Below are 72,089 nucleotides of genomic sequence, written 5' to 3' on the forward strand. Positions count from 1 at the left end.
GTAATAAATAGTCTTTTTTCTTTTTGTTACTTCAATATAAATTTAACTAAAAAAGTATTTCAAAATCAATAATTTTTTCACATTAAGTATTGTCTTCATTGACATCAATGACAACCTGAAGACACTTAGAAGTTAGGAATGGATTTAATAAGAGTATGAATGGCTTCCATAGACACAGACATACCGTTATATACTGTACTTCAAACTAACTGTTCTTAACTCTGCTGTACTATAATTTGTTTTGCATTTTATTTTTAAATATATATTTTCTATTTATTATAAAAAGTTATATTATTATTATTATTATTATTATTATTATCTATTAAATTATCTTCAAATTGATACAAATAATGTTTTTTATAAATATGCTAAATATGTAAACTATCAAATTTGATGATATTAGCAATAATTATTAACATTAGAAATAAATGTTTTGAATCAACCGGTATATGTTTTTTGGTAAATTAATGTATTATAAATAATATAAATAATAATTGATCAATTTAAATTAGTGTATTATATTTGTTTGTATTTATATTGTATTGTTGTACATTACAATTTGTACTTGGTTAATTAATGAGCGTAATATATTGAAATGGGATGGGAAAGCACGGGAACGGGAAAAAGGGAGCGAATGTGTGTGTGTTGTCGGGAATGTAGAGCACATTGAAGTCATATTGTGTTTGATTTGTTGGCAATAATTGGCATTTATATGCAATTGTATGGAAAGCCAGTCAAACATAACATTTGATTTGATTAGTGATACAAACGACTGTTTTTTATGTAAACTAATTGTACGCCATTTGGCACTCATTTGGACAATACGTTCAATAAATTCAATAAATATATACCACAAGACATTCACTGAATTATCACCGAAGAAGACAAACACTTGACATCACAACTATTGTTTAATTATTATTTTTTATCACTTGATTAAACAATATTATTATTTGAGGCCATAAGTGGTCGACAATTATTTACTAATTTTTTATAGTGAAGGACAAGACCTTTGATATCACGATTGATATTGAATTGGTATTAATCGGTGACAGCGATGATGGCCGACAATAAGGCAAAAGACGATTTGGACAGCGAATTGGCCGCCAATCTTACGAGACTTAATGTTATGGCTCCAGTCTTTGTGCCTTCTTTTCAAATCCCACAGCAAAACAACGCCAACTCATCTAACGCCTCGCCGACGGACAACGGTATAGACTTAACGTCCACTAACGACAAGACCACCACTAAGACAAACTCTGTGTCCGTTAATAATAATAAAATTGACAACAAAGAGGAGGAAGTGGTCGACGACTGGGAGGCAAACGCAGACGATGACGAAGAAGATGTCGACAATGAAGACTATGGTATTTAACGTTTGTTTACTTATAAAAAGTCTATTATTTGTTGCTATTAGATAAAAAATATATAATTAGATGCTTTAATTAATTGCTATGAATTAGCAGTTTATATGGGAAGAGATGTATTAATTAAGTCTTTAAAAATGAATTGCAATATATAGTGACCTTTACTTTCATCAAAGCTTTTCATAATATTTTATTTTTATGTTTAAACTAATGATTTAATTTGTGTAATAATAAGCAACAAAATGTTACGTTTAAATAGCGATATAATGAATAGTTTTTGGAAGTGTTTGTATCTTTTAAACAATTGTTTTGATATTAACTAAATAATATTTTGATTAATAGATGAAGATGAAGAACCCATGGATGACGAATCGGGAGATACATCTGATAAGCCGAAAGTTCAAAAAGGAAGGAAACCTAAGAAAAAAGTCCACAAAGAGTTGGTTAGCGATGAAAGCAATAAGAAGAATCACATGAATATGGTATTCATTGGTCACGTAGACGCCGGCAAATCGACAATTGGAGGACAATTACTTTATTTGACTGGAATGGTTGATAAACGTACACTTGAAAAGTATGAACGGGAGGCCAAAGAGAAAAACAGAGAGTCGTGGTATTTGTCGTGGGCTTTGGATACCAATCAAGAGGAACGAGATAAAGGAAAGACTGTTGAAGTGGGCAGAGCTTACTTTGAAACAAAAAACAGACATTTCACTTTATTGGACGCACCCGGTATTGCCGTTTGATTTACATTTGATTTATATAATTATTTATATATAATTTTATTTATAGGTCATCGAGGATTTGTGCCGAACATGATCGGTGGTGCGTGTCAGGCCGACCTGGCTGTTCTGGTCATATCCGCCCGTAAAGGAGAATTCGAAACCGGCTTCGAGAGAGGCGGCCAAACAAGAGAACACGCTATGCTCGCCAAGACTGCCGGTTCGCTTGAAATAAATAAAATTAATTTAATTGTAATGTAATTATTAATATATATTTATATTTACGATAATTCTAGGCGTCAAACATCTTATAGTTTTGATCAATAAGATGGACGATATGACAGTAGAATGGAGTGAATCCCGTTATAATGAATGTTGTGAGAAATTGCTTCCATATCTCAAAAAGTGTGGCTTTAATCCCAAAACGGAAATTTATTTTATGCCGTGTTCTGGTCTTACGGGGGCTTTCCTTAAAGAACCTGTCAATGAATCGACGTGTTCGTGGTTTAGGTGACTATTTAAATATTATTATTGTTTTAATGTTATAGTATTCTTATTGGTATAATATTGTAATTATTAAAGAGGTCCATCGTTTTTGGATTACATTGATTCGTTACCGATGTTTACACGACAAGTGGACGGACCCTTTAGGATGCCTGTAGTTGATAAATATAAAGAAATGGGAACAGTTGTATTTGGAAAAGTAGAAAGTGGTTGTACTCGAAGAGGCGCTCAATTATTACTAATGCCTAATAGAAAACAAGTAGAAGTTTTGCAGCTTTGGAACGATGAAGTAGAAGTATCACAAGTTAGTTCCGGAGAGAACGTGAAAATCAAATTAAAAGGCGTTGAAGAGGAAGATGTGACCGCAGGCTTTGTCTTATGTGATGCTTCAGCGCCCTGTAATGTCGGCCGAATATTTGACGCACAGGTGGCTATACTGGAACACAAATCTATTATATGTCCCGGTTATTCGGCTGTCCTCCATATCCACTGTGCAATTGAAGAAATAACTGTTAAAAATATTGTTGATTTATTCGACAAAAAAACAGGAAAACGAATGAAGGTTTGTATGAAATAAATGAGAAAATGTTTTACTGGTATTATAATGTAAATGTTATTTAATGAATATTTAGATACACCCGAGGTTTGTCAAACAAGATCAGGTGGCACTCATGCGTTTGGAGTGCTTAGGAGGAAGTGTCTGTATGGAACCATTCTCACAATTTCCACAAATGGGAAGATTTACGCTCAGAGACGAAGGAAAGACTATTGCCATCGGAAAAGTGATACGAGTTGTTGAATGACTAGGAAAGAGGCCATTGTGTGACTTATCTGTTCAGAACTCCGCTCACCTGAGCATCAAAAAGGATAGAAAGTGTTAAACCAATTAAACAATAAAAAGAACTGAAAAAATGTTTTTTAAAAAAGTCGTCTTTTATTGAGAAAGAAATGGATTTCAATTGTATTTCCATTTGTCAGACAAATCTACAAAAAAAGCTTATATGCAAAGTCACAATCACAACGATTGTACACATAATGAGCGCTTTTTACATACAAATTGTAATAATTGTAATAAAAGCTTTCTTTTATTGATTTAATATAAACTCTATAAAAAACATTTTGTCATCAATTTGTCAATCGAGCTCTACGTCCTCTGCTCTCTGTTGACTCCGGGAGTCAATAGTACGGTTGGCGTTACCCGAGTCGGCATTTGATGAGTGCTCTTCATCGCTGTCCTCTAATAATGATTGTATAAAATTGCCGAAAAATCCTTGCGGACCACCTCTCGAAGCTTTTTCAATGCCAAAGTAAATATGACCGATTTGGCTCAGGTAGTCGTTAAATGATGGGTCGCGCTTTAATGTTGTTCCGTATGATTCAGTCAACAATTTAAAAGTTTCCGATTTTCCACTAATGGCCATAAAATATACAATCATATAATTTATAGTAAATTTTATGCAATATTTAGATATTATCATTAAAATACTGTAATACCTATCGATTGCCATTAAAAGAAATGATAAAAAGTTTAATAATGGCAATAAAAACGGTGGATTAGAGTTGTTAATGGATGGATGTTTTGAAGTATACTCGCGAAACGTTTGGTCGGCCATCGGTTTGTTTCGTAAACAAAGAACTTGTAGAACAAACTGTGCAATAAAGAGATCCACTTCTGAAGGATAGCCTAAAGTAGTTTGAAATTCAATGAGCATTTCAGAGCATTCAATGCCGGAATCGGATGAGTGGACAAAATGCTGACGCGATTCCACAAAGTTCTTCTCGCGCCACAAGACTGTTGCAAATTGTCGACGAATAGCAGTCATCGGTATAAAAGTCACTTTACTAGTCGTCCCAATAAAAGTCACTCTTTCGGGAGTTTTCGGTGGAATTAATTCAAAAAGTCGTCGAATATTGTCTAAGAGCTGGTCCTGTCCTACAATCTCTTCGTCATTGACTGTCTTGTTATTGCTTTCAATTAATAATTGTATGTAAAGTGTGGCCAAATCGGCGCCAGAATTGTGTTGACCCGATGTCATCAAAAGGATAGATCCATCAAACAAGAGTTGACACAATTGTAAGTGTTTTTTCTCCCGTAAGAGACGATAATATAATGTCCTATAGATCTGATGCGACTCATAATAGTCACCACTTTCTAGACATTTGTTCAGTTTGTTTAACAACCGCTGCGAAGACATCTGACAACAGAAACAAATCTTAACAATCAATGGACTAAATGTCGACTAATATATTGATTTCAATCACTTGTTTTGAGTTGTTTTGTCGATAATTTTCTCAATTAATGTAACAATCATTTAATAATTAATCAAAAAATAGTGACAAACAATGTATTCATGCGATAAATCAATCAATCAATTGATTCAATCATTCAATTAATAGTTTAATTAATTAACTAATTATTTATGAAACACATCAACACTTAAAACACATAAACATTTCATTCATGAAATACATATACAATGTCTCCAAATGTTGGCTTTTCCTCACAAAACATATATTACAGACTCTATGAATGATTCTAATATTGTTTACATTTTATTAATATTAATAATAATAATATTTTTTCTAAAATATATAATTTGTTAGACTATTAGTAATACATTAGTATTAATATTACTTTAAGTGTTGTCTTAAATTGTGATCACATTTGTAGCAAAAGTGACGACAAATATTGTAATTGTATTTTAAGTAACGCTTAAAGCAATCGATGACCAAAACAATGGCTTCTTTTCGTCACATTTTGACCAGATTTTCACGAATATCGCCGATTGCCGGTCATCGAAGTGACCGAGTTTTGTGTCGGTCATACGTCAAGAGTCTATATGAGGACGCGTTTACAATAGACAGCGCTTGGACTCCCGTGACGGCCGATGTTTCCAAATCAATAAATGGTCTGAAATGCCGATCAATTATCTGAAATGTTTTATTAACGATAGTATTGCTGACCAATGATAGGATCCATCTTCACGAACCAAAATGTCGAGTTCGGGTCCAAACGTTTCTATAGGGGACGAGTCAAAGGAGTGATCTTTGATTGGGGCGGAACTGTTGTCGACTGCGGTGTTTGTGCGCCAATACTGACGTTTGTCGAGCTCTTCAAGAATGAAGGCGTTGACATCAATGAAGACGAGGCCCGAACTATTAGTGGTTCCAATCGGAAAGCAAATATTGCACAGATTTTAGACAGAGAAGCCGTACGGCAACGATGGGTGACCGCCACTGGCAGAGAACCGACCAGTGATGACGTACAGCGGATGTACGATAATTTTATACCTCAAGTATTGTCGAGTCTCACGAAATACAGTAATGTTATCGAAGGAGTGGCTGAAGTAGTTAAACAATTAAAGAAACAACCATTTAATCTGAGAATTGGATCCACGACTGGTTATCCTAAAGAAGTACTTAAAGTGTTATTAAACGCCTCCAGTTCTCAGGGTATCAATACTTATATCATATAATTGTTATGAGATTTACAGTAAAACAGTAGTTATTATGTTTTTAGGTTTTACTCCCGACGCTTCAGTCTGTTTGGGTGAAGTACCTGAAGCTAATCCTTCGCCATTTATGCTCTGGTTATGTGCTATAAGACTCGGTCTTCAACCTATTGAATGTATAATTAAAATTATTTTACCGATAATATAAAAAATATATATAAACTGTATATACTGTATATTGCTTGTAGCCATTGTCAAAGTCGATGATTCGGTCAATGGTGTGGCAGAAGGTCTTCTAGCTGGCACATGGACAGTGGCCATTGCTAAAACATCGGTAAATAACATACTTATTTTGAAATGTAAAAAATATAACATTGCATTTTCGGTAGTCTTATGTTGGTTTAAATGAACACCAATTGGATGAGCTTAGAGCACCGGAATTGCGGGCACGACTACAACGAGCTTATGATGCTCTTAGCGGTAGTGGTGCTCATTATATCATAGACACTATTAGCGATTTACCGGCGGTTATTGATGATATTAACCGAAGACTAACCAATGGAGAAAAACCATAAATTTATTATTTTTTTCATTATTGAAATTGAATTATTATTATAGTATTGTTTGAATCTCTCGGAATAATAATGATCGCTATTATTGTATGCCTTAATATGTAAACAAAAGTACCGGTAATAGTATTGTTGAAATATATTTCCTTCGCTAATGTTTTAGTCATTTTCAAGATTTCTCATATTTTCGAGTATATTATGATAACAAAAAGCATTTCCTTAATATCGACATAAAAATCACAAACTATTGTACTCACAAATTGTACACCAAATTAAAAAAAAAAATGATTACCACTAATGACATAATTGTCAATATTAATAAACTGGACAATTTGATAAATGGTCATTTTGGTTCAATACCGCTAATCTATACAAACTGTTGACCACATTAATGGTTGTCATTTTTTTTGTGGATCGCTATCAAGGAAATCTCTTTACATAAAGTTTAAAACAATGGACAATCATTAGATATAGGAGTCATAAAATAGATGAAACTTTACATTTGGAGCTAATTTTAATATAGAGTATATTTATTGCAATTATTGCCAAAAAAGACAATCTAATCATTGCACAAATTTGCGAATCTTATATTGTATTATCTTTAGTATTAAAATAATTTATCTTTAATGTTAACTAATTAATATTGCTATTTATTACTGTAGCTGATTATTGTAGTATTACTAATATTTATGAATTGTTAAATATATTTATAATTAAAAAAATAAAATAAAAATTGAATATTTCGATAGTTATTTTTACGTTACTGTAAATGATTTATGAAATTAATACTCTATTAGTTTATAATATAATATAGTAAAATAACTTTATTTCTAAATTCATCATTATTATTATTATGAAATTCTTATATAATTATTAAAAAATCATATAAATTCATATATATACTGAAAAATTAAATTTTCAAAATAATTGAAAACTAATGGAACACATCGTTAGATTTTTTTAGTCAAAATTAAATAAATCTTTTTATATAATTTAAAAATAAAATCGAAAATACTTCAAAAATATACTTTTAAATAATTTGTTGTATTCATTGGGTCAGTGATTTTGTTTCTTTAAAAATATAGTCTAAATAATTACTTTAAATTATATCATATTTTTGTAATTATTAATATATTATTCTTAAAAAATACGGTAATTCGACAAATAATTTGACGATTTGTTTTTGGAGACAATTTAAGCGTTCGGATAACCAAACTCTTTGGCGTCGTCTTCAGTTATGTCTCCGTATTGCCAAATGTTTAGCTATAAAATCAAATAAAATATGAGAAAAAACCGATAAAATAAATTGCAATGAAATACCCGTTTCTTTTTAGCGCTTTCTTGCGCTCCTTTGTATTCGTTGAGCGTCTTCTGTAGTCTTCGTTCTCTTCTAGACTTAATGTCAACGAAAAAGAGTCCGTCAGATACTAACTGTAATACAATATCCTTTTTGGACTCTTCATCCAAAAGAGTGACAGCTTCGAGACCCGACGCGTCTTTGTATTCACTTTTCAATAATAAGACTCTATCGGCTGTCTCATCGCTGAATGCATTTCTCACTTCATTGACAAAATCTGGATCTGTGTCGAGGCGCACAAATGCCAGTGCGTACTCTTTAGCGGCCGGTCCCAGACTCGTGAACTTGGAAGACGGCATCGCAGCTATACTTCTGGAACTTATAGTTTCCCGATTACCGTAATCGGTGTAAATAACTTGGATCTCATTGTTGGAAACTATCTTCTCAATCTTAGCTCTGTACCATTGTTGGTCAACTGAGAACTTGGCCACAACGAGATCGCCTTTAGTTGGCTTATAAGCTCCGGGAAGTGGAGGATTAGAAGTTAGCTCTTCTCTAAGCTCTGTCAACAGTTCTTCAAGTTTGGGACCGTCTTCAACATATTGAGCGTGAAATGACGATAAACCACTCGATATGTTAGTGACAACAACTTTTTTCCTTTTATCCAAATCTGAAGTGTCTTTCTCAACAACTTCTTCATTAATGGCTTCTTCTAAAGCCTCTGTGTGTTCCTCTTCTTTATAATCCTTCCAAATACCAATTTTCTGTTTCTTGGCTTCAGCTTCGGCTGCACTCAACTCATTAGTCCAACTGCTTTCTCTAACTGAGGCGTAACCGTTGCGGATCAGGTCAACGGCAAGATTGTGCTGAGAGTTGTTGTGTTCGTAATAAACCCAACCAATAAAATTGCCGACTTTGTCAATGGCTTCAACACTAATTTGAACGTCTCTTTGATGGATTCGTTGTTTAACAAATCTAAGCGCTTCAATACCGATTGGATCAGTACTTTTGGGAGAACTGACGCCAACAAGAATTAAATTCAATAAACAATTATCTTTTGGAACATAAAGTTTAAGTTTGGAAGAAGAAGGAAACACAAACTCAACGACAGCTGACTTTTTGTCATTTTGATTGCGGAGTAAAAATGTCGAATAATTCTTGGCTTTTGACTGATCAGTACTCAGATCAACAATGCGAACAATACCGGCGTCTTTGTTGTTAGAATAGAGGCCTTTATTACTCTTTTGTGCCTTTGATTCTGCGGCCAAAAACGAATCGTAAGCACTGGCTCTCTGATCGTCATCCTGTCTGTACCGGACAACTGTTGCCAACCCTTTACTGATCAGTGCTTCACCGATATTAATATTATTGTCCACAACAACAGTACAGCAAATTTTTTCTTGAAAATTGTCTGTTTTCGGTTGAATATAGTCAACCTTTACGCTAATTTTTTTCCCAATCAATCGCTTCCTCAGAAATTCTCGGGCATCAAACATGTGTGGAATATCATAAAGTGGTCGGAATTGTTTCCTATCTTTGTTATCGTCATCAGTTTTGGTGCCTTCGGGTCTCGGCGGACGAATCGATGCAATAAATATTTTCTTGTCCTCATTTGTAGTCAAATTTTGGACAACAAGTGCGTCTCCGCTAACAATTTCAAGCACTCGTGCTTCGAAGCTATCATTGGAACCATTAGTTTTTGGAGCGTCTTTGTAATCCTTCCAAATTCGCGACTTCTTAGACTTGGCCTCTCTTTCAAAATTTCTCAATTTTTTCGGATCTTCAGTCAAACCAATAGTCCAGTCAATGCATTTCGCAAAGCCTTCTTTAATGAGATATTCTGCTATATTTTTATCGCCGATAGTAACGGAACCAACAAAAGCAGAGCTGTTTCCGCCACCAGATGTCTGTTCAATACGAACGTTGACATCCTTTTGAAGAAGTCTGGATTCGGTAAAATAACGGGCCTCTTCTCCAAACGGCTCAGACGCTTGTGGACATCGGATTCCACTTAACATCAAAGTTATATTTTGGTACTTCTTGTTTGATTCTAACTGAAGAGCAACCCTCAAAGTACTTCCATCGCGAACGTGTTCCACAATACCAATCAAAGACTTGTTAACCAATTTCTGTGGCTCTTCTACTTCATATAAAACCTCGCGTTTACCCGAAGCAAGTTTACCCCACTTTCCTTTTTCACCATTTTTGGCCGATTCTTCCAATTCAACTAATTTGATAACATCTTCGTTATCCTTATTCTTTTCCCTTCTGTTTACTTCAACAGTTCCTTCGTTAACAACTGTTTGGTTGATATTTTCATCGCCACACATAAGTATACCAAACTCTCTTTGAGCGTTACCTATAAATCATTAAACAATATGTTATCACTATTTTATCAATAAATCAAATAACAAAACTACAAGACATACCCATTTGTATCTTATACTCTGACTTAAACAGAACCTCTTTACCGACTAACTTCTTGCGCAAGTATTCACGCGATTCCCAGCCATACGGCTCTTCAATACTTGTAGTGCCGTCGGGTAGTTTGCGACCCACTTTTGGTGCCATTACGTAAGCTATTAAAAACAAATATATAGATATAGGTAAAGAGTAAATCAGTTGACCATCTCATCAATACCTAAGTTGATTTGCTTTTCGGGTGGCGGACCTCCTTTGGGCTGACCTCTAATTATGAGTGAATCACCCGAAACAACCTAAAACAAGAAATACAGTCATTAATGATCATTCATTGTATTGTTAATTGGTTTCAAATCAATACCATCTTAACGATAGCTCTTTGTGGTGACGATTGTGTCACTGGATTTGCCATTATTTGCCAATAATTTTACAACAATTTGGATAATATGTCTATAAATACTATAATTTTTTTTAAACAAATATTTTTGTAAATAAATTTCTTTTTAAAATTACAAATAAAATTCAAATAAAATTGTAGATAAACTTTGCGGATAAAAGTCAGTGCTTTTTAATTGAAAATATAAAACAAAATTAAATTGAAATATAAAATACAAATAAATTATTGTCTAATTTGTGTCCAATTAGTGTCCAATAAGTGGCAGAAAATGTGATTTCAATAAATGGTTTTTGCGGTCAATTGTTGTGTAGGAAACAAATCATTGCTTTAAATGACTCTAACGTTTGACACAAAATAACTATTGATATGAAAAATTAGAAACACATTTATTGACAAAATATATTCATTTACTATTGACTATTGTCAACAAATTTCAAGCAATAACTGTACGAAACATGCAGTGTTTTTACATTATAATACTAATAAAATATAGTGATGTGGCAAATGTGGTCCAAACATATTGTACGGTCTAATAGTTTGAATACCCATTTCATACTATACATCAGTATTTTTATTCAAATAATAGTCATTTTTATTAATATAATTATAAATATTTTTAATTATAATATATTAATTAAATATATACTAAAAATAATAATATAACTTAATGTCATATAACTTAAAAATAGATATTTCACTGTTTGACTACTTTATCCCCCAAACCGTTATTATGTAAAATCAAATGCTTTTAATATAATATATAATATCTAATGTTTGCGTTCATTGCTCTCATAGTGTGGTCTTTGAAAGTAAACGAGTTGTCAAACAAATCAAACTTTATATTCATTGCATTGATTTCGGTCTCATTTTTTACTTAATTTCCAATTAATATACTTATAAAACATATGTAAAACCAAATGGGTTTCGAATTTTCGGATATATTGTTTGAAAATTATTTTGTAATAGAATAAGAATTTTAATTTTTTGAGAATATTCTAACATTTTTACAGAATATTCTAACATTTTTACAGAATATTCTTGACTTTAAAAAAACTGTTTATACTTATCTGAAAAGTTTTGTTAATTTATGAAAATTAATGATATTATAAATAAAGATATTATACTAAATGATGTTTTAAAAATAACTAAAAAATTGAAAACTATAAAGAATTTATTTGTTTGTTATTTAATATTACCTGTATATTATAAATATTATAAAACATTTAATTAAAATTTACTGAGAATTATTTTACGCAAAAACTATTTTTTAAATAATATATAATTTTTTTTAATTTACTTATAATTTTTAGCCGTGAAACACATGCATATGAAGAAATGAAATGTTTAATATGATTAAAATATATTGAATTAATTTTATCAATAATTAATTTATGTATAATATTTCTAAATTAAAAATTCAATAAATGTTTTATTTTAATCCAAATAGAAAATTATAATATAAATAAAAATTGGAAATAAACTATTCTAATAATTTTTATATATTAAATATTGTAACTTAACTAATAAATTGTTGTTCATATTTACTAATTGCAAACTAATTGAACAAACAATGCATCACATTATTACTTATTATAAATGATATCAATTGGCAATTTCTTCCAACTGTTATATGAACTATATATGTGAAAAATATAATTTTTTTAAATCTAAAAAAATTATCGTCTCATTGAATACCATTGCTATAATACCAAAGTTTGAATTTGCATCTTTTGTGTGCAAAATGATAAATTAATTGTGCATTTTCTAAATATATCAAATTATAACTTAAAGTATAGAAAACTATAATAACAGTAAAATTATAAATTATACATTTAATAATTCAAATAATAAGATTAAATAAAATTAATTATATATAAAAAGTTTATTGATAAAATGTTAAAATTTCATATATTATATAGTATTACAATCTTCACAAATTAGGTTTTATTTTGACAGACATTTAATAATATAAAAATAGTAATATTATAAATAGTCAATTATGGAATTGTATAAATATAATTATCATTATAAATGTGAAGCCCATATAACTATAAATAATTTTTTGTTGTATTTTATTTATAGTTTATAAATATACATAGAAATTACAGTAAATGTATTAATATAAAAATGTTTATTACAGTAAATAAAACACACACTACTAATAGAATCCAATCTAACATTCCATACTATGTTTAACACTGTATAATAAATTAACAATTTATATATAAAATTTAACGCAACAAATAATTTAGTAAAATTACTTTTAATCTTTTGTAAAAATATAAATAGTATCCTAAAATATTAATTGCTACACCTGTTACTAATTATATTTCTATAAGTAATTTAGTATAAATTATAAACCAATTGTTTATTTTATTAACTTTATCATCATAAAGATGACCTATCAATGTGAATAAATATCAAAATATTTATATTTGATATGCAATAATAAAAATACTGAAACAAAATAGTATTATTCATAAGTGAAGACATAGAAAAAATTTCATATTTGGCTTTAAGCCAAATGTGATTTTTTCAATATATACCAAATTAAGTGAGAGAAAGAAACAATAATTGTATAGTTTAATAGTTGGCTAAAAAATATTGTTTATTACTTTATTGTTATTAAAAAAATATTTATTAAAAAACTAAATTAAATATAAAGTATTTACCGCACTTAATATACTATACTATATATTACTAAAAAATTGTTTTAGCCAATGAGTTAAATAATTTAAAATTGTATAATATACAAAATTTTGAAAAATTTGTTGAAAAAATGATCAAAAATATAATATATTATACATTTCACAGATTAAAACGCTGATTAAACAATATTACATAAAATATGTTAAGAAAAAATAACGAAATAAGAGAGCAATTGAATAAGATTTTGTAAGATTTGTAGATAAATGAAAAAAGGATTGACATTAGATGGCAATGATATGTGTGTATAAAAAGTATGGCATTATATGCAATGGTAAACAACTTTAGTTAAAAAAAAGTAAGACTCTGTCAGATGTTTAGCAATACAAGTGGTGGCAAAAGTGAGGGTCGCATATGTTGTGCGCGGATCCAAATCCTCTCAATGTTTGTAATAATTATGAAAATCTATTTTTAATACATTTTTAAACTAAATTCCGATTTACTAAAAAAATATATATATATTCTTTATTTTGCTTTTAAAAATTTTGAGAGTCATTTGTAGTACTGTTTTGTAATCAAAGTAAACCAAAACATATATAATATTGTATATAAAGAAAACAAAACTTATTTGAAATTAATTTTTGTTAACAACTAATAAATATTGAAAATAATTTAGAATTTGTTTAAATCTATTTCTTATAATAAGTTAAATACTTGTTATTTATTAGTGAAATATGAGAAGTGGTTTCAAAATACAATTTTATCAGTAATTTAAGTCTTGATTTTGTGATATTTATTTTAATTATATATTGATCTCACAATTCTGTTCACTAATCAACTGATACTTTGATACAATAAAACAGATTTTTTAAATCTCAAATAAAATGAGCAAAAAAGCAACGGTTTGTCGAAAATATCATAAAATATTTATATATAAATATATATACTGTATATATAATGAGCAATCAATTAATGATTTGTTTGGTTAACGAAAACACTTACCATTAGAGTTCAAAATCAAGCAATAAATCAACAAAATTGAAACCAATCGATGAAACGCAACTGAAAACTGCTTTTCAAATGTTTGATATGAATCGCGACGGAAAAGTCAATGAAGAAGAGATGAAGTCTATGCTAAACAAACTTGGGATTCAAATCAATGATAATTTGGTTAAACAAATGATTGCCAGCGCATCAAAAAATGGTAAAACTTTTTCATTCATATATTAAATACAATTATAATTTAAATAATCTTATACTGTATTAATCATTTAATTTGTTATATTGATCTGCTTATGTCAAGTTTTATATAACATTTCAAATAACAATTTAACAAAATAAATAAATAAAATGCAAATAATTGCTGTCAATATTATGTTTATATTACATAACAATTTTACATTAGAAAAGTTTGCTTTACTGTAAATTTCAAAAAATTATCTGCGATTTATAAAAATTTACATTTTATTAATATTTAAATACTTACTTTGATAACACTTTTTGTCAGCACATTTGAACAGTTAGTCGAGTGATGTTATCTAAGATTTTTAGTGCATTTCAAACATTAGGTGACGGATTGATCACAGAATCAGAATTTCTGATTTGGTTATCAAAGATAAAGACACATAAAGACAATGACGTCGAAGAGGACCTGAAAGCAGCCTTTTCTGTGTTTGATTCCGACAAAAATGGTCAATATTTTTGCAATAATATTCAATAATATGTGTGCAGTCAATGACTTTTATAATTTTAATAAAATATCCATTTGTTTATCAGGTTTTATAACAAGAGATGAACTCAAGTCTGCGATGCAATTAATAGGTGAAACCATTACTGACAGAGATTTGGACCAATTATTGAATGCAACTGATATCGACAAAGACGGTAAAATCAATTATGAAGAGTTTATCAAATGTTTGTTATAAATTGATATCAATTCATTCATATTCATTGTAAATTATTTTACATCATTTTCATATTATCTTATTATTGATTTAATTATTACTATTAAATGATTAGTTTATTATCTAATTACTAAATCAATGAAATGCTAAATAAAAATTAATTTAATAATTTAGTTTTATTAACTGATTTATAATTGTAAAATAATTTTAGTAAGTATAAGCATCATAATTTATTAATACCATAAATTAATTTATTGTTACTGTAATTGATTTATTAGAATTAATTATAATATATTTTATAATGCATGCATATATCTTAAGAATATTCTTATTTTATAATAATTATTATATCTTAATAATATAAATAATATGAAATAATATATTTCATAAGTAATTAAAACCTTTAATAAGACATTGTTAAAAAATATATTAATATTAAAAAATTAGTTAAAAATAAAAATTATGAAAATATAATACGTAACTATAAATTTTTATATTATAAGATATGTCAAATTTTTATTAATTGTTATTATTTTTCAATCATTGTTAAAAAATTTCAAACTATAGTTTGTTTAATATTTTAAATGACAAACAAATAAATTATTCAGAAATATATTACATATTAATACACTTTATTTAATAATTTCATAAATCTTGATAAATCTTGTTTTTATAGTCCAGCAATAAAATATATCGATAATTTATAACGACGATAAATGTCAAACAGTTAATTTTTTAAATAACATTTGTTTAATTTATAAATTTTAGATTTATGACAATTATAATTTGAAAATTAAAAAGTAGCATAATGATTATAATTTACAATTATAACAATTATCATTCTTTATAGATAATTTTTAATAGTAAACAATCAAAAAATATTTATTAAAAAAACAGTTTTAATAATCTATGAAACTCTGTATACGTTAACAATTTTAATAGAATAATAAAAGTTATTGATATTTATATTATATCATAATTTATTTTTAAGTGATTGAAGATTATAAATATTTTAGATATATATTAGAAGAATTTCCAATTGGATGCCATGGATTAAGTCAAAAAATGTTTTCTTAACTAAATTGTATTAATTGATAAAATATATAAAAAGTTTACAAAATCAATAAAATGATAATTGATTATAAATGTTGACAAATATATCATACAAGACATTGGTGTTGACCATAACAACACTCAATCCATTGCATCCAATCGGACGGATCAATGATACCAATGATTACTTTTGTCAATTTAAGGCGTGATTTTGTTGATGAGATATCATGTTTTACGACATTAATTATAAGGAAGACTTATAATAAGACATTGAATACAATTAATGGGTCTCTAAATGTTAAAACAGTTAATAACAGGGTTTATAGTTTGAACAAATCTGTCGATCAAATTGAGGCCCACAAGAGATGCCTCCATTAGTGGCGTTCATCAAAATACTTCTCTGACGAAACCTGAAGCCCTGTCCATCACATGTCTGAAACACATATAATACATGCATTAGTTATCAACACAAAGACAAGTGTCTGGACATTGGCTAACCTTTGAACAGGTAGACCACTCACCCCACGAACCCATAATACAATCGACAGGTGTGTTGTCTGGATATTACATAATTGTGTTTATAATTACATATATTACAAAATTAATAGATAAATATTTATTAATAATTTTAGGATTAGTAGTGCTGGTGATGATGTTTATGCTTTTTGCTAGTACTGTGTTTAGCCGATAATTTGTTAGTATTTGTGTAAATGTTGGGCTTATGATAATCGTCTATAAAAGTATTAAATCAAATATTAAAAGCATTAGTATTGCTATTGAAAGCACTGCTTTGAATATAATAATTATCCAAATGCTGACCACATTCAGGATTTTCTTTACATTTCCTTCGCTGAACCAATCGTTTAGGACACGGTTTGCCACCGTTTTGTGCATTCAATTTGATCTCTCGACGCCTCTCTTTACGAGCACTTCCACACGTCCGCGAACACGATGTCCACTCAGACCACGGCGTCAACTGTTTGTCCACAAAATTATCATAAATATATTATAACATTAAATATATTAAATGACTGATACATACGACACAATCAATAATAGGTCCCTGGTCATTTATTGGTGATAATGATTGACCAGTATTGACGCTACCAGAGGTTAATGAAGTCAAGGCACCGATTGGGGCTATCAATGAATCAATAGTTAAGCAACTAATACTAAACTTTAATTTCAAATCAATTATAATGAATCCAAAATTAAATAAAACAAAAAGCAGCAAATATTTTGAAATATAAAACTAATTTATATTTGAAAGTTTATTTTTGTACATTTTGTATATTTTAGTCATAAACTTAACAAAATGTAAGCCTTGATTATTATTTATAAAAAGAATTAACTTCTGAAAAATGTATAAATTTTATGAATAAAATATATTTAATTTTTTGGCAAATGCTTCGCAAAGTTTTGCCAATAATTGTCTACACAAGGCTTTTAGTTAAACAAATATATAACAAATATTAGTGCATTCATAAAGTTTACTGTAATTATAAAATGTATATTTATAAATATAAATTTATATAATATTATATAAATATACAATACTAATAAATTTTGTTATAACTAAAATATAGAGACACATGTCAGCAATTACTAAGTCAAACAAACAATTAAAAATTATTTTATTAATATTTTAAATATAAAATCATATGATAAATAAGCGAATTTATTTAAGCAATAAAAGTGTACAAAAAATGAGATTTTAATGGTTTATTGATATTATTAGAGAGAGAGAGAGAGTTAGAGAGTCAGTACCGCATACGAGGCCTTTCTCGAGATGAACGGTCGCGTCTTTCATAGCATTTGCATAAGCAATGGTTGACGGGGGTAGAGATGCCTGAACGAAGTCTGCACAGTGGGTCAACCCATTCAATAATCATATTGATTGTCATAATAACAGCAAAAATCAATTAATCAATAAATGCAAGCAGTTTTTGGTTAAGCACTAGCTTTTTATTAGACATAGTTTTGTTAAAATTGATAGTAAATGTCACACAAATAATAGCCAAATGTCTACTCTGTAATCGTTAGTTTACAAGCAATCAATCAAAATAAGACTTACTCTTAAGCATGTCTTCACACATACGCTTACAATCGGCATATCTTTCAAAGTTGTTTTTGTTGCCCCGACAGCCACCGTATATGAACTGATAGCACATGCCTTTACTCACATCGTAATAATATCGTGGAAAATAGCCCCTACAGGGACCCACCTCTTTGTTTTGCATACATGTCTCTGTATTGACCAAAAATAAATGTTTAAATGTTGACTAATTTGATAATTGGATTAATATAAAAGTTATACCTTTAGCTTCACTTAAGTCGACTTTACAATCAATCTTATCCGCAACACAGGGAGCCTTTTGGATCAGTTCAATGTTACACATGTTTGAAGATTGTCGAGGACTCATATAAAGTCTTGTCCTGATTTTGACTCCCTTACCGCACGTTACCGTACAGGGTGTCCACTCTGACCATTGAGTGACACTGCACTTTGGATCGATCTCTTCCGGCTCTTGACATTGTATTTGTGATCCCATACAGACATCCTTCTCATCCAACTCTACCTGATTGCACAGTTTACGTGCCATACGATTCATAAACTTTCGACTTCTGGTACGGAACCCCTTTCCACAAACAGCACTACATTCTCCCCATTCAGTCCATGAGGTTGTGTCACAACTGACATCATTGACACACTTGACTTCACAACTTTCCTTTTCCACCAGTTTTGTCAAACAACTCATCTGTCGGGCCAACTGTTCGTGTTTATAGTTACGGGTTCTCATTCGTATGCCGTGACCGCACGTTGCACTACACGGCGTAAATTCTGTCCACTCTGTTACCTGACAGTCGCCTTAAAACCATAAAAATAATTGAAATTGTTGTACAAATAGATAATTATAATTATATTTAATTTAAATTATAATTATTTAATAATTTGATACTCAATTCTATTGAATTAAAGTAATTAATATACTTTAAATGCTTTCCTACCTGTAGATGGTGTTCCTTAATTGATAGCATATAAGTTTGATAGTTAGTAAATTAATTTTATTTTTAACTATTACTAAACAGATATATAATTTTCACATTACTGTCAAATAAAACTACTTACGTCTGGAATCGTCCTCATCCTTGTCCTCGCAATCATAGCCAACACAAATTGGCGACAATTTATTATTGTTATTATCGTCACCACAAGCTTTCTCGTAAATTCTTTGTCTGGAAACAGTTAGTTTAGCTATTGGTTTCATTTTAGCACCGGTATGATCATAAAATGGTGACTCAGGGTTATTGGGATTCGTTGATGTTATCCGTCTGATTCTTTCCTGTGGTACCGTTGGATGATTGGGTGCTAAATAAGTAATACCAGAGTCAGTGCCGGCATCCCATAGATAGAGATTCATGACTTTCTCGGTAACCCACGAACAGTTCTTCAGACATAATTCCAGTGCACTCACACCTACTATCCAGTCAGGACTCGGCCCTAACATTGATAACAATGACATCAAATGGTGTTTAGAGTCCACACGAAATACTGCAAATGTTTTGCCGTTTAAGTTTGGGTGCCATAAACCCCGAGCTTTGATTATAGTTCTATCAAATCAATCAATTATTTAATTTATTTATTTAATAATTTATACAATATTTAATAAATATAATTATTTATATTAATGATTATGTCTTTTTAACTATTTATTTTAACAATAAATAATTATAGATAAGTTATAGATAAATTCAAAAAATATAAATTTACTTTCTAGTAATAAAGTTTCTAGAAATTTTCTTGGATTTTTAGATAAATTTCTATTTGTTTAACACTATACGGCAGTAATTTATAAAACAAATTTAAAACATTTTAAACATTTACTGAAGATTTTGTTTATAGGCATTTTAATGGCCCTCAAAATTATTGATTTAGTTTATAGTCATTCAGTTATTTTTGTATTTTTCTGTCATCACTTCAAAAATATTGATTAACCCTTAAAACTATAAACTTTTTGAGTCCTAATTTTTTTTGCTCAGTAAACTATATTTGGCAATGAATAAAAAATTATTAATAATTAAATTGTTTTTTTATTAAATTTATATTATTATGCTATTTGATAATAAAGATTATAAAAATGTGATAAACGCTATAAAATTTGTGTGACTTATTTATATAAAAATTATATTTATATAGAAAGTTATATAAATATATATTAATTTTGATTGTGCTTTCATTTTATTTTTACTAAACGGGAAATTTAGTTCACATCTCACTTAAATTTAATTTCCTAATTTAGATATACTGTRCATAACAAAATGTATTTAATTATATAAATTTAAAATACATTAATAATGTTTATAAACTTACCAATTATGTAAATAAAAATACTACAGTAAATAAATTATTACATATATTTTGCATATACTGTAAATTTTATATATACTTTATATAAACTAAGCTTACAATAACGTTTTAATAACCGAATAAATTTTAATTAATTAATTTTATCTACTGTATAGCATCTAATATAAAACATAAATGAAATGTTAAGCAAAAAATTATTTCCTAAAATGCAAACTATTTTATAAATGAAGAGTAGAGCCCATTGTTACGCAATGGATGAGACAATGAGATGATCTTTTAATTATGTGATAGTTATATATAAATATATTAAATTATTTAGTAATGAGTTACTAAAAGTAAAGTCTCAGAAATTAATAAATTCAACAAATGTTTGCTCAAAGAGTACTTAGAAAATGCTTTGAAACTACAAAAATTCAATTAACAATTTTAATTAGATTTTTCATAAGAATAATTTCACAATAGTTTAGTTCAGGTTAACCTTAAATACGTTTAAAAATTTATAACTAATATTTGGTTTCAAAATTAATTTATATGTCATTTGTAAATATATTTATCATATTAAAATTATAAACTAATAATTAATTTGATTTAAAAAATAAATATTGTTAAGTGTGTGAATAAACTTTTATGGTATAAACTTATACAGTAATATAGTGTATATTATTTGATGACTTAACACAAATCTGTAATACAAGTGCTGGTCTTCCAGTCATTAAAGCTTTTGATCAGATTTTCTCATCCATTAATCCATTAGTAATGTGAATGCACTCATAAAACTATAGCCAGGAATCGATACAATTAAGTCCAACAAATAGTATATAACATACAGAATATAACAACTTGTATAACATTGACCCCAATGTCTACTCCCAAAACACCCATTTAATACATCCCTACAAAATATCACATATAAAACCAGCAGTTTATAYGCTATTTACACTTATGTTGAACACATTTATATGTCACTTATATGATTTAATGCACTTATTAACTCAATTAATTTTATTGATAAAAACTATATTAAAAATGTTGTATATAATAATAATAATAATAAAATTATATATAAAAAAGTATATTTAAAAACCTGATTTTATTAGATTCCGCTTTCAATTCAGACTCCAGTTTCTTTGTAACTCCGAGTTCAGCCACTTGTCTGACCCCTTCGGAAGCATAGCCTCCATATTCCCACATTCGGAAATCGGCCGAATGACTCGCACCGATAATATCGGAAAAGTGAGTCAACCAGAAGTTGGCCGGAAAGTCCTTCGGGTGCGTGTATTTAGACCACAAACCCTCAAATGTCACTTCATATTTGGCTTCATCACAGGCACAACACTCCTCTATTATATCCGGCTGTTCGTCATTACTCTCACTTTCTTCTTCACAAATAACTTTAGTGAGTCCACTGTCATCCATATACCACATATCTTTCCTCTCAACTACTGTTGCTCTAATATTAACATTAATTAATAATTTTAATTAAAAATAAACAAAATAATTAAACAAATGATAGCTATAATCTTACTTGAAGACAACACACCCGGATCCAGGTGCAGGTGCATGCCACATCACACTGATCTCCATCTTAGACACCGATGATGTGTGAGTCACTGCATTTGGACAATCATCTGATAATTTGACCAAAGAATCGCTATATAACTAAATATATTAAAATACATTACTATTTATTTATTATATAAATCTTAATAAATTTATCTAATATAAACTACAATTATCATATACAGTATTTGCATGAATAACAATATTGAATAATAAAAAATATAATAATAATAATGTATATAAAAATCAATTATTATGACAACAATATTCATCAAATTTATGATCTTTAATAATGTTAATAACTTTTTTCACACTTCACATAAGTTCTATGCATCTGAACTAATGGTCCAAAACTAAATATAATATTTTAACTATTATTATTATTATTATTATTATTATTATTATTATTATTAATGTTATCATTGAATTTCAAGATTTAGTAAATAATTTAGATATGACTTGAGGTTTCAAGCAAACTGTCATAAATTGAAATCCCAATTCAATCAATAGTCTAACTGTTGGTTCCAAAATTCTGATTGCTTTTTATTATTGCCATTACTTTTGTTGATATAATTCACTTTATATACAGTATATGTTTAACATTTAAAGAATATTCTTATGGCAATTCAATTTTATTTATTCAATTTTATAGCAATGAATTGCTATTATTTATTATTTATAAAGAGATTTTTAATAAAAAAAATTAATTCAAATTAAATTACTTTATTATTTTTCGCAAATCTATTAACCAAATGTATAAATATCATTATTTCAACTGATATTCATTGTTCAGTTACTCTTTAAATGTTTTCCAATAAATTAATATAATTAGTAAAAGAAGCAAAAAGTCAATTGTATTGATTGGTGTGCAGGCATTGAGAGAGACATTTCAAACTAATGGATAAATTGAATATAAATATATATAAAGGATAGCTTAATAGTGTAAACGTGACACCAAAACAAATGTGTCGCACAGATTGATTGAAATTAGGGATTTGATATCAGATTAAATGATTACATTTGCAATATTTTCACACAAATTGCTTAATTCATTATTTAAGTGATCGATTAAATCGCTTATTAGTTAAAATGCTTTCAATTTAGAAAGTTTGATAAATTGAATTGAATGTGTTTTTTACATTATTATAGTTTATAAAACATAATGATGTCATACCTGGAACTGTCCGACATCTGGCAAAATGGGTGGTCCGGTGGCCGCAGAGGTCATCTCCTGTCGGGTCTCCTGAAGAGGTTCGACGACTAACAGAAACTCAATAAACTTGTGAACACTTGTCGTCGATTTGGATATCCGTTGGTCTCCTTGAAGAACAACTATTCAATAGAGAAAAAATCAATTAAGTGTTTTGTATTTGACTTTTGGTTGTTTTAGTTTTAATTGTAACAAAACATAGACTAAAAGCAATCAATAGTAAAGATGAAGTGTAGATCCCATTGGGTTTGCATTTGTCTATAAAAAGAGTAAATTTTGTATCTCTTTTGTAACAAAACTCATAGTAATTCTCAATAATTGATGAAAGAATTGCCGCATTATTTATACACGAATTACATGAGTATTACTATTAAATTATATTACTTTTGTTTGTGTTGTGTATTCTATAATAAAGTGTTACACATAACACACAAATAACAGACACACACACACACACACACACACACACACACACACACACACACACACACACACACACACACACACACACTCACTCACTCACTCACTCACTCACTCACTCACTCACTCACTCACTCACTCACTCACTCACACACACACACACACACACACACACACACACACACACACACACACATTGATACACATTTGTGCTCATCATAACAACAATATTCATAGATTAGTAAATTAAGTTTATTTTTCATTTAGTTAATCATTCAAATAACGTATCGTATATTTTATGTGACTCTAAATAAATATACAATACTTAAAGTTAATTAAATATTCATAAAAATTGTATAACAGATTTCATTTGTTATCGTATTAAATATACGATTAAAATTGATTAATGAAAATAGTATACTATCATATTTTTAGCTTTTTATTATAATTAAATTTTAGTGATTATATTAATATCATTGAGTATAGTAATACAATTAAAATATATTTGGTATTTATAGAAAAATTGTTGATTTAATTAAAATTGTTGATCAAATAAACAACTTTATAAATATATAATGAATGGTTATTTAAATTTAATATTATATAATAAAATGAATACAAACATTGTTTTAAATAATATGTTTGCAAACAATAGTAATGTCTTTATTTTGATTCAATGAAGTCTAATATTTTTATTTTACTAAAATATAGTGTCGTCTATAAAAACAAATTGAATTCTCTTTATTTTATACTATTTTCACTATATCTCAACAATATCTAAGTTAATAGCACCGGTAAGAGCACTGATATTTTTAGAGTAAGGACTAAAAGTAAGTTTTTCAAATACCGACTCTCTCTCTCTCTCTCTCTCTCTCACACACACACACACACAAACACACAGTACATACACAGACAAACACAAAGACAAGTCTCTATTGTTATATGTCTTTAGGATAAATATAATGAAACAATGTTTGAGTGCATAATAGAAATAGAGGCCAATTCCTAATTTGATCTCATCATCGAAATGTTTGCTTACGATATATAYTGTAAAGTGCTGGACATGTGCTTACACTTGTATAGACTAACGGCACTATTTGTAAGGTTAACTATAAAAGTAAAGTATTAGAAACTATAGTCATCAATAAACAAATTGATAAAAATTTTTAACAATACATTTATGTTTAGTCCATGAAAGGCCATAATCAACAAAAATATTTTTTTTTTGTAGAAAACTAAATTATAAACAACAACAATAACAATAGTGGACTTAAGTTAATTTAGCGGTACGTCCAACAAAATTGCTGATATTTTGCTTCAAACATTCAAATACCTTACGGCTAAACAAAATAAATACTTTTCAATATAAATTACATCATATAAACACAATACTATATACAATGTACAGAATATTCTTAGGTTTACCAAAGTTGTAAGTATGGTTAGACATTAACTTCTCATACAATAATATTATATACATACTGTATATACCGTATATATTATTATTATAACATACATAATATAAAAAGCTAAATATGTATATTGTATGCTTAATTGGGTTACTTTAAAAATATGAATAAAAATATTTTTTTTGTAGTTTTCTGCCTAAAGAATTTACAAAATTTTAATTTAAATCTCAAGCTTCAAGAATATATTAAAAATGTCAGAAATAAAAATTATATTTTTAAGATAAACATATATTTAAAATATTCTATAGTTAGTTGTATGAGACGTTAGAAATTTCAATGAGAAACTGATATGTTTTAAAAATGCACTCAAAACTTATATATAGCAATATATAATTGTTTAGATTCCGTAAATGACAGCTACCAAATTTCAAGTAAATTCCCCTCAATTTTTTAATGTTAGCCCCATATCACTGTCAATGTTATGAATCTTTTAGTTGCCATCACTTTGTAAATATAGTTTAAAAAGTAAATATTTAATATTTTCACATAAAATATTATTGAATGAAGTTTTATTTTGATAACAATGTTTGTAAATTAAAAATATTTTGCTAATTATATTGCGCAAGTTATCACAAGGTTGTCGTTCATTAGTAACAAAAATATATTTATATATCAAAAACAAAATGTGTTTCGTCTACTATTAACAAAAAAAAATAGTTTGTATGGCATTTGGCCAGAGACTCATAAACGTTAAACAAAGCGTACTGTTAATGAAATATATTTTCAAAAGAAAATTATTAATATAATAACTTTACAATATTATAATCACTTGAAAAAATGATTAGTGATTTTGTTGCTCTCGTTATTAATTCATAGAAAAAAGTAATAAATCTTAACATTACATGAAAAACGATATTCACTACAAAATCATTGGCTCGTAATAAATAGAAATATTTTGATATAATTTTCTTTATTAATCTAATTTATTAAAAATATTTTCGTTAGTTTATCATATTTAAAATATAAATATAGAATATAAGTTATATTTTTAATAAAATTAAAAAATGAAAGTGATTAAAAATTTTATGGAAATTTTTAATGTTTACATATCTAATAATACTGTATTTCATTTTCTAATAATTGTTTAAAATGAATGCCCTATTATGAAATGTTTCATTTAATAAATAAATTAAAGTGTATTAACAATTTAAGATTATATAACAAATAAACATATGTTTATATTAAAATTGTTTGTGTTATCTCTAATTCTTAATATAAATTTCAAAGTATTTTATGTAAACATCAAAATAACATATTTATGTAATTTATTTATATAATTAAGAAGTCGTATGGTTTTAATTATATTACATATAAAACAGTAAGAAAATAAAGAAATAAGTTTGAAATAAAATAATATCTTTTAAAATAGTGATCTCACTTTTAAAATATCTGTAAATATGATTTTGATGGCCTCATAGATTTTTGTATTGTTTTGTAGACAATTTAATATTGTTATAAAAAATAAATATATATTTTTTAACTTAAAATACACTTTATTTTATAGAGAGACAAGTTTAGCATTTAATAAGAGATGAAAGTTGAGATATATTGGATCTAATAGTTTAAAAACTTAAGCAATTTTTCAGTTTTAAATTAAATAGCAAATCTAATTTCAACATATAATTTATCATATCATATAAATTTAGTATATATATATATATATATATATATATATATATATAGTATACAAATTTATACATTATATATATTTTTATATTATATATTATAATATAAATTTCAAAATATTATTACTATGTTTTGTGTTTAAGTTTACAAATTAATTGAAACAAAAATACTATATTTATGCTTTTGTGTCAAATTGATTAATATTAATGCTTTTGCAAACAAATAAATAGCAGATCAAATAATATAAACAATAAGTATTGTCATTTAAACAGTTTTTAAAAAATAATAATAATGTTTTTTAAATAATATTAGGAAAATCCGTATTATTATTAAATAGAAAATCTAAATTCAAAAATGTTACCAATACTACAATATAATATTTAATAAACACAATTATTGTATATTTTAGTAGTTATATAAACAACTTTAAGATACTATTTTAAAAATTTAATACTTTCTGAGACCTATATAAACAGTTTTCCATAAAATATTCGAAAAAATAATATAAATAAATAAAATTTGAGATTTAAAAAATGTAATAATTGAAATAGTTACCTGTATACATTTCACCTGGTACATATTTTTCAGGATTACCACTCAATTTAATCTTAAAACCATTATTTCCTTTAGTCTGAGTTGTGGCCACATTTGTCGGCTCACGACTACAACTGGTGGTCTGATAGGAAGCGCCGTAACGACTGTACGGCGAACTCGTGATCACTTCGGCATCACTTTCGCTAAATTGTTGTATAAATGCTAATATCGTCACTAATAATAAACAGATGGATGTCTTATATGATACAAACATCAGAGTTAGTCTCTGTAATTGTTTCATCATTTACTTTGTTTGAATTCAATCACTTAATTGTTAATAAAAAAATTGAACTAAAAATTTGGAATCCATTCAAATAGTTTGACTTAAATTCACTTATTGTTTGAAATAGTTATTAAAACATTTATATATAAGAGAAATGTATGAATAAGTTTGTTTCAGACAATCTTTGCAATGAATTTGAGAGTCAGATCTTGGAGTTAGTCGTTCAATGAGTTAACACAAATGCCTGTACTCTGTCTATGCGGGAGTCTATGTAAGTGTGTTATGTTATGCGCGCACTCAAGCACTGGCACATCACTGGCATCCCAGTCCCTCATACAGTAGTTAAAGGATAAATACATCGACGGCATACATATGACAACATATGACAACACTTGATGAGACACTGAATAGTTAGTGCAAATCTAGATCACTATTGATGTGTTGCCATATGTCTACAGTTCCTAACTGTACACTTGAATGATGGCAATGGTATATAAACTCTGGGGTACATAACAACTGTACTGTACTTCTTATATCACTTGATGTACCAAATAATTGGCTGATAAGTCAATTGCAAACAAATCACATCACTATTATCACAACAATTACTACCAATTTATGGCACACATTGTAGTGCATTGTATTGAGATTGTAATGCAATGTAAGGCAGCGAATGATTGATTTAATTATTTGACTCGCAATGCATTGACTCTATCAATGATAGTATCAATGCTATCAATGCTATTGCTGTCCAACTCATGTATTGTATGCCATACTAAGTACTCACCAAATACTCACAATATTATTAAATTGTATTGATATTAATCAATTAGATAGAAATCTAACATTGCATTACATTTAATGCTTTAATTCATGTTATTAAAGCATATATTTATTTATATAGTATAACAATAACTAAGAATTGTCATAAAAATTGTAATAATAATAAAAATCATTATAAATATTAGTTTTTAAAAGTACAACACTATAAAAACAGATTATTCTCTAATGTTTACACTATTTACTCTACATTTGCAGTATTTATTATGTGATAATAAAGAATTTTCTCTTTAATTATGAGAAATTATATAACATTTTTAATGTGTTTGATGTCTATATGTCTGTTTGATCTGTAAAGAGAAACTTATAGACTTTGAGGTAATGTTTACAAAAGAGGATTATTTAATATAATACTAATTAATAGACGAATAAATGTACCGCTAATACAAACATTTACAACAGTCTAATAGTCCCATAGAGTCACTTAAAAGTAAACTTAAAATGTAAATAATTTGATCTAATTTATAATATTTTTTATTAGATAGTGTATTACTATACTGTATATTAACACAAATAAAAAATACTATAAATAATAATTTTGTTACTATAAATTATAAAAACTTTAATTATATAATATAATAAATAACTATATAAATTTCAATTTATTATAAATTAGTAATTTATAAAATATAAAATAATTAAAAAGTTTATAATAATTAAAAATAGCCATTTTTCACAAATCGTTTAATGATGTGATATATAATTAAATATAAATTGTTATAAACAACAAAAATTGCAAAATATTGTAACATAAAAATGATGAAAATAATAATTATGATAATGATATCAAATAAAAATTAATTTGACGAAAAAGTGCAATGTTTAATAAGGAAAAAAACTAATTGTTAATATAAAATATATAATAAGTATATATATAATGCTTAACATAGCTATAAAAATAAAACTACTATTAAATAAATAGATATCCCATAAAATTGATATGATTTTTAAAGCTAACTAACGGCACACATCTTTACATGAGATGTGAGTATATTTTTTTCACCAATTTTTGTCATTTCTGAGAGTCTGTCACATCTGTTGTCAGCATTGAAGTCACGTTTGTTTTTGACATTTTCTAAGAGTTTGTGATTCAAAAACCACTACTACTTTGTGTCTGTCCTTTAAGTCATGACTCATGTGTCACATCATTAAGTTATAAATGCTTTTATATATTATATATATTTACTTGAATTTAGAGACTCGAGACTCTGTTTCTTATATCAATTTTGATTTATAACATTAGTTTTTATAATATCTTCAATAATAAATAACTAAATTAATCTAAAAATTATTTATATATCACTAATACGTATTACGTATATGTGCTGTATTATATATATATACAGTATATATATTGAATATTAAATATTATGCAAAATTTTATAAAACAGTGAATTCATATAAAAGTCAAGAAAAATATTCAAACATTTGTGTTCAGATCATGTCTTGTAGTCAATACTTTAGTAAAGCCGTATAAAATACAGTATATATAGTAAGTTATATAACTACAAAACATATATATATATATATAAGTGTTTATTACGAATAAAATAAAAATTATTTAATCTCTATTAAACTCTGTTTGATATAAATGAACTCTAAAAATTCAAACGGTGTCCAATATTTTGTATATAAGCTAAAGAAAACATTAAAACTGATATTAAATTACAAATAAATACAGAATTATATGATAAAAGCTTTTAATGCCACTAAAAATGTGTTATTTAATAATATTTAATATAAGAATATATTTATTTTACAATTATTGCACAAATATAGAAATTCAACACTATTTAATTTTATTTACTTATTTTATTAATAAAAAATGTCAAAGTTTAATAAGTTTTTATATTTTAATAATAAAATCTTATTAAATTAAATTTAAAGAAGTGATAAATTGCCGTTAATTTGAATTTGAATTAATTAACAATTGATTGATAATAAATGATTTTATATAAAATAATTTTAACAAAAAAATTTCAATTCATTTTCTGAAATCATCACTTTTTCTTATTTTTCAAGAAATTAATGACATCTTCATCATTAAATGACTTAAATTTCCGTTAAAAGTTGTCAGTTGTGATGAAAAATCATTGAAATCAATAACCATTTATATGCATATTCTATATATATATATATATATAAATAATATTCTCTATTAATTTTATGATAACAAAAAAATATATGACGTTTTGCTGACATTAAATTGATTTTGATGTCTATTATATTCATTGAACCATTAATTAAGATTTCAAAATATAATCTTAGACTAGAAAACTATGATAAATAAAAACCGATAGGTATAACAATTTTAGTCAGTAATACTCAGTATATTTATACAGTATTGCAATATATTTCAATATACATTACATGTTAGATATAATCGGATTATATGTAAATGCTGTAAGAATACAATATTCAAAATAGCAATAACTTTATGAATGTATTATAATATTAAAAGATAAACTGAGAGCACGAAATGTGAATTAAATTAATTTAAATTAATGATTTGTTTTTATCGTTAAAATTGCTGATTTTGTGCAAAAATGTTATTATTTTTTATAAACACAAATACTTTTCTAGATAATAAATACTTCTACATTTAATTTCATTATTAATTTAAATAAATTAATATTTTAAATACAGTGTATGACTCATAAATTAATTTTATTTTACTTTATTTATAAATTGCACAAATATTTTATGCATATTTTATAATTAAATTTATAATATATACATAACATCTTATTAACAATTGACACATTAGTTAGTTAATCAATACGCAGACATTTGTAATAACAATAGTTAATTAGTTAATTATCACACTAATCAATAAATATAATATAAACTTGGATTTTATGACAACAGATGTTAAAATTGAGAAAATCACAAAAATCATTGCAATAAAAAAATAAATAATTATAGAATACTTAGAGTGACTAATAAATTGTATTTTCAAATGAATTGTTACACTTGAGAAATGTCATCAATTTGTTTAATTAAAAAGTTTGTGTTAAAGAGTGTATGTTATGTATGTATTATTACTATATATACAGTATATATACAAATACTGAATATACAGTACAAATGTGTGGCAAATGTTGTGTAATGTTTGCCTCATTTGCTAGAATTGGTGAAACAATTTTCAATGACATTATTACATGCTTTGGTTACTCCTATACATCACTTGTTAATTCTTGTTACACATTAAATGTGTGAACATTTTAATGCCTTTAAATGACATCAAATTTTTCAAACAATGTATGCTTTATTTTGGGCTAAACTTTAAAACTATGAACTTATGATTTTTGAAAGATTGATATTTGCCAGGAGTTGATTCTCTCAAAACAATGGGTCGATATAGTCATCACAATCTCTTAATATCTGTCATCAGCCAGAATACAGGTGCTGTCAGACAGACAGCACTGGTATATTATCGACAACATTACGGACCACCACTTAGAGCCGGTGCAGCTGTCGCTCAGCGCAAGCCATGCAATACATGTCGTCGAGAGATGTAATACAATCTCTGCACTGTTTATACGGAAATGAGAATCTATTTTATGGGTAAAAGCCGTTCGCATCGCTCACACCATAAGTGCCAACACTTTCCCTATGAATACAATGCTATTTCGGATATTAATTTTTGATTCACAAATAAATGGCTTCAATGGCTTACAAATCGATTTTTCAAGTATTTTTCAAATCGTATCAAATTTTATATAATATTTTAATATGAAAATATTTTTTAATACCAATAAATATTAAACATATCAAACAAGTAAATACTTATAATTCAAATAAATGCTGTCATAATTGTTGCCACCAATACTATAAAGTTTTTATAACTTTTCAAATTAAATTAGTTAATAATGCAATAATATTGTATGATTTACAATAGAATAGTTAGAATAGCAATAGAATAGTATAATAGTTTTAAAAATAGGTGTTTAAAAGTGTGTTAAATGATTTGAACATTTGATGGAAATGGTGAGAGAAAGGCATGTGAGACCTGTTTGCAAATACCACTTCAGGGAATTTGATGATATAAGCGTCAAACATATAGTTTTCCTAAAGAGGCATAAAATGTTATATAATATACAGTATATAAATTGGTCTAAAAAAGTGAATGTCTGTTATATGTGTTCACGTGAGAGATGACGGTCTTATCACACAAATTCAGTGTTCAAGACATCATTTTTCATTTAATACAAACAACTTATGGTTATGTTGCCGGTGCCGGCATTTTATAGTAAATATGCTTTATATAAACACAACCATAACTATTGATATACTATTGTATTTGGATAAGCATTGCTTGGATCAACTGTCTTAAAGCTCTTAATGCATATATCATTGTTTTTCAAATCAATCTAACCATAGAATTATATTTTTTTGACCATTTATATAAATTTCATATTCATTCAAACAAAATAAAATGTTTATCCAATAGTACAGTATATGACTCGGATATAATAGATCTTCTATTGACATAAAATTCATATTTTTCTAAATTTAAAGTATTAATACTGTATAACAAATAAAATATCATAATGTTAAATGATTTGCTAATTGTTAAGAAAATAATTTATATAAGTCGTGCATAAACTAATAGTTTACTTAAAAAACAATTTTTGATTTAAATCATCATTTGTTTGAAGTGATCGATAATAGGCTTTGACTAATGAGTTAAAGAGTAGATTACTTAAAGAGTTAGCTTTGACTACAAATTAAATTATATGTTCTCTACTCTACTAAAGCTATAAACTATTGCTTTCCTTTCCGTCAATCAATTCTATAGTCTCCACTAATTCTGCTATTTATTCAATAGTATGGCAACAAAAACAAGTTTATATATATTATAATAAGTAATATTTATTAAGTTTTGTGCACAAAAAAAATGAATATCGGATATTACAAAATATGTTTTACTAGTATGTGAAACAACTATTAGTTGTTAACGTGTTTGCACTTTACGGTCAAATTACATAATACCGAAAACATTTCCAAAATACTATAATATTCTAGCAATTAATATAATTTTCTCCTATAATTAAATTAACAACTGGTATTAGTTTTGAATAACTTTTTAATACTAACATTTCAGTTATAATAATTATAGTCTGATTCATATTTTATTATTACAAAATATTATTTATTTTTTTATATAGTAAATCATTTATATATCTAGTATACAGTAAAGTTGTCAATTTGCGGAGAGTTAACATATAAGTGCTAAATTAAACAATAACACATTAGTTACCAAATATGCATACATTTAAAATAATGTGTTTTACAAACAATCAAAAATATCTAAATGGCATTATATAGATAGATAAAGTAAAATATTATAAATTAATAGAAAAATATTATAAATTAATAGAAAAATATTATAAATTAATAGAAAAATATATATTTTTTGACATTATTAATAATTAATATTAACATTATTTCAATGTTATCATCAGTAAAATTTGTTAAAAATAATATTTTATCATTATAAATAAACAATATGTGCAATCAAGTGATTTCCATTTTAAACAATTAAGCATTCATTCAACAACTCATTGAATATAAAATTAGTTTAAATAATAAAATTGAAATGATTGGGAAATATTTTAACAAAAAGTATTAAATACTGTTAAGTAATAATAATTATAACAGTAATAGTGATAATAAGTGAGATAATAATTGTTGTTAATTTTTATTATAATTATTTAATGTACTTATTATGTATATTTTTTAATTTTTTATTATTTTTCATTTTATTATATATTTTTCATTATTTTTTAATATTTTTTAAAACATGTATTTATAAATTTTTTCCCGCAATTTGACATGTTTAGTATACAGTATACAGTGTATACTGTATAATATAGTATATTAAATAAAAATATTTTATTTAGACTACCGTATATTGACTTTATCTATATTAATATTCATTATTATAATATTAAAAATATTACATAATCCTAAATTTGTATACTGTATTTGCAAAATAAATCAAATTAGTGATCGGAGTAAATATTTAGCAGAAATAAATATATTGTGTTTAGGGTTTAAATTACACAAAAGCAATATATACTTAAATTCATTTATCAAACGCTAAATTTAATGAATTTGTTGTCATAGTTCTAGATTTATTCATTTTAGTTATATATATATACTGTATATATATATATATCATTAGATATATACAGTAAATAAAAATTATACAAAATATATCTTATCTCTTGTTTTGCATAAAACTTGTTTATATTAATAAGTTTTATTTTATTTATTGATTATTAAAGTTATGTTCAGTTTTTTAAATAAATTTTTTATTATATAAATGTTAATACTCAACAATTTTATCATTTTATTCTAGTTTTTAAAGTAATAGTTTAGTCTTAAAAATTAAATATTGTATATATGTTTACTCAAACCAATTATAGTTATACAAAAAGTTATATATATATCAGTATATGGAATTAAAGTATTAAAGTTGTCATTTAATTTATTTAAAAAATTAAATTTTATTATAATGTAAGTTAAATCTTTTATAAATTGTATGTTATAATCCGTTTATGCAATAAATATATATATTAAAACAATTAGACAATTTTACAATAACTTCCGTAATAACAATATTACTTAAACATATAAAAATTTATCATATTTAGAATATGATGGTTTAGTGTTGGCAAAAAATAGAAATTTATAAAATAATAGAGAAATTTCTAGAAAGTTTCTAAAAGAAATTTCTATCTATGGGATCCCCATGTTAATTTTGTTTTTCTCGATATATGTTATCATGTAACAATACATTGTTTTTACAAGTAATTATTAAATATGAGTATTAATATTTTAATTATTAATTAAAGTAAAAATTAACTTATTTAATTATCTTAAATTCTTATATATATAATAAAATGATTATTAAAATTTTACAAAATTGATTATTATTAAATAATTATAATTATTTTACATATAGTTATCCCATTTTGTATAGTATAATGTTATTCATATAATGTTTCATTATTAATATAGTATTACAATAGCTGTAGATATGGGGATCCCATAGTATAACAATAAAGTTAAATTTCTATGGAAATTTATTCCTGAGAAACTTTCTAGAAACTTTCTCAAGGAAATTTATTAGAAACTTTCTATTTGCCCATCTCTATGATGGTTACTTAAAAAATATTGGTATGTATTATAATAACAAAATAATTATTGTATTATTTTTATCATTAAAATTAGTAAAGTATAATGATTATTGCATTTAAAATAATCTAATAAACAATCAATGTACATTTCATCTATAAATATAATATTTCAAATTATTAAATATATATTTATCACTTTAAATAGATAAACACATTAATTAATTATCATTGAGATTTGTAACAAGTGTTTCAGTAAACTTTATATTTTGCTTTAATTGATAAATAAATTTGTTTAAATAATAATTTTGATAAAACGAAATATAATACTTTAATAAAAAAAATAACATAAACCACTTTGAAAATACAACAAAAAACAAAGCCATATAAAAAATATTAAACAATATTTCGAAATTTAACATTTTTTTCAGTAGATTATCTGAAAATGTTTTTACCATTTAATATAACATCAAAAAATATAATGTTTCAACAGTTCTTTAAATAGTGCACTAGATTTTAGTAAATATAAAAATAATGTCAATTATATATCTTTTTTTGTCTTTTATCGATTAACAGTTCATTTATACAATAATATAGAGTAGTATTTTAGTGTCCATTTATTTAACCCATAAATTCAAATAATTAATATTTAGCATATATGGTACAGCCATATAAGCAATTTATTATGAAAATTGTGCTTGATAATTTATAAGCAATATTATCATACTTTAGCATTCATGTTGTTGTTATGAATGTTTGAAAATGTTTTTGTTTAAAAAATATTAAAGAAATAAATAATAAAATATAAGAGTAAAATACTGTATATTTGCGTTATTTTATTGCTGTTTTTGGATCGAAATTATTGAATAAAAATAAGTAAAATAACAATTAATCATAAAATAGTGATTCATTTTATTACTCGCTTTAAGTATCAATAATATAAATCAAATGCATAAAAATAAGAGTAAATTTACATAAAATTAATTATCAATTCACTAAAATTTTCAAGTTATTTAGTATCGATTATATCGATTTTTATATAATTGTGTATTGAAAAAGTTGGCATTTTTGCATTAAAAGATTGAAAAATATTAAATTTTAAATATGTTTACTAAAATTAAAATTTAAAAATATCAAACATTTAAATAAATGTTAACTTCAAAATAATTAAATTTATAGTTTTTATGGTTATTCATTGATATATCATAATATATTATAAATCAATAATTATGCCAATAAATACAATTTCATTAAAAGTGATCATTATTTATAACTTTCATTATAAATCCAAACGTTTTATTTTGAATTAATTAAATGAATATAATATGAATACAGTATATTAAATACAGTATAACATAATAACATGAATATAATATGCAGTATATTTTATTAAAATTATTTTTAATTTATTCATTATTATAAATATTTACAATAAGATATAAAAACACAATTAATAGATTTATTATACATAAATTGTTTAACTAAGTAATTATTTGATATTTTTATTTTTTTAGCTATTGTTATGTCATTTAATTGCTATTTGTTTGTGTTGTTTAGATAATATAATTTTTGTGTAGCAATAAATTATTTATTATTATCAATTTCTAGACATTTTAATTGTCTTTAATTATACTTCAAATAATAATAAAATATTTACATTATTATCCAATATTATTCAGAATCAATAATTATATAATTATAGTAAATTAATAACAACGTTTCTATGAAGTTTATCAGGTAAATTCATTGATAAATAATTAAAAAGTAATTTAACATTAATTTATAATTAATTCTAAATAATTTTATATTATGTTACACCCTTTAGTTAATTTTTAACTTTTTTTATAAAGTACTATAACTTAATAAAGAGAGATTAGGACATCAATGGTTTAGTTTGCACACACAATGTATGTAAAATTTTTATAAAAATAAATGTAAGACATATTTACTATAACTATAGACTATAACTTCTATCATTTAAATATTAAATAATAATAAAAATTTATTTTATTTTTTATAGCTAAAACATTCAACAATAAGTAAAATAATAAACTAACGTAAAGTAATATACTATACAAGATATACTTAATTTCAATATATTTTAATGCATAAAAGTTTATTTTTTAAGATTTAATAATTGATGAACTAATTTGCGTAAAAGTATACCACTTATTTAGTTATCATTTGGTAAAAATAAATTGAAATACTATACTATCAAATACTCATTAAATATCAATCACAACATCTATTATTCATTAAGAAAGTTTGATTTTTCCACTTGACTTATTGCTAATAATAAAACTAATTTATTATCAGTTATTTTATGATTATAAATTGTATTGATTTTTGTAGTTTTACCTGAATTTATAGTAAAAATAATTCATTATAATTTATAAAGTTATGAAATTTTGTTATTATATTTCGCATCCCAAGAGATACAGCTATAACTTATTATTATTATCGTATGTCAAAAATACAATCTAAGTATAGATTGATCTATTAATACACCAAATATAACGTATATTTTACAATATATATAGATATACAATATGTATGATATAAAGGTAAGTACTGTACATGTATAACATAGGTATAAAAATATACAAAGTTGTTATACAGTATATATAGAAATATATTAAATATTATATTTATTTAGATAAATGATTGCAAGCCTTATGAAAGTTATTGTTTATATAATAGTTTACTAACTTATGCAATATCTTTTATAGTAACTTATAATTATAATTAAAAACTGTACTATCTCAGAAATAATTTTATTTTTAGTCATATTTATATAAATATATATATATATTTAAAAGAAAGATAAGATTTAGGAAAAATATTATCGAAAAATATATATTTATATTTATCAGATCAGAATTTATTACTATTGAAATTTGAATCTAATTTATAATGTTTAGTATAAATATATAAAATTTATCTGATATTGTAATGACTCAGATGCAAAATTAAAAACGTGAATGACTAAAAATTAATAAGTTTTTAAATGTTATTTATTTTCATCAATTATATAATTTTAGTTAATTATACCAGTACATTACTCTATTAGTATTTATCAATCATTAGTAATATTAGATTTGATGTAATCTTAGATATAATTTACTTGAAATATAATATAAGATATACTACAGTTTTAAAATACTGTATACGGTATATTAAAAATATTTTTAACTATACAGTATATAATAACTACTAAACTTATGCATATTTTGATTTAAATATATTATCATACTGTATAAGTCAATTTATATTTGTTAATAAATAAAAAGTGCAAATAAAATATTTAATCCAATCATCACAACAACAACAAATATTTTGATATACAGTACTAACCAAAAAATCTAAAATATTTATAATTTTATGCGACAAATATAATCTTGAGTTAAATTGAATTCTATAATATATTATGCATTTTTGGTTTTATGAAGTATATGTATAAATATAGTTTATAAATTTTAATACTTGAAAGTAGAAATAAGTGAAATTTAAAACAATCTAAAATATAATGATTTCATTATATAATGGTAGATCATCATCATTTTAAAAATGCAAAAAAACAAAATATTAACAAATATTAATAGATCTGAATTAATGTTTGAATTTACTTTATTTGATTTTTATTCGTAACTAAAATATAATTTTACTTTTTAAAAGATTTTTTTTTATTATCATAATTAATAGATTTGATAATTTTTTCGTTATCACTTTTTTCCTCTTCTCTTATTGCAATTGAGTGATAAAATAGATATAAAGCACTTACTATTAAAATGACAAAAACTATTACATTAATCCAAACTAATATATGAATAACTGATAACAAAATGCTAGAAAAGTTAAAATAAATGTCAATTAAAAAAATTCAAACATAATATCGTAAATACTGTAACAAACTTGTGTTCATTGAGAAACTTGTCTAACGAACAACAGTGATGTCCAATAATATCCGTATAATTGTTATCAACAATGGTCTCAATATTATCACTAATATCTTCATCGATATTATTATAGCAACAATATAACAGATCAGGTGATAGACATGAAATAGTTGTCAGTTGAGGTCGACCTTCATGTCGACACTCGACAAACTCCGAGCGCCACAAACTATATGTCATCGGTGTGTCTGAAGATTTCATAAAATAAATTTATTTATCATTTTTTTATATATTTATAATATTTACTTACATGAAATGCAAACAAATAAACTACAGACAAATATTTTGTAAATAAAACCCATTTTATTAACCAAAAAAAGTTATATCAAATTACAATTGAATTGTTTAAATCTAATTGAATTCACGATTCAATAATAAATAAAAAATAAATTTCATGAATTAATAAAAATTCAGTAATAATAAACTGTATAAATATTTTAATAAAATATTATTTTATAAGTAATAGATTAATATAATGAATAAATTATAGCTAAACTATAATAATTATAATTAATAAAAATTAAAATGTTAGACATTTCTATGTATTTTACTCGTAACAGGACTCGAACCAGAAGATGATAATTTATCTTTGATTTCATTATCATTATCTTCATCTGAATTACCATTTCTTAATGGAGGCAAACGGTAAGGGATATTATTGGTAGGACTGATAAATCCATCGTTGACGACGCCGTACCCAAAACCATAAGAAGGAATTCCTGCATTAAGACTGGCTCTCAGATTGTTAATTAAATTGAATGTATGGGGCATCAGATGACTAAGCATTTGATGCGGACTATGGATGTTCTGGAAGGGTTGGTACGGACTGTTAGGAAATCCTTGACTTCCAAAAGCCATGTGTCCTATATTGAAGCGATTATGATGCGGATAACCTCCGATAGGAATTAACCGTTTGGTATCATAATTAGGTTGACCAGTGCTATGACTTATTGGATATGGATTTGCGGTTCGCATCGGATGATTGCTTTCAAATCTTATATCTAAAGGTCTAACAGGGTTTGGATAATTGGTATTCATGTCATTATATAGAGGTAATGAACCATATTCTTGATTATGGGGTCTTTTCATATAATTATGACTTTCAAATAATGATGATAACTGAGCTTCAGTTGCAATCACATAAAACATTAGCTTAAAAGTTAATTAAAACAAATTATAATAATTGATTGTTTTAAATATTTGTAAAAATAACTTACCAATATTATTAAATTAATGTAATACGATTTAACCGATATCATTTTGCAATAATAAAACTTTATTTGATTTACTTTAATTTAATAACCTCTCAGTTAAAATAAAGTAACAAAAATCTAAACGTTTTTCCATGAAAATCATAATCAAAATCATGAAACCATTCAAAGAATTTATCGACAATTATTGGTTAAAACTATAGTATAGTTACAGCAAATGTAGTAAAACGCTAAGTCATCTTCCGCTTTGAATTAATTGAAAAAAATCACAAAAGTTTATTTTACTCCTAGTTTTAAAAACTATGTTTGATTAATAATTTTTTAAAAATCGCAATACCGTTAATTATAAATTGACACGAAATTTTTATTATATAAGAGTAAATAAACTTTAATAATAGCATAAAATGTTAAATAAAATAAATAAAATATATATAATTTACGGCAAAAAATCTCAAATAACCATTAAGTGGGTCTTTAAGTTATATTAACTTCTAAACATAAAACATTTTCAAACAAATCTAACTTTTTAAATGTTTGCAAAGATTATTAATATAATCATCAATTTTGATAATAGACTAAACAAAATAGATTTTAAAAATATTTATAATCTACTGTATATTATAAATTAAATTTCAATAAATTTAAGGTAAAATTTTACTTATATTAACAAAAATATGAATAAGCGGTTTGTAAATAAGTAAACTTTTAAGAATTATTTGGAAATAAAAAATGATTAGAACTTAAAATAATAATTTTATACAAAACAACACAAAATATGTTTGAAATGTGTTTTCATTCATTAATTTTTCTTTTTAATTGGATTTTAACTCTGAATAGATTCCTTCAGAGTTGTCTTCGCTCTCAATTTCTCCGCCCAATAGAAGTTCCTTAGAGTTGGCGTCGGGAACCCATAAACCCGAGTCAATGCATCGCTTCATATGAAGGCGTGCCTCTTCTTCAGGCATTTCCGCAATTGTTTTCTGAAGAAGTTGAATATCACGCGATTCAAAGCACTTTTGAAGCGATTCTGGCAGTGAATTGAAGACATCTTCTGGATCAAGACCTCCTGGTGAGGAAGCGATACGTTTTTTTCTCTCTTCTTCTTCTACTTCTTTCATAGCCTGTTCCACCCGAATGCGAGCCCTCTCACGGATTCTCTCTTTGAATGCCCGCAACTCGTCTTCAAACGCGTCTTTGTATTCTTTGTCTGCTTTATCAATGCGTGCAAAGAAAGATGAGACACATCCTCGTGGATCGACATCGAGTTGTTTGGCTAATTCAAGGATGTACTGCATTGACACCACTTGTTTGGCAACAAATTCCATCAAATCGTGTTTGTCTTCAATCTCAAGATTTAGACACCAAAGCGCCAAATAGTTGGCCGTCTCTTCACAAACTTTTTAAAAAAATAAAATAATTTTATAATTTATAACTAAAATACATTTCAATGTCCAATAATATAAACTTTTATGATATACACCTAAATCATGATTTTCCATAAGATATCGTTTGCAATCTTCTGGTTTGCCTAACATTCCGAAGTGTTTTAGCTTTTCTTCGTTTTTCTTTATAAACTCTTTGTAGAACTTTTCCTGTTCTTCTTCGCTCAGATTACTTCTGTCGGCTCGAGGTTTTGGTTTATTGATGACAGTCTTATTGCATCCTTCCTTAGAGATGGTGTCCACATTCCAAGGCAGTAATTTCTCCTTTTGATCCAACTCTTCTTGTTCTTTGTCCAACTTTGCCAATTCTTCTTCTAATTTCTTCATCTCTTCTTTACTTTCGTTATTATCGTTTTGTTTGGCCTTTTGTTTCGCTTCCTTCAGTTTGTTGTGCAAATCGTTTCTCTTATCTTTGAGTGCTTTCTTTGACGCCTCCATTTCAGACATCCTCTCGACTCTTGCCTGATGTCTCCATCGAAACAATGACGGCGTGTCAATGTTGGGATGTGTATCGTCTTCATCATCACTGATCTGATGAAATCATTGCAAAAAAAAAGACAATACATGTTAAAAACAAATGACATAATAATTTAATGACCAAAATATCAAAGACATACCTCAATAGTCCTCCACTTACTGTAGTCAACCATTGTGTGTGTGTTTGGTGTCACTTACCGTTGTCTCCACTTCTTGTATGTGATCAGTCTTTGGTAGTCTTTTATGACTCAATTGTCTCTAAGTTTTCATCCGTTAGTTTCTCTTTGAAATGAAGTCAAAGTGTGCGACAAATCTGTTATAAATAATAAAGAAATAAATCGCGAGAATTATTATCTCAGAAATTACTGGAAATTGTTGGGGAAATTACAATCAGATTTCAGGGATTTTGGGGACAATCGGTTAGAGAGAGAGAGAGAGAGAGAGAGAGAGAGAGAGAGAGAGAGAGAGAGAGAGAGAGAGAGAGAGAGAGAGAGAGAGAGAGAGAGAGAGAGAGAGAGAGAGAGAGAGAGAGAGAGAGAGAGAGAGAGAGAGAGAGAGAGAGAGAGAGAGAGAGAGAGAGAGAGAGAGAGAGAGAGAGAGAGAGAGAGAGAGAGAGAGAGAGAGAGAGAGAGAGAGAGAGAGAGAGAGAGAGAGAGAGAGAGAGAGAGAGAGAGAGAGAGAGAGAGAGAGAGAGAGAGAGAGAGAGAGAGAGAGAGAGACTATAAACATTTGAAATATATTTACACACAATTACTACACATTTAGTTGTTATTCAATTCAATGTTAAGACACTATTATATTAATTATCAATCAATTGAATCAATCAATCAATCAATTGATTCAATTAAACAATGATGTCATATATGAGTCAATTACTCACAAACAACGTTACAGTTATATACTGTGATAATAATAATAATAATAATAAATTGTTTATTAAAAAATATCCTAAAATAGTTAAATATAATTTATTTTTTGAAATTTTATAATCAAATTAAATAAAAGTAAAACTATTTGTCAGATATAATGACCCGAAATGTGGTCTAAAAAGTGGTCAAAACAGTAGTTATCAGCTGTTGTCAGGTGTGAGACATATAGTGTTTTGGGGTATAGTTTGGGTGTAAAACAGGGATAACATTGAAAGCAAACAATAAATAAGTGAAACAAAAATATTTCACTTTTCAGAGGAAATTGTTTTCATATTTAATGTCAAATATTTATTATTTGTAATTATTGTCATTATTACCGAAGTTGGCCACCAAAACACCCGAACTATGTCAATGTCAGAAGTGGTCAGACTGTTGACCAATGCTAAAGTATGTCAATAAAGTGGTCAAATGAGTTGATTAATCAAATTAATTGATGAATTGATTGAAAATATACTGTATATATACACTGTATATATATACATATATATATGATATCATATTATATAAACATTGACCGTATTTTTTGTCCACCGATTAGTACCGATATGTGGATCAAAGCAAACGGGACGTAATGTCGGCCATCAATATGTACAAGAATTTGTCACCAAAAGGGGAAAAGTATGTCTTTCCAAACGGCAATCAACGAGATCTGGTGTGTCTGACGGGTACAATACCCGTCCCCTATAGGGGCGCTGTCTATAATATTCCGGTCAGCATTTGGTTAACCGAATCGCATCCGTACGACGCGCCCATCTGTTATGTGAAACCTACCAAAGATATGACTATCAAAGTGTCCAAACATGTTGACCAATCGGGTCGCATATATTTGCCATATTTAAGTGATTGGAAGTCCAATACATCGGACCTCTTGGGTGTCATTCAAGTGATGATTTGTGTATTCGGTGAGACACCGCCTGTCTATTCAAAGCCGAAAAATGTCGGCCAAACTGGTGAGCCATCATTTGTAGGTCAGACGAGTACCGGTTTGTATTTGACTTGACTTTTACCGTACCGTAACTACAATTTCTATAAACTGATACTAAGTTTAACTTTATTTTTAACTAATAATGCTATCACTTGATTATCATTTTCAATATTGGATAGGAATTCCTCTCTTTTCAAGTCCTAACTGTAAGACAGTCACTATTATTATAAAATTATTTTTTATATCCTTTAAAATTAACAGTAAAAACTGTTTAGTTTTAAAATTAAATACTAATTAAAACTTATTTTAAATATTACAGGTTATCAACCAATGCCGCGTATTCCAAACCCAACGGGAATGCCAACCACATCGACTCCATATCCCGCTCAATACCAACCCCACACTCAGTATCCTTTTACGACTCCTCCATATCCCACAGCAACCGGTCCACAGCCTTATATACCGAGCACGACATCCAATACTCCATACCCGCCTTATTCCCAAAGTTATACCACACCGACTCAATCGCAGCAATTAAGTCCCGGAGGAACGGGAACTATAACTGAGGAACATATTAGGGTTTCATTAATCAGTGCTATTGAAGATGCAGTTAAACAAAGAGTTAAGGAAAAGATGGCTCAAAATCAGGCAGAAATGGATGTCCTCAAGAAAACAAGTTAGTTATCATTCATTATATAATTAATAAAACAGTTAACAAATTAATATTTTATTAATATTTTATTAATTTGTTAACTTCTTAGGCGAAGAGTTGACAAAAGGTAAGCATAGATTAGAAGATATTATGAGACGAATGGAGGACGAGATGATAGAAATAAATGACTCAAAACAAGAATTGAGTACAAAGAACGCTCAGTTATTGGAAGTAATGGCCAAATGTGACGACAAGGAAAAGAATATAGACATCGATGAAGTGTTTGGTCCGACACAACCATTATATAAGCAATTATTGAACTCTTTTGCTGAAGAGAATGCTATTGTCGATGCCATCTATTATTTAAGCGAAGCCTTACGTAAAGGTGTCATCGATTTAGAGCTATTTTTAAAGGTTTGTGTTAATTATTTTATTGTAAATTTATGTTATATTATTGTTTAATAATTGGTTATATTATTTGTATAAAATGTTTTTACAGTATATGTTTAGGCATTAAAAATCAATTATTATTACCCGTAAAAAGCATTTGTATAAAACACTGAACAAATGCTTGTTTTATGAAAGACATTGACAATAATCAATAGATATTAAAATAGTATATATATTATAAACGGTATACAGTATAGGTTAGGATATGTATCATTACTATCTGAATATAAATTGAGTATTGTAAAGATAATCAATATACTGTATTTTTAATTATTTATTAATGTTTAGTTATATTTTAAACTATTGATTAAAAAACATTTATAATAATTATTTAGATTTACTTTATATGACTTACCGTATATTAAATATAATTTGCAGTTTAGCACAATTTAGTTTGTTTTGCGTACAATACCTGTTTGAAAAAAGTGTTGTCAACTAAATTATATGCAAATATATGAATTGATTATTTAAAAATAATGACATTAAATGCAAATTTATATAAACAGCACGTAAGGGAACTGTCGAGAAGACAATTCATGTTAAGAGCACTGATGCGAGTCTGCAGAGAGAAGGCTGGACTACCCGTCTAATCGACGATAATGTGGTCTTATTTATTGCAAACACTTATAGAGATATTGTATTACTTTTACATTATTTAAATTGTTTTACAAAAAATAGGTAATTATTAATAAAAGTTAAGGACAAAAATAAATATATAGTAAATTTTATAAATAAATTATACGATATTTTTGCATATCTATTTAATTATTTTTTTTGTTTAATTTTTATTTAAATTATGAAATACATTGTAATATACGTTATATAAAAATAATAATTGTATTACATATACAAGTTATTAATAAAAATTTTTTCACAAATAAAGTACAATATTTATTATAATGTTTAATATGCTATTGTTAATGACATTCAAATAATGAATATTTGAATGTCAATGTTTTGTTATCTAAATTTATTGATTTATTTACTGCATTTATTTCTTTATTGCTTTATAAAACTAAAATTACATTTTTATGTTTTTATAGTAAATTTTCTTTTTTTAATAGCTGTTTGTCAATAAAAATTGTTAAGAAAGACTAGGTATTTGTAGTGGTGTTACCAATGAAACGGTTTGTTTAATGCATTTAAAAACAAAAATATATTGATTTGAGTTACTTTCCAAACGCATCACTTTATATAAAATTCTTTATGACTGTTATTAACGTGAATAGACTGAAGAAATTAATTTTATTGTCATTAAATATAAATACAATCTGAAGATATCGTTATCATTGATGGCATTTGGTCACCAAATTAACACCAGATATGCCACACATTATTCGGGCAGTAATTCATCTGATGGTCTGAAGTGTTTTATCCGATAATTTGTTGCTTATATGTAATGAATGCATACTTAGGTTGGAACGGCTGGTTGTATCCCATGTTGTTTGTTGTCTTACCATTAGTGGCATTCCTGATGGTTATGGCATTGATTGCATGCAATGTCTATGAATATTATCAGAAGAAGAAGCGTTTGCAACAATACGAGCACTGCTCTCAACACACGTTAACTCCTCATTTGGTTTCAGATAAGACTATGGATTATAATCCAAACAATTACGAGGGCTCTGGCAGTGGTTATAATGAGTCTCAGTATACCTATAATACTATTGTCGGAAATTATTTTACTGAAGAAATAAATCGGACACCAATTAGACCGATGAGTGGTTGGGTCGCACCTCATATGTAAAGCAAATTTGTTCTGCAAATTGTCGCACAATTTATGCACAAAGTTATTGATTTTAGTTATATTTTAGTTATATTTTATGCGAAAAATGCAGAATAATAACATATTCAGACAAACTATTAATAAAAATCTGTAAAAATTTTATAAAAGCATTTAACTGAATATTAATTTTTCTAAAATTTAAATTAATTAAAAATTACTTTATTCACTAATCTTGTCTCACGTTTTAACCAATAAAGTTGCAAATTATTGTGTATATAATTACACTGTTTGTGTCGGACATAATAAATGTTCGTATATTTGTTGAATAATTTATAATATATGATAACATTTTATATTAGTCATAATATCGGGGGCTTTTGGTGATAAAAAATGCAGACAAGTTGTAAAAAATAAAATAGTAATAAAGTATATTATAATTAAACGTTATGTTAGAATGGAGAGAAAGAGAGAGAGAAAGAGAGAGATGTCTATTTGATTTTATATTTGTCTTTGGGATCAAAGCTTTGAGGCATCAAAACAGTGCTATTTTGAAGACAACGTTTTTAACTTAAAACCATTTGGTTATAACTTATATAAGTGTTAGTTATTTCCAAAACTGCCTTAAAGTCATTTGACATTATCTGATGCAAAGAGTGAATGTATTTAAGAACTCAATTATTAAAAAAATAATATTATGTAAGCATTTCTGTCGGCAATTTTGGTCCAAAAAAACTGATTTTTTAAATATTTTTTATCATCGACTAAATAATATATTCAATAAATTCATACAGTATTACTGCTAATATGGTTTTCAACGGCTTTTTGTCCAAAATTAAAGCCTTCAATGCTTTCAAAGTGTAATTCATAGATAAATAGCGCAAAAAATAATACTTGAAAATTATAATTTTTTCAAATAAGCTTTCAGGTTTAAATTCAAATATTTGAATTGATGATACAAAATATCTTAAACTTATTCATGATTTTATAAACAACAAAATTGTTTTATTATTACATATTTAAACACTAAACTGTCGACTAAAATCAATTCAATACTTACGGTTCAGAATTATACTTTATATTAAAGTCAAAATTAGTGTTTTATACTTAGTGTTTAATAAAGTATATTAAATTATTAGTAAATTTTATATTATTAATAATTAACTTTAATTTTAGTAAAAGAATTGGCAATTTTTAATAATTTATTTCAAAGATTTTTGGCGCAAACCTATAGTTATTGATGAAATTGATATCAACATAAATCTCGTCCTTCAAAAATTTTTAAATAAATTGACGATAAAATTAAATTGAAGTACAAAAAAAATAATCGGATCAAAAGCTAATCGTTATTTTTCCTATTAATCATAAAACCTTTAAAACAGTTTTGCTGAGAATTCAAACACAAATTTTGCAAAAGTTTATCTTTAGTTTCTGAATTCAATGGGAAAACTAAATAAATAATTTCATCACATGATCACCAATAATGTCAATATCGGTATCAATGTATTTGTAATTTATAAATTTAAGTTATCAAAGTAAACACAGTTGATATTATTTTATTAATTATTTGGTCAGTAAAATAGATAAACTTCAAGAGTTAACTGACCGATAAAATAATACTTACCGTTTGGTGTCCTCATTAAACAATTATTTTTTCTTTTAAATAATTTATGAATTGTTTTTTTTAAATATTTTTATTGCACTTTTAAACCATTAGCTTATAGGTTATTAATGTAACTTATCTCCCGGTGCATTGTTAGGAGTCCTAACTTAGGACTGGTATTTATTGTTATTACAGTCTTACATAGCTATTAGTTTAAGTTTCATAATTAGTGCATCCATTTAGTGGGCGAGAGGTTGTACTGACATTCCTCTCAGACAACAATTGCCGGAACGGACATCATATGCACCACATGAGGAGGCAATCAATATTGCAATTATGCCTCTTTTAGTGGCCCACCCAATGGTTAAACTATTGATATGAAGTTTAAAACTATTCCCATATACAGTAATATTACAAATCTAGACATTTGTGATATTAGTGCCAAATATAGAGAAAAAATTCTCAATCGATGCTGTTTTTAATTTTTTCAATTTTACTCTAAAATAATTCAAACAAAATATTATAAATGTTTTATTGAATTACGTTATAACATTATATAACGTTATTGAAATTTCAAGTTGTATAATACTATATATTAAATTATAATAATTTTTTATATTAATGGGTGAATTTTGTTTGTATTAAATATATTTATTTTAAGGTTAAACATAATTATGCCTATTGTGTATACAAATTGGTTTGTAAAAAGCAATTACAGTAAGTCTGAAAAAACTAATAAACAAATATTGCACATAAGATCCCAAAGTCAGTCTAAAAGGTATAAAAACAAGTGTAAGGATGTGCTCAGGTATTGTATTGGGGCTATTGTTAAAGGGAACGGATATGACAGGTGTAATAATAGCTGATAGAGTACCGGCCTATAGATACAATATATTATACAGTTTATGACTTCCCAGACAATTCATATAATGCTGCAAATTATTGGCAATCTTTGCTATGCTTTCACAAATCAAATGCTAAACTACTCTTTTGTGTTAATGTTTACCACAAAAATCATTAATATATTGTAATTCAAACATCTGTACGCTATTATATGCATAAAATTTATTATTACTAAAAATGTGTTTAAAGAAATAATTGTATCAATACTACTGAAATAATTAATTAATTATTATTTTATAATTTTACTTTAAATATTGCATATATAGTTTATATCATATTTGATACTAATATATTTAAAGTATTAATAGTTTACAATCAATAATATTGATTCAATATGTGCATTGCATAACATTGCACTACATTTGAATAAAATTTTTAAGTACAAGTACTACAAAAGTTTAGATTACTATTAAACTATTATAATACTGTATAAATTATATCAATAGTTTGTGAAATACACTGTCTATAAGTATATACTTATGTACTGTATTTTATATGCATATTATGCAGAGAGAAAAAAGAGAGAGAGAGAGACGTTAAAAAATAAGAGGCATTCATCCAATTTCCAGTCCCAGACCTCCATATCCCGTCCCAGACCTCCATTTCCCTTCTCGACAAACCTTCTATTCTTTAGTTACACTCCAGTGCTTCTTCTTTATTGTGAAGTGCAATACTAGAGCCCGTGAAAGACCTTATTTTTAATACAATATATCACATGAGATATATATGCTTTTGGCGCGAAAACTTTAGGACACTTTTAATAATAATAATAATAATAATAATATGGCAATGACTGAGACATACTGTAAATAACTAATCAATAGATTAAAACACTTAAAATAATGATTGAAAAAACATTGATAACGCACAGGGAGTACATCCGTTCTAACTATATGGTAGTTCACTAATATTAAACAAACTTACATAATATACTAAATACTATATATTTTATATTATAATATTTTCCAAAATTTTCGTTATATGATATATACTGTATATTAAAACATTGATTTATAAACATAAGGAGTTTCCTAAATAAGAAACCTTTGTTATAAATGTTTGATGCGAAACAATTGCTAAATAACATAGACTTCCTTTATTAGTAAAAATTTATTGAAATCTTTTGTAAATTAAAATTTGTTTCATCACATTTAGTATATTAATATTGCCGACATTTTCACACAATTGCATTTTTTAATAAATAAGTGATATTTTAACTTAGCAATATTACTTTAATCTTATTAAAAATATATTTATAGTAATTATAGATGTAACAATTGTAAATGTTTGTCCAAATATTATTATCAATGTATCAAAATTTGATTAGAAAATAATTTATATTTAATTGTAATTGTTCTTTAATATTTATATAATTGAAATAATAAAATTATATAATTAATTTGTATTGTACAAAAAAAATCTATCTCTATTCATACATTAATAATTAGTAATATTAAAATACTATGATAATTAAAGTATTTATAAATAGTAATATAATGCATTCATTGATTATATTATTGTTGTCATATTAATAATAATACCATAATTTTACAAATTTTAATTTCTATTTGTTTCTGTTTTTAAATTGCATGAAATGATAACAACATAAAAAGCTTAACTCCCTTTACATTTTTCCTAAACATTGATTATAAACAAATTTCTATATAATACAGTATATAAAACTTTTTATCAATTTATATATAAATTATATATAATATATAAATATACTATTTATATTAAATATACAGTATTTTATTTACTATAACCCAAATATTAACACAGAAAGTGACCAATATTTCCAAAACTGACTTTCAATGATAATAAATATAAACATAATTAATAAATAAGTTATTTTATCATTATTTACTATTAAGATATTAGTGCATTGAAATTAGATTTTTTTTCTAAAAATAAATTATACAAACTTAATATAGTCATTATTATCTATACTTTTTAATAGATAATTTGTTTGTTATACTTTTCATTTAATTAATTATTACATTATATATGCATTAGATTTTCAAATATGTGCCATATTTAATAAGCAATTAAAAGTAAGTAAATAATTAACGATCAATAATAACAAATACAGTCTCTTTATATTTAACAAATAGTTATCAAATATGAAATTTTAATTAAAGAATTAATATTTGTCAGCCAATTAAAATAAATCCACAAAATATTTCAGTTTTAATAATAATAATAATAATCATTATTATTATTATTATTATTATTATTATTATTATTATTATCAGCACTTCAGTCATTATATCTGCAACTAATAAATCTTTGATACTTTCATTGCTAAACAAATGGTCTTATATTTGATGAGATAACCAATTTCTCAATTTTTTGTTTATACTGTATAACCACTTCTATGTCTTAAATTTATGGTTTGTTACCCCTTTCCCCGGGACTCTCGTTAGTCTCTGTATAATTAAATTCGGTGCCGTGTGTTGTTATAGCCCTAATACATAAAAATATTATATATATGTTAGATAACATTTTGCTACCGTTTCTCTATATTAAATGTATTTTTAATAATTTTATTGCATATATGATGGATAGATACCTATTAACATTAAATTGGTTTAAAACCATTTAATAAAACATATCGATTATGTTTAAGACAACTAACTAACAACTTTAGCAAACATTTTACTAAAGGGTTCTCTATTTAAAAGACATTTACAGTATTTGTTTGAATGCATGATTGGATAGACAGGTCTGTCTGATTGTGCCAATGATATCAATGTTAACTTTGCTTAGATAGCACTCAAAGACATCGATATGTAAGACATATTAATAATATATTATTATTATTGAAAATACCAATTGACAAACACAACGTTATATTACATGAAATATATTTAAATTATTTCTACATTATATTGAAAATATAAGAAATCTTCTATAGTTTTTCATATGAAAAGCAAAACATGAAACTCAAGGATTCAATTCACGTTTGGAGATGTAGTTTGTTGTGTAAAGACTTGAAAGTTCATCAAGTTTTGAATGATTGCAAACTCAGAGATTAGACATAACATTACTCTAACCTTCCCTTTTGCCTAACGAGTCAAATATAAGGGTCAAAAACCCGGTGTCAGCCAACTCTATAAAAACGTATGGATGTATGTCTGAATAGGCCATAGGCCTCATAGCGAGTTTAGACCATAATTGATGAACTAAATCAATGTTTGTGTTGCTCTTTAAAACTAAAAAATATTACTAAAAAAAATTAATCGATTAGTTTTAAACTTAAAACAATCGATCACTTTATCATCGGTTATATATTTTAGACAGTTTTAGAAATTCAGATGATTATAGAAATGTCATTAAAATAAGTTTTTCATCTATTTATTAATTACTAAGCTATTAATTAACTTAATTTTGTACAATAGATGTGCAAAAAAAACGGGAAAATTTATTAATGTTTAATGAAAAAGGAAAGCCTAATATATGTGCGTTTCTTATCTAAACTATTGGCAAATATGTCAAAATGACTTTTCGTATATAAATTGAAAATACATTTTCTATAAGAGAAATATTTTTTAAAAATGATAAGATGTGATGGTATTTCATGCGATTAATTATGAAAATGATTTATACATTTAGTTGTCTTAAGAAATCTTATATTTTGTAATAAGTTATGTGTAATGTATTGCAGTGGTAATAGAGTATAGAAATGAACGCATAATTTTACGCTTAATGAATTTACGCTCTCTCTCTCTCTCTCTCTCTCTCTCTCTCTCTCTCTCTCTCTCTCTCTCTCTCTCTCTCTCTCTCTTCTCTCTTTCTTTTTTTTATCTCTCTCTCGAATTTATATTATAAAAATTATATATAACTTGAATTGTAGATCAAGTTAATATTTTTCTTCAATAAATTATAAAAGCTATCAAATATAAAAAAACTATAATATATATTTATGTTAAATGTACTGTAGATTTGTTTTCAGTTTAAATGTTAAATTCAAATAAACATTAATGACATTTGATTTTGATAAACACATTTATAGTAAACTGACACAACGGGGGTGGAAATAGAAATGTTATGTAAGACAAACATATCCAAAATCACTTGTTTTCAGACAATAATATAATATTTTGTTTACATTTCTGTATAATTTGAGATACAGTACATTGAAAAAGTTGTATTTTATTAAAAAAACCAAAAGATTTGTGTAATAATTTATAATTAACATCACATTTAATTACCAGTTATAGATTGTCAGTGTATTAAATTACAACTAATCTAACAATTACGAGATTTATTGACTTTAAGCCATAATTTTTAAATTTATATAACAATTTTCGCCGTTAATATATTGTGTCATTTGATGTACACATTTCTATAGTAAATGTTTTCTTTATTTAACTATTAAATCGTGAGTGGAATGAACACTAAGAGTATAGTCATTCATCATTAGAGAAAATATATTACAATTCTCTCTCTCTCTCTCTCTCTCTCTCTCTCTCTCTCTTAAAAAGACATTTTTAAAATTATAATCCTAAACGTGTGAAAACTAGTTTAAACTCATAGGTATTTGGAATTACATAAGTTTTATAAAATAATTGTGAATACAAAGTTGAAAATATGCAAATGGCATTTTCTAAGCGAAATGAAATTTTAAAAAAATAAATTTAAAAAACTTGAAAAAATGAATTAAAATTAGAAAAATATATAATGTATTTAGAGGTCGGTATATTAAATGACACAAAAGTGCGTTTAAATGTAAGTTAATGGGTGTTATCAATAATAAAAGACTAATATATCGACAATTTGTTTCGCATTTTATATTTGAAAGATTTTTTTTCGTTAAACACATCGTTAAAGTGGGAAAACAGTGTCTAAAAACATACTGAACTCACAAACCTAATGATTATTTAAAAGTAAATGCATTTTCATTAGACAGTCATCTGAGAGATGTAAACCAAGATTTATTAATTGTCTGGTCTTACAAATGATGGTTTTGACAAAAATCATTTTCAATGACAACTCAATTAATAATATTATTATCCATCCATTTATTTAAAAAGTTATTTTACTTTTTTATATTTTTAAAAACTTTGGATTTAACGAGTTTTTGTAATTTAATAGTTTGATTTAAAACTATTTTCAGCGAAAAAGCTTTAAAAATTATAAATGACATAAATGTGACATTACATTTTTTATTTATATAATTAATTAAATTATATATAAATTTAAAGGCTACTAAATTTGACAATAACTTTAAGATATCTGTGAATAAGATATAGTATCAGTAAATTACATAATGATATTAATGATTGTCATCATCAGAGCAATTGTGATGAATAAACTTTTATTTATAATATATTTAAAAGTATATAATCTAAATATTTATAAATTTTGATTAATATTAATCTCTCGCTTCTATTTTTTATAATTAAAGTTAAAATACTTGTCTTAGCATTCAATTTTTTATTACACAATTAATTTTAGTTCAAATTTATTAATTGAAATAAAATATTTGTTTATTAACTTATTTTTTATTATTATATTTCAATGAATATTTTATTTAAAGAATTTGAACTTAAATTTTATCAACTTTTGTTGTTTAGAGATGTTTATAAATATTTTTCAAACAAAGTAAAGCTATCAAAATTGATTTGAGATGCAGTGTAAATATTAAATTTTATATAAATTAAGCTTATTTTGAATTACAGTATAATCCATTAAATAGAAAATATGATTAAAAAGATAATAAAATATCTAATATTACTGTATATTATAAGACCAAATTACATGGTTTTAGTTTTTAAAGATATGACTATTAAAATTATGTTTAATATAAATTCCAAGAGTAGGCCAGTATTGGGAATTTATGCTCAGGTATTAGATTTTCTAAAAAACATTCAAACGTTTTGACTAGTGATAGGTATCTGAGCTGAGAAAGAGAAAGGTCTGCCCTATAGGGGTGAGGGGTTTTCGATGAGTCTGAGAGCCGTATCTCTCTTGAAAAGAAATGATAAAATAAGTTGAGGTCAAAAATTAAAGCTATGCTTCGTGTGAGGCCTACAAATATAAACACTCAGTAAATAGGATTGTGATGTTATGCTTAATATGGGTATCAGTGCTTTGAATACCTATATATATATATATATATATATATATATATATATATTATACTGTATATATATAAGTCTATATGAATTATAGTCTGTGACTTACAGTCTGTAAGTTACAGATACAATATCGTCACTAAATTGCTAAACACTGGAGACATATTTTACATTAGCTATCAATTGGTTTTGTCTTTAAAATAAAAGATAAAACATTTTCGTTTATATATAATCATAATAAAAAATAACATATAAATAATTTAAACAGTTTTTTGTTGTAAACTTTTTGTGCGCTCATTTGTTATCGATTTTTGTGATCAGATTTTGATCTCTAGAAAAAAGCAATTAAGAATCGAAAGCGAGAATAAATGATATGTTGATCAAAGTTTTTGTAGCCATTTGTAGTACAAATGTTATAACAATATAAAGCTTATCCACTAAAATAAAAATTAGCCAAAAAGTGAGGCCAATAGGTGTTGAGGCCATCCATCCAAAGGAAGATGAGAGTATGATTTTGCTGCCAAATGACAGCTCCAGTCCTAACAAAAGCGCTTACATTGCTATCAATTTTAAGATGTGAGGGAACAGGTGTTCAGGTGTACATCATTGTAGAGGAAAAGCATTTTATATAATAATAATAATAAGAGTGAAACACAACTATTTATATGCAGTGTTTCGGCAAAATGAGCGCATAAAAGACGAGATGCCAACTAAAAAGCACCGCAAACGCCCATCAGGTGTTAAATAATATATAACTTATATATTACTGCATATCTATAGTACAGTATATACTGTATATATATATCGATACTAAGGCATACATACAATACTGTATATCTCTAGTATTTCTATAGTAATTGATGTTTTGCTAAAAGTCTATGTCACGGATCTTAACAACAATTTGAGTTTTGCACACAATTTTTCGGCACACTTTAAATAATTCACTTTAACTTTTAGAATAGTTTTTCATTCTATTAATATTATATCAAAAATTATTATTTTCTTATATTATAAAAATTTATAACTTTCTAAACTAACTGATAAAATATAATTCAATACAGTATGTCTATCAATGAAAAAAAAGCATAAATATAATAGTAATATCAATTGTGTGATAAAAAATAATGTAGTTGTATCATACAATGAATTTAATTGTAAAATTAAAAAAATAATAAAAGTCAAAATTATTGTTCACTTGTTCCCATATGAATTTATATATTTATATTTATATGTATATATAGTATAATATTATTTAATGATGACTTGTGTTATTTAAATACAAATATTTTTTCAATTTGTATAATACATATCTACTATATAACCGTATAATAACAAAGAAAATCATTTAAAAATCGATTATTGTTTTTACATTACAAATGTTTATCCCATCATAAGTCAAGAAGTTGTCGGTTAGAGTTGGGCTCAAAAATCATTACAAAACCTTAGAAAAGCCTATTATTATTGAGCCGAAAGACGTGTTAATACAGACCGCCCACAACAATGGTTATGCTTATCATAATTTAGATAGACTTTCCCAATAAACAGACGGTTTCAAGTGTGGTAACAATAAAGAAGGATATGAGTCAAAAAAATATTACAAACTTTTATAATATTATCTTTAAAAGACTACATGAGTGCCTATTAAACGAAAACTTAAGTTATATTCTCTATAAATGATATATTGATAATTTTATATAATATCTATAAATTATATCTCATGAGTTACTATAAAATATCAAATAATTATTTATATCTTAACATATAAAAAAATATGAGATATTTTAATAATTGGCAGTGATTTTAGTGCTTCAGAAATACACAACAATGAAACACAAGTTGTTTAATAAACATTGTATATATTGTATAAAATTATTATTTAAATTTCAAAACATCTATGAATTAAATTTTTGTTTTGAAAAGTACGCATAAATTTATATTAACTGACAAAATATTACATTATTGTGTTTATATTGTACATATTATATTGTGTTATTTACATTATTATATTACTTAATTTTTTTTATCGTAATTGCTATATAAAAATACTGTATTAATATTAATTTTTCATTATTATACCAAAAATGATTTATTCTAATTATCAGATAAGAGTTATAAATGATATTATGATATTAATAAATAAATTTTTTATATCAACTAAAAAAAGTCTATTTCAAAAGTACTCGAACAGGATTTTTTACAAACCAAGTTAATAAAATTGAGATAAAATAAATTTATTTATTTATTATTTATGAAATTTCTATCGATATTAAGTATAGTTAATTTATTGCATAATTGTGATTAAAGATGTCATCTCTCAAAAATTTAAAGATCTTGGAATGAAATACTAATCTAAAATACATCAATAGTTATTTGAATATGTTTTGACATTTTTAGTCAAATTATCTAATATTAATATATTAGTTAAAAATTAAATTAATTTTATTTTATAAATTAAATCATTCAATAATTAAATTTTAATTTAAATGCTAAATTAAAGCAAATCATTAACATAATACTGTAAAAATGTCATTTAAACCTATTTGTATCAAATATTTTTTATGAAAAATCTTGTTCACCCATTTTAGAATTAAATTATATTTAAATTCAAGAGACTGTAACAAAAATATCAAAAATGAATGAATTGAAAAACATTTTTGTTAAACATATCGGGCCTCAAAAAATTCAACTTCTTATATAAAGTTAACTCCCCTTTGCCTTCAAATGTTATTTTTGTTTAATACTGTTTTTACATACGGTATAAACTTTATAACATATAATATGATATACAGTATTATATAACAGTTTCCTATCGTATTATATAAATTAAGAAACTCTTACATAAGCGAGATTAGGTATGATTTTCATTTATACAGTATATACTGTATACTAATAGCCTAATAGTTAAACATTTTGCATATTTAAAAAATTGATCAGAAAATGTCAGGAAAATACAAAGGTGTGAGCTTTTAGATATTATGGCCTTTAGGCTAATATTATATCTAAACTACTGTACTGTACTATAACTATTTCAAGGTGTATCATCAATATGTATATTACATAAATTCCTAATTGTATTTTAGACTTAAATTATTTCATTGTTGAAAATAATAAACTTTTGTTTTTTATACGAAGAAAATTAATTATTAAAATTCAATATAATATTTTTTAAAAATATGATCTAATATTTGTCTTATTAAACAGATATCAAAATACTTTATTGAAATACAAACTTTCAATATATACATGATTTTTGTTGGGAAGACATTTGACGCCAAACAAAAAGCCGGTTTTACGGCAAACGACTCAGTGATGACTTTAATTTGAAAGTCTGGTGACGGGTCTCAATGGGTCTCTCCATCTGTAATATCTCAACAACTGTCACGAGAAGTCATTTTATTTAAATTTATTACATTTAATACAAACTCTTTTTCCCATTTAATGACAATTATTTGTTGCTTAACTAATGATTACCCAATAGTATGAACTCGTAATAGTCGTATAATTGCCTCTAACTAATATCGTCTATCATATCAGATACTGTATTACTAATAGTTTTATGTAATAAAAATGTTGTTTATATAGAATAATAACTTTAGTGATACAAATTGTTGAAAAAATAAAGTATTTTTCAGTAATTATTGTTGATTATTGATGATTAGTGTTCATAACATTTGGGTAACATATTGTCCATATGTTATGAAAAAAAAACAAAAGTGTAAATAAATTTATGAATCGCGTGACTAATATTAGTCAAAATGACTTCTCAACCAAATAATGATACTTTCAAAAAGTTTGGCCTAAACTTTATATTATAGTAAACTGTTTTCAAAAGAAATTTAAAACTTTAACAGATTATCACCAAATCGGAAGAAGACTAACGAAAGCTTTAATACAAACACTTTATTTTTGTCCTAAAATGTAAGCGTTTTTAGCATAAAATCTACTTTTTCTGAAAATATGGCAAAAAGAGTACACTTTAAAGTTTAAACTAAATTTATAAATTTAATACTTTAGTATTTTTTCCATTTGAGTATTAATCTAAAAAATACACGTTAATAGTTTAAATCATCAATATTTGTCATCATTTAATACAAATGCAATGCAAATTTAATGATAAAATTCAAATAATTTAGTGTATCATTAAATGTAACAAATATTTATTACGTTAAAATTAATTATATGAAATACATTAATGCTTAATTGCAAATAATTATAATTTGATAATTTATACGATGAAATGTGAGTAAAGCAAATGATGCCAATAATAAGGTCATTATTAGGTACACGCGCTCATCATTATTATATGGCACTCATGTGTACCACTTTAATGATCATCTCTGTCTGTCTGTAGTCTAAAAGTCCGCTAAATTGACCAAAACTTACAGTAAACCTGCAGTACTTGTTATTAAACCTTTGAAAAAATATTCAACATTTTTAATGTATATATAATGTATGTATTTTGTTAGTAGTAAGTAGTCATATATTTTTGAAAAAACTAGTCGACAATTATCGAAAGGGATGACATTCTTGCAAAAAAACAACTCATTTTTCAAAAGATTAGTTAAACAACAAAAAAATAGTTAAAGATTTTCACAAAACAATAAAGAGAGCCGTCATGTCATGTAAAATGATCGGTGATATCGACTACAAGAAGAGGACATCTTTGTTAATATTGTGCATCAAATGCTTTCAACAAAACTGACACAAAGTATTGTGTGAATGTATTTTTTGTATATGTTTTATCTTTGCAATCATTAACATTAACATTAACATTAACATTAACCTTGGTCAATTTTTTGTTGGTTTAATGCCTTAACAAATATTTTTTAGGTTTACTTTTAAAGTACGCCAATATATGTATTAGAAAACAAGTCGCCACTACTTTGTTGTGGACTTCAGTTAAGCTCCTTTTGAAGTCAAAAACGACTGTCTTTTTGATGAATTTTACTGACAAAACTTTTACGGCATTTCTAATATTATTAGTTATGCTAATCTTCACGACCGTCACACTCATTGCTGTCAATTGAAGGAGGGGTCAGACCATAGATATTGACCACAAATGTGTCGCAAAAAAGTATTTCTTTTGGTGCCTAATATAAAATAAAGCAAAGATTTTTGTCCCAAAATTGAATAAACAATTTATTGTCATTACATCAGCTGAACAAATAGGAAATGATTGTAAAAAGATGTATAATATACTGTATATACGCCAATAAATTTATTTAATGCATAATCGTGTAATGACATAAATATAAAGTAAAAACTGTGTAAATATTGCTAAATAAGATATATTGAAAAGATTTTCTATAAAACATATAATTGCAAAAACATAACCAAAAATATGTATTAATATGCACTCAAAAAACAGTGTTTATGTATGTTATTTAAACATGTCATTTGATTTTATAGTCTAAACTATTATTTTTAGTATTGTATGACACAATTATTTTAAGACAAATGAAAATTTAAGTTTAGTCATTGTATTTATAAAAAAAAGTTAAACACATATATAGTCATAGATCTATATATCGTAATAAAATCAATATAATATTTCATAATACATAGCTTTTAGTTTGAAAACAAATTAACTCTATGCCTAGTTATTATACATTTATAATATTTTATCAATTTTGTTATCACTTTCATAGCAAATGATATTATATTAATACTGTATATAATACTACTATACAGTATATGTGTATCAAAAATGCTATTTTAACAGATAGTAAACTCATGGATATGTCAAATGACAACTTAAAACAAGGACTGGATTTTGCCTGAAGTCTAGTAAAAAGAGTAAATAAGGGACTAATCAAACATACAATAAGAGATAATATAAAACAAATGACAACTATTTGAGCAAAAACTTTATATACAATATAAAGATATATAAATAAATGAAAGTCCTCTTAATATTAATAGTTTTAATAGTATTCACTTTTTTCATAGAAATGTAAATATTGTGAAGCAATGCTTGATATGAATGAAATGATTTATTATAACAAACATCTTAACAATGCATTAAAGATAAGCAAACATTTTTTATGATAAATACTTGAGTTTTGCCTCTTTTGGTACTTAAATTACATTGTTTTAAGTTATAATAAATAACACAACAAAATATCTTAACTCATGTCATGAAATACTATACCATTAAAAATTATTTTTTAATACTATGACTTGCAGTCACATAAATATTACAAAGTTTTGAACTATCTTTAACTAATGACATAACTAATAACATTTTTATAGCCAAATATTTTTGACTAACAAACAACAATTCAATTTTTTGAAAGTCATAATTGCAATTCATTGTGTATAACAATATGTTTAGAAACTAATCTTTTGTTATTTTCCATAAAAATGAAATTCAAAATAAAATTATTATCATAAAACATAATTTAATAGCAGAGTAATTGACTATTCATAGTATTTAACAAATTTAAATTACTTTTTATCAGTTGGAAACTTTTAAGCAACTTATTCATTGCAAACTACAGTACAGTTTATGATAAAATTAAATTTTACGCAATAGTTTTTCTTATAATATGATATAATAGCTGTATTAGCTTAACTTATGTATAAAAAATAATATCAATTGTATATAAACACTGTAATGATTGAAATATTATAATTATAAACAAGTTCAATTTTATAAAATGCTAGAATTATTAGAATTTATCCTTGCTTAATTTTATTACCTAATATTTTGTTTGAAGTCAAACATTTTTGATAATGCAATTAAATATCATATTAGAAGTAAATCGATGTATTGGTAGAGTTATTGCCCACTTTCTAAACCTTGGTATATGTAAAAATATATTACACATTGGCCTTTAAGATATACTATAATTATATATCAAATAATATTATAATATTTACTATAATTAAGCAATGATTGCTTTTTAAGCTGTCATTTTTTGGTGCAAATCATTACTTATCGATAAAACATATATAAATTCCCGCCGATATCATGCTTTAATATATGAAGATTAAAAAATACTAATTTTAAGTCAATTAAATGTATGACAAAATAACATATCAATACATTGCGAGCATTTATAACGATTTAATATTAAAGAAATATAAGAAATATAAGAAATTCAAAAATAATTAAATGCTTTAAGAAAAAAATTCCGACAAAACTATTAAAATTTAAATATTTTTAAAATTAATTTAATTACAATTTTATTCCACAAATTATTTGCAATATAAACTTAATAATAATAACAATTTATTTTAATTATCTTAATTATTGTAATTACAACAACTGGTATCATCTGAATGTGAAATGTAATTTATGCTGTTATGTAATTTTATTGATGATTATAAGTTAGCATTAATAAGCATATATATATATATATATATATACATATGTATATACATATATGTTTGATTGTAAACATTTTGCTAAATATGTTTTTATTGTTAAATAACAGACACTAATTATAAGCTACTCTAGTCTTATCCAAATAATATAACTAATGTATTCATTAAAGTCACTGAACTTATAAATATTAAACATCAGTCAAAATAAACTATTAATGAGGTACTGTTCATAACTTACAAAACAAATAATATTTTTATTTGTTTTTTTTAAGTCTAAAAGTTTTCTAATATAATTTTATTTGCTAAAAACATTCATACATTTATATAAATTAATTTTTAAATGTGTTATTACAGCATAATAGTTAAAATTTGTTTATAGAAAATAATATGATTTACCTTATTTTAATATAAATAAAATTATATAAATTAATCACTAAATTGAATAAACTAATAAATTAATTTTTTAGAAATAAAGTAATATAATATTATTGACGGTATTAGAGTTAAGTTTCAATGTTTATTAATATTTTATATAAATTACAGTGATTTATTTTTTATTTACAAATGTATTAAATGATAGGATAATGCAAATAGTGATGAAAAATATCAGTGTATATGTAAAAAACAAATGTAAAGCAAATCAACACTTGATATGCACTTTGCATGAGTTTACAGATTAACTTAGAAATAATGGGCTAATAATAACAGTAATGCTGTTATAATAGCGTGATTTAAATGACTGTCAATACGGTTGTACTGTATATTGCAAACAATTGTAGGCGATATATATATACAGTATATATATATACAATATATATATATACAGTATATATATATACAATATATATATATACAATATAATGAGTGAAACATTGAGTTGGTCGAGAAAATACTACCAGAGCTTTTGATTTGGATTTCATTGTAGTAAAACTTTGAACATATCGGTGCCCAACACATCCTGGTTCACATGTGACTATTCCATAGACAACAAAATCAACACAGAGCTCGTGCCCGTATATACTATCACTAATTGTTTATATACTATAAGAGAGAGAGAGAGAGAGAGAGAGAGAGAGAGAGAATGAGGAACGGATAGACAGGTGACAAACCTAAACCTAAATACAGAAAAAGAAAAGCAGATTTAAGAAAATGAGTGTATAGTGTATAATACTATATGTGCTGCCAGTGCTGGTGATACCGGTGCCCCAGTGCTCAATAGAGAGCTACCAGTGATTCTCTATTGTTATACTTGCAGTTATAATGTGATCACAAATGCTATTCCGGTCTCTCACTGGTTGTGAACACAAAACACACCAAAAGAAAGTATACATCTGTTCCCAAAACACACACCATTTGTATAGTCAAAGACACCAGAGATTTGGCGCTCAATTTCTTTTCACTCCTTTCTCTACTCACACGACACCAACTGTTGAGTCCACTTGAGCTCAATTACCTGAGAGACTGGACCTGTGGTTTGACAATAAAATTATTGGTAAAGTATTGCAACAGGAAATGCAATTAAATTTTAGTCAAATTTTTAAATGAAATGAACCAAGACAATTTTATTTTTTCCATTTACAATCCAATATATATATAATATAATATATTTATGTATATATAATAATAATTTATTTCCATTTCGTTTACAATTATAATAATTTTGTAATCATCTAATAATTTACACAATTTTAATCTTGAATATTATAAAATTGATATACAATTTATCACGAGTGTAGTAGCCATGTCACTTTTATTTTATTTTTTTGTTGTTGTAATAAATGTAAATTTAATAAAATAATAATAAATATAAAATTTTCAAATAAAGCGTGAAAGACGTGAACAAAAGCCAAACTCCTAATAATAATAATAATAATAATTATAATAATTTTATCGTTATTGAAGAGATCGAAATGTTATGACTAGTCGTAAAAAATAACAAAACTATTAATAATAAGCGTTACAAATATTATCAGCCATACAAACACCCCATATATTAGTAATATTAATGTTTTAATAATTTCAGTCATTAATTAATTATATTAAACTACTTTAAAATTAATAAAAAATAAAGACATGATTTGATTAACTTTCTCCTCTTTAAATAATCATATAAGATATGATAATATATAAAATATATAATAAAATATGTGTTTTGTTTTTATAAATAATATCTAAATTATGTATCATATATCAAATGAGAGCAAAATATAAAATATGTATATAATATAGTAATTAATTTAGTCAATGATTTCTTTGGTTAGTATACATAAAGAGATAAATTTAAATCAAAGAAAATTTCAACTTTGTTTTATGTATTAAACTTTATATCTATTGTTATGTTAAATGGATTTGAATGTATTTTTCTGTAACACTTGTTATATATGTATGTATGATGTGTGGGATCAGTAGGTATTGTTATTTAAAAGCAATTAACATGTCTTATACTATGTGTATGTGTCAGTGTTGTTGTGTGTGTTTATGATTATTAGACCGAAGTTCCTGTAGTACTGCCGGTGCTCTGAATGTTTGCTCTCCTCCACCAACAGTGTCATCAACTAAGCACTTGGAGTCACACGAGAGTCACTATGGAGTGGAGTCACTCTCACTACCACTTGGTTTGTCCGCATGAGAAGTGAGAGCAGTTGTGGTGCACTCCGGACGATGTCTTTTGAAGTCTTGTGTTTCAATATCGCTCTCTTTGTGAGACATGACTTGTGCTGAACTCCGTTTCCTTTGAGACTTCCGGTCGACGAAGTAGTCTTTGAGAAATAGACACACAAAACAGTTATTACATTGTAATACATATTACTTATTGAGACCATATAATCATCTATAAACTACTGTATAATATATATGTATATACAGTACATAAGTGATAACATATCATATATTTCGCTAATGTCTTGTCAAACATCGCTTTATATTCATATGAATGTCAATTATTACTAATGTTTTGCCAAATATATCTAATATTAATAATCTATTACATTGTATGCATATAGCAGTTCATTATCTTTTTGGTATATTTTTGTAAATATATATACAGATGGTGTAGATCTGAGATATTTTTTGTTTTGTTTTAATGTATGATTTAGATGGAGAAGAGAGAGAGAGAGAGAGAGAGAGAGAGAGAGAGCTGAGACCTGTTTCTAACATAAGACATAAGGAGTCCTTCATTTTAGGTGTGATTAGACTTCAAGGTTATCCACTCCGAGAGTGTGAGTGTGAGACTGTCAGAAATGACCAAACCTTCAGATTATTACAGAAAAAGTTAGAAAAGTGTAGGCAATGATAGTCATACTTATATTGAGGCAAATGTTTTTCAACACAACTGCATGTGCTGTACAACAAACAGTCCAACAACTGTCCAAATTTGGAGATAGACTGCAATACAATACATACGAATAGGCAATCTTTTTGAAGCAAAAGTTAAACTTTTGTTGAAATATGCCTCTAGTGTTATGTGCAATGCCTGTCCACGAAAGAGCCCAAAATTAAACCCAATATCTCAGTGCTAGTCAAGTGAGTCAGTGTATGGCTGAGCTCTTACTTGAATATAGCTTAAGGAGACATATATTGCCTCACAATTAATTCAAACTCCTTATCAGTTGCCATACAATAAATTAAAAATCTTTTGATTAACAGAACTGAATATTGTTGCATATATTACATAATAATAAAATATAACACAATAAACAAATTAAGATTACTTTGAATATCAATGATTATTCATTATATTGTTATTTCAAGCTATTATTTGTCTTATGATTAATGACTCACAAAACAATCAAATCCCTGAGATTTTATATAAATAATCCATCAATTTATGTCAATCAAATCAAATCAAATCCTTAATCAATTTAATATTAGCTTTATATTAATAGATATTATTTTCATTATTAAAGTCATAAAAAAGTTGAAGTTAAACATATGATGAAATAAATATTTAAATTGTTCAACAATATACAGTATATTAAAACATTAACGTAGATCAAATTAAAAATGCTTATAAATTAATAACACATCAATGTAATTCATTGTAAATATAACAACAAATATATAATTTAAATTTATATAAAAAGTAATGAGTCATATATTTCCTAAATGTATTAAATTTGTAAACTTGATTGTCAAACAAATATAAATGTAGCAATAAATCATTTAAGCTATTTTTATATTACATTTTATATAAATATATAATAAATTATGGAAAGCTCATAAAACAATAACCTATATAAATTTATATATTACTTAGATTTACTACAGTTATAGTTTGATTATACGGTATGTACTGTATATTGTATGCTAAATGATGTTTTCTTTTAAGTATGCGATAATAAATGACATAAATTTAATGTTTAAAAGGAAAATACTGTATTTTTAAAATATATGTTTGATTTAACTATAGTAAAATTATTAAATATACAGTATATTATGGTATATTTAAGTTATATATTTGATAAAATACTATAAATATATTTAGTTAAAAATATATTAAATTAATATCGAAACAAAATCTCTTTTTTAATATCTAAATGTTTTTTAATTTAATTTACATCTAATATAATTGCTTTTATATATAAGATTTTAACCCTATCTATCTCTCAGTTATATTTTATTAATTATGATTCATCTCTTAAAAACTTCACGAAAATATATATAAAAAATATGTGATGAAAATAAATTACTAAAATAAAAAAGCATCTAGGTAGTTTGTTTGTTTTTATAAATACATGATGTTATTGATGCTATAATATTATTATTATTAAATAATATCTAAATAAATTTAATTTTATAAATTATATTATATATATATATACTGTATATATATATATAATGCAATTACTAAAGTTTGCTAACAACATATGTATTTAAAATGTATTTTTTTGGTGTATATAAAAATGTGGGTAAATATAAATATTTGACATAAATTTCAAGCCCAGCGAACAGTCAACTAAATGATAGTTATTAATGAAATGTTAATTTTGGTGATAAAAACGATACACTGTTTTGTCTGAAATGTCTCTCCATATTTGTGGCAAAGATTTTGAAACACAGAGACAGAAATAAATTGATAGGGAGTGAGAGTGAGGCCAACAATTGACAGCAAATTTATTTAAAACACAAAATTGCAGTGAAGGACAATAATTTATAATAAATTATATCTTTAAATATGAATTATATCAATAAAAACATCACTGAAATTAAAGCAAACGAGGAGAGGGAGAGTGGGATAAGGGAGGGAAAGATAGTCATAATTAACGACTTATTAAGAAATGGCAGTTCAAAGTATTGCAATCAAATGTAATGTATTTTTCATAACTAGATATAAGTGGCAATACATTGAATATATTTAATACTTAACAATAGGATTCGTTACTTATTAACTAAAAAACTAATTTAATGTTTGTATAAATACCTGTGATTTGTGTTTGTTTCAACTGATTGACTATTTTAGGCGTAAGACCAGCTCCGGTAGGTTTTTCATTAGATGATGAACTCGGCTTTGGCTGAGAATCAGATGCAATCATAGCAGATGTCGAGTCAACGGTGGTATCTGTGCTGACACTGCTATGTATGGTTGCACTGGTCTCAGGTCGTGGCACAGGCTCTGGTGCAGGCGTTGGTGTTGGTATTGGACTGATAGCTGACTGATGTGACTCAATGGTAGACGACTGGTCATTATTTTTGCATATATTTGTACTAAATTTTTTAAGTTTTGTATCAAAAGTGTTGTCTGATTGAAGATTTAAATTATTGTTAATATGAGACCATTGATAACGAGACTCAGGGCTATTGATGGGCTGTTCACTACTAAAGTCAAAGTTATATCTGTTGCGGTCCTCGTCCTCACACTGTCTGAGCTGTTGTTGGAGATCCCGGTGTGTTTGTTGGTGATCGATATCACCAAACAGTCTTCGACGAACTGATTGCACTCTTTCATTAGATGGCTGGGCATTGGTATCCCTCGGAGGCGGACCATTGCCACCGATATCACGGAAAGCCATTGCAGATACGGTACGATACGGTGGTATCATAAGTGTGCAACGGGTCATCTTCTCTACTATCGATGCAACTCGTAGACAGACGTTAGGAAAAGGCAGCACTGGTCAGGGATGTCAGGGATGTGCCGCATATACTCTAGAGTCGACACTATTTCTTATAAAACTTTTTTGATTAAAGCAATCAATTGAACGAACATATAATAGAGTGAATATTGTCTACAATATGAATGTAATACACGATTCACTCAATTATAGTTGTCTTCAAATACTGAGACTATATTGAGAGCACTTTTATATAATACGGTATACGAGACAACCACTCCCAGTGCTCACGAGACTACAACTAAACTCATAGACAGCACTCCTCTACTCTATATATACGTTAACAACACTTCAACCCAACTCTTAACTGGCCTTAGCTTTCAATAGCACTGGTAGTGACTGCGAGCCCACGGAGTGGACGCATGCGGACTGAGAAGTAGGGATGAGGAGTGAGACATACAGTAGAAGCGATCGGACGGTATTACTGACAAACACCGAGAGAGCAACCGATTCACCCAATGCTGTGAATATGCATTTTAAAGAGTGGGAGACATATACTACTCTACGGTGAGGGGAGAGAGGGGCGCACCACTACCAGACCCGCACAACAAACTAGTTTTATGTTATATTAAGTACAGTATAGCTCATAGTATTAGGATAAGGCATACAATGATAGAAAGGGATCGTCAGATAAAGAGACCAGAGAGAGACCAGGTGTGCACTGTTGGCGACCCGAACCTCTATAATACTCGACTGACAGGTAAACCAAAGGTAAAGGCAATGCACTAAACACTGCACTTGTATGCCATATATACAGTATATGTATATACTGTATATGTGACCCATACATAATAAGGCTATCCTTAAGTCTAACAAAACATTTTATATGAGAAATACTTATCCTTAGACGAGACGACCCAACACTAACACACACTTTGGACTTAGTTGTGGTACTAATGTATACCCCATAGCCTTTGGCTGCCCTTTTGTCTCCCACTCCCCACTCGTGCCATACTATTAAAGCTTATTAATAAAATTAATCGTGACTTACCAGTGCATCAATCGATAGGACCATCACGAGTCATATTATATAAGTTTATTAATATGTGTTTTGAATGAGAAGAGATAGAGAGATAGATAGATAGATAGATAGATAGAGAGAGAGAGAGAGAGAGAGAGAGAGAGAGAGAGAGAGAGAGAGAGAGAGAGAGAGAGAGAGAGAGAGGATAATTATTGTTAATAACAATTGATATGTTGAGGATCGGGACATCCTATTTTAATGTCACGCATTTCTCTTATTATTTACTTATTAATACATAAATACCTTAATATCAGACGTTTTGTTTCAATCGGTTGGCGTCCCTCACAGTCCCTTCAATTGCAGTGATTTGTAGACAAACTCTGTAACGATTGTTATATAATTTTTATTATACGTTTAGCATCTCAAGGCATACTCTATACTAATACTGTAGTAATAAACTTATGTAAATAAAGTGATGCCATTTGAATATCAATAGGTTTTCATTCATACAATCATTGTAATTACATTAGTTTTAATATATAATATTAGATATAAATATAAAACAAAGTCATTAAGATTTAATTAAAAATAATAATAATATCATTTAATAATACATACATATATACTGTAAATATAATTATTTTTTGTATAGTAATTGTCTTTTATTTAAAAATAGTAATTATATTAAACTTACAAAAAAACTTTATTAAATCAATTCGTTGAGATTCTTATATTATTATACAAATAATAGTAAACTTATGCCCAAACAAAAAATAATTTAACATTAATAAATAAAATGAAAAATTTGAACTTAAATGATGTTTAAATATTTATAATAAAAACATGTATAATAAAAAGTAAAAATATTAGATAAAATATTTGCATTTAATTGACTACATATCAGATATTTGTGTATAAAATGCAAATCATATAAATTTATACAAAAAAATAATTTTGAAACAAAACACAACACATACACACATTCAACATTGCAATGAATTGAATGCAAAACAATATTAAAAGTTGTTTTTAGTCGAGAATTGGTTTGAATGCACAACAGTTTTTTAGTATTAATAATAGTGAAAATTTTGATAAATATATATATATATAAAAAATTCAAAAATATATAATTATGTGCATTGATTGGATGCAAGTGTTGTCATGTTATGTGATGTGCACTTGTTATTAAATTGGGTTATATTATATAATACTATATATGGTATATAATTCATATACATATAAATAAATATATATATATAGTGTATGTGTATGTCTGGTATCTCTTGACAAAACCGTTGCTGAACCCGATCCTCAAGAGATCATTAACGGTCTTCACATTATTTGCAATACGTTTTTCAAATTTGTTTCAATCTATTCACTGATACGTCGAAAGCGATTCAAATGTGTATATTAAATGAGAGTTTACATAACGATTCACAGATATACTATATAGTACTGTATATACAGTATTATAGTTATATAATACTCAATGTTTTGCACAATATGTGTATATTATGTACGTGTGTTTGATAAGAGGCGTAAGTCATTGCAGTGCA

At 25.9% G+C, this 72,089-nt stretch overlaps 11 protein-coding genes across 21 annotated transcripts in view; 5 read left to right on the top strand and 6 right to left on the bottom strand.

The window, feature by feature from the left end:
• The first annotated feature begins 625 nt into the window (after positions 1-625).
• On the top strand, positions 626-3,636 carry LOC128957468 (eukaryotic peptide chain release factor GTP-binding subunit ERF3A-like). Its single transcript, XM_054303234.1, has 6 exons — positions 626-1,367; positions 1,710-2,099; positions 2,160-2,309; positions 2,386-2,599; positions 2,672-3,155; positions 3,226-3,636. Exons 1-6 carry the CDS (start codon positions 1,058-1,060, stop codon positions 3,394-3,396), a joined length of 1,719 nt encoding a protein of 572 aa, XP_054159209.1. The 5' UTR covers positions 626-1,057; the 3' UTR covers positions 3,397-3,636.
• On the bottom strand, positions 3,635-5,036 carry LOC128957469 (Golgi to ER traffic protein 4 homolog). Its single transcript, XM_054303235.1, has 3 exons — positions 4,856-5,036; positions 4,088-4,788; positions 3,635-4,003 (listed from the first exon to the last, which is right to left on the bottom strand). Exons 2-3 carry the CDS (start codon positions 4,786-4,788, stop codon positions 3,727-3,729), a joined length of 978 nt encoding a protein of 325 aa, XP_054159210.1. The 5' UTR covers positions 4,856-5,036; the 3' UTR covers positions 3,635-3,726.
• A 184-nt stretch (positions 5,037-5,220) lies between these two features.
• LOC128957681 (phosphonoacetaldehyde hydrolase-like) lies at positions 5,221-7,193 on the top strand. Its single transcript, XM_054303486.1, has 5 exons — positions 5,221-5,502; positions 5,567-6,046; positions 6,114-6,221; positions 6,294-6,379; positions 6,435-7,193. The coding sequence occupies exons 1-5, from the start codon at positions 5,319-5,321 to the stop codon at positions 6,618-6,620; spliced, it is 1,044 nt and encodes a 347-aa protein (XP_054159461.1). The 5' UTR covers positions 5,221-5,318; the 3' UTR covers positions 6,621-7,193.
• Positions 7,194-7,645: 452 nt separating this feature from the next.
• Positions 7,646-11,071, bottom strand: LOC128958620 (staphylococcal nuclease domain-containing protein 1-like). Its single transcript, XM_054304508.1, has 5 exons — positions 10,694-11,071; positions 10,553-10,628; positions 10,341-10,490; positions 7,935-10,270; positions 7,646-7,877 (listed from the first exon to the last, which is right to left on the bottom strand). Exons 1-5 carry the CDS (start codon positions 10,742-10,744, stop codon positions 7,809-7,811), a joined length of 2,682 nt encoding a protein of 893 aa, XP_054160483.1. The 5' UTR covers positions 10,745-11,071; the 3' UTR covers positions 7,646-7,808.
• Positions 11,072-14,259: 3,188 nt separating this feature from the next.
• Positions 14,260-15,300, top strand: LOC128958621 (calcium-binding protein E63-1-like). Its single transcript, XM_054304509.1, has 4 exons — positions 14,260-14,277; positions 14,384-14,579; positions 14,944-15,066; positions 15,152-15,300. Exons 1-4 carry the CDS (start codon positions 14,260-14,262, stop codon positions 15,298-15,300), a joined length of 486 nt encoding a protein of 161 aa, XP_054160484.1.
• A 972-nt stretch (positions 15,301-16,272) lies between these two features.
• On the bottom strand, positions 16,273-28,014 carry LOC128958642 (spondin-1-like). 4 transcript variants are annotated; one of them, XM_054304535.1, is made up of 14 exons: positions 27,542-28,013; positions 23,436-23,593; positions 22,227-22,360; positions 21,786-22,151; positions 19,463-19,944; positions 19,342-19,356; positions 18,650-19,201; positions 18,407-18,580; positions 18,100-18,192; positions 17,375-17,472; positions 17,152-17,308; positions 16,831-16,889; positions 16,446-16,765; positions 16,273-16,356 (listed from the first exon to the last, which is right to left on the bottom strand). In XM_054304535.1, exons 1-13 carry the CDS (start codon positions 27,822-27,824, stop codon positions 16,640-16,642), a joined length of 2,697 nt encoding a protein of 898 aa, XP_054160510.1. In that variant the 5' UTR covers positions 27,825-28,013; the 3' UTR covers positions 16,273-16,356; positions 16,446-16,639. The 4 variants fall into 4 exon arrangements, with proteins under 4 accessions (XP_054160510.1, XP_054160511.1, XP_054160513.1 ...); XM_054304536.1 differs by lacking the exon at positions 19,342-19,356 and having other exon boundaries at positions 16,274-16,356; XM_054304538.1 differs by lacking the exon at positions 18,100-18,192 and having other exon boundaries at positions 16,274-16,356.
• A 5,389-nt stretch (positions 28,015-33,403) lies between these two features.
• Positions 33,404-40,066, bottom strand: LOC128957906 (uncharacterized). Its single transcript, XM_054303720.1, has 4 exons — positions 39,992-40,066; positions 39,701-39,929; positions 39,515-39,633; positions 33,404-33,459 (listed from the first exon to the last, which is right to left on the bottom strand). Exons 1-4 carry the CDS (start codon positions 40,041-40,043, stop codon positions 33,404-33,406), a joined length of 456 nt encoding a protein of 151 aa, XP_054159695.1. The 5' UTR covers positions 40,044-40,066.
• Positions 40,067-41,637: 1,571 nt separating this feature from the next.
• LOC128957295 (hsp90 co-chaperone Cdc37-like) lies at positions 41,638-43,653 on the bottom strand. Its single transcript, XM_054303031.1, has 4 exons — positions 43,620-43,653; positions 43,012-43,184; positions 42,433-42,925; positions 41,638-42,348 (listed from the first exon to the last, which is right to left on the bottom strand). The coding sequence occupies exons 2-4, from the start codon at positions 43,042-43,044 to the stop codon at positions 41,765-41,767; spliced, it is 1,110 nt and encodes a 369-aa protein (XP_054159006.1). The 5' UTR covers positions 43,045-43,184; positions 43,620-43,653; the 3' UTR covers positions 41,638-41,764.
• A 280-nt stretch (positions 43,654-43,933) lies between these two features.
• LOC128957415 (tumor susceptibility gene 101 protein-like) lies at positions 43,934-46,524 on the top strand. 5 transcript variants are annotated; one of them, XM_054303164.1, is made up of 6 exons: positions 43,934-44,187; positions 44,339-44,783; positions 44,905-44,931; positions 45,045-45,401; positions 45,487-45,791; positions 46,334-46,524. In XM_054303164.1, the coding sequence occupies exons 1-6, from the start codon at positions 44,146-44,148 to the stop codon at positions 46,415-46,417; spliced, it is 1,260 nt and encodes a 419-aa protein (XP_054159139.1). In that variant the 5' UTR covers positions 43,934-44,145; the 3' UTR covers positions 46,418-46,524. The 5 variants fall into 5 exon arrangements, with proteins under 5 accessions (XP_054159139.1, XP_054159141.1, XP_054159140.1 ...); XM_054303166.1 differs by having other exon boundaries at positions 44,339-44,750; XM_054303165.1 differs by lacking the exon at positions 44,905-44,931.
• Positions 46,525-47,054: 530 nt separating this feature from the next.
• LOC128957907 (uncharacterized) lies at positions 47,055-47,574 on the top strand. The gene is made up of 2 exons (XM_054303721.1): positions 47,055-47,186; positions 47,243-47,574. The coding sequence occupies exons 1-2, from the start codon at positions 47,120-47,122 to the stop codon at positions 47,572-47,574; spliced, it is 399 nt and encodes a 132-aa protein (XP_054159696.1). The 5' UTR covers positions 47,055-47,119.
• An 18,061-nt stretch (positions 47,575-65,635) lies between these two features.
• Positions 65,636-72,089, bottom strand: part of LOC128958820 (cyclin-dependent kinase inhibitor 1C-like) — an 11,057-nt gene continuing 4,603 nt past the window's right edge. Inside the window, exons 2-4 of one of the 4 annotated variants that reach the window (XM_054304760.1) lie at positions 70,837-70,913; positions 68,885-69,606; positions 65,636-66,224 (exon numbers count right to left, since the gene is read on the bottom strand). In XM_054304760.1, the coding sequence (XP_054160735.1) occupies positions 66,049-66,224; positions 68,885-69,521 (813 nt within the window). In that variant the 5' untranslated portion in view covers positions 69,522-69,606; positions 70,837-70,913 and the 3' untranslated portion in view covers positions 65,636-66,048. Of the gene's footprint in view, positions 66,225-68,884; positions 70,559-70,836; positions 70,914-72,089 lie in introns of all 4 variants that reach the window. The other 3 variants (XM_054304759.1, XM_054304758.1, XM_054304756.1) reach the window with 3 other exon arrangements.

Source organism: Oppia nitens, unplaced genomic scaffold, assembly GCF_028296485.1.
Source record: "Oppia nitens isolate AA-2021 unplaced genomic scaffold, nextdenovo-longstitch-racon4-pilon3 scaffold3_pilon_pilon_pilon, whole genome shotgun sequence".
Taxonomy (NCBI): Eukaryota; Metazoa; Arthropoda; class Arachnida; order Sarcoptiformes; family Oppiidae; genus Oppia; species Oppia nitens.

Bases quoted from the DNA above. Each gene is read 5' to 3' on its own strand.
- LOC128957468 (XM_054303234.1), top strand. From the start codon at position 1,058: ATGATGGCCGACAATAAGGCAAAAGACGATTTGGACAGCGAATTGGCC. The intron at 1,368-1,709 runs GTATTTAACGTT...TTTGATTAATAG, and splicing joins TGTCGACAATGAAGACTATG to ATGAAGATGAAGAACCCATG. The intron at 2,600-2,671 runs GTGACTATTTAA...TAATTATTAAAG, and splicing joins TCGACGTGTTCGTGGTTTAG to AGGTCCATCGTTTTTGGATT.
- LOC128957469 (XM_054303235.1), bottom strand. From the start codon at position 4,788: ATGTCTTCGCAGCGGTTGTTAAACAAACTGAACAAATGTCTAGAAAGT. The intron at 4,004-4,087 runs GTATTACAGTAT...TATGGCCATTAG, and splicing joins CTTTTAATGGCAATCGATAG to TGGAAAATCGGAAACTTTTA.
- LOC128957681 (XM_054303486.1), top strand. From the start codon at position 5,319: ATGACCAAAACAATGGCTTCTTTTCGTCACATTTTGACCAGATTTTCA. The intron at 5,503-5,566 runs GTCTGAAATGCC...GACCAATGATAG, and splicing joins TGTTTCCAAATCAATAAATG to GATCCATCTTCACGAACCAA. The intron at 6,047-6,113 runs GTATCAATACTT...TTATGTTTTTAG, and splicing joins AAACGCCTCCAGTTCTCAGG to GTTTTACTCCCGACGCTTCA.
- LOC128958620 (XM_054304508.1), bottom strand. From the start codon at position 10,744: ATGGCAAATCCAGTGACACAATCGTCACCACAAAGAGCTATCGTTAAG. The intron at 10,491-10,552 runs GTATTGATGAGA...TGTTTTTAATAG, and splicing joins CGAAAAGCAAATCAACTTAG to CTTACGTAATGGCACCAAAA. The intron at 10,271-10,340 runs GTATGTCTTGTA...AATGATTTATAG, and splicing joins AGAGTATAAGATACAAATGG to GTAACGCTCAAAGAGAGTTT.
- LOC128958621 (XM_054304509.1), top strand. The intron at 14,580-14,943 runs GTAAAACTTTTT...TTCAAACATTAG, and splicing joins TGCCAGCGCATCAAAAAATG to GTGACGGATTGATCACAGAA. The intron at 15,067-15,151 runs GTCAATATTTTT...TTTGTTTATCAG, and splicing joins GTTTGATTCCGACAAAAATG to GTTTTATAACAAGAGATGAA.
- LOC128958642 (XM_054304535.1), bottom strand. From the start codon at position 27,824: ATGATGAAACAATTACAGAGACTAACTCTGATGTTTGTATCATATAAG. The intron at 18,193-18,406 runs GTAAGTCTTATT...CCCACTGTGCAG, and splicing joins GTGTGAAGACATGCTTAAGA to ACTTCGTTCAGGCATCTCTA. The intron at 16,890-17,151 runs GTCAGCATTTGG...TGTAATATCCAG, and splicing joins TAAAGAAAATCCTGAATGTG to ACAACACACCTGTCGATTGT.
- LOC128957906 (XM_054303720.1), bottom strand. From the start codon at position 40,043: ATGGGTTTTATTTACAAAATATTTGTCTGTAGTTTATTTGTTTGCATT. The intron at 39,634-39,700 runs GTTTGTTACAGT...TAACTTTTCTAG, and splicing joins AAGTTTCTCAATGAACACAA to CATTTTGTTATCAGTTATTC. The intron at 33,460-39,514 runs GTGATAACGAAA...TTGAATAAATAG, and splicing joins AATAAGAGAAGAGGAAAAAA to CAGAATTAGTGGAGACTATA.
- LOC128957295 (XM_054303031.1), bottom strand. From the start codon at position 43,044: ATGGTTGACTACAGTAAGTGGAGGACTATTGAG. The intron at 42,926-43,011 runs GTATGTCTTTGA...TGATTTCATCAG, and splicing joins GTAAGTGGAGGACTATTGAG to ATCAGTGATGATGAAGACGA. The intron at 42,349-42,432 runs GTGTATATCATA...TTTTTTAAAAAG, and splicing joins TATGGAAAATCATGATTTAG to TTTGTGAAGAGACGGCCAAC.
- LOC128957415 (XM_054303164.1), top strand. From the start codon at position 44,146: ATGTCAATGTCAGAAGTGGTCAGACTGTTGACCAATGCTAAA. The intron at 44,188-44,338 runs GTATGTCAATAA...TCCACCGATTAG, and splicing joins GACTGTTGACCAATGCTAAA to TACCGATATGTGGATCAAAG. The intron at 44,784-44,904 runs GTTTGTATTTGA...AATATTGGATAG, and splicing joins TGTAGGTCAGACGAGTACCG to GAATTCCTCTCTTTTCAAGT.
- LOC128957907 (XM_054303721.1), top strand. From the start codon at position 47,120: ATGGCATTTGGTCACCAAATTAACACCAGATATGCCACACATTATTCG. The intron at 47,187-47,242 runs GTCTGAAGTGTT...ATGCATACTTAG, and splicing joins GGGCAGTAATTCATCTGATG to GTTGGAACGGCTGGTTGTAT.